A 52635-nucleotide genomic window follows, 5' to 3' on the forward strand; every position below is an offset into this window, starting at 1 on the left:
ATTAGAGACAAAGTTAGAGCAATCCTCAGCTCAAGGGAGTAAACCAACTTGTTGGAAACCTAGGATCAAGGAAAAACATTTCCTTCCTAACTCTCCAAGCTCCTGGTGGTATCAGCTCTGGGGCAGGAATGAGCCACTAGGCAAGTCCTTAATCACAACTCCTGAGAGGTAGTGTATATGTTATCTACTGCATCGCATCGTGGTACAGCTCCCAGTTACAAAAGGACTAGTTTTCTCCTAGATTTATCAGTCTAATCATGATAATTTATATCTCAAAAAAAAAAAAAAGCACCCCCTGTGTGCCATGTCTTTACACAATTTTCTTCCCTTCAAGAAAAACCAGTATGTTCACAATTCAGCTGGTGTAAATTTTACTTAGTGTCTGAAATATCCAGAACGTATTTCAAAATAAATTCTTTACTTCTGCCTAATTTTCCCCAGACCTGAAGAATAATGAGCAGTTTCATGTTCCCCACCAGCTCTGTGGCTCCTCAGTGGAATTCTTCTCTCCACCTTTCCAAGTTCAGTCACTTCTTCAGCATGCAATTTCAAGCTAACAGTACTAATGGTTCTATGCCCAGCAGTCCTCTACAGCCAAGGACCTGGAACAGGATACATGGGAGACGTGTTCATTTGGGGTTTCTTGGGGCGTTTTTTTGCCTCTTGCAGCAAGTGTCATCACAGTCTCAGAATTTTCTTAAGTTTGTGAAACTGTCTCTGGATTATATTACACTGTTGCCTTCTAAATCTGTGCATCTATGGAATCTTTACCCCTACACACTTTGCGGAGTTCATTACATTAATTGTTTGATCTTTCCTATAACGAAGTGAATGTTCTGCTGCTCACAATACTGACCTTTCTGTGTGATGCTTCTACATCTATGGTGGGAAAACAGATCCTGTTGGAAGATCTGTCAGGGAAGCGTTTAATCAAATGAAGTCCAGGATAGAAGGAGATCCACATGGATTCCTGTGAATAGCAGCAGATGCCCTGTTCTGCTCCAGTCGACTCACATATGAAAGGACTTGAGGGACCTCTGATAGGCAGCAGTTGCTGCGGGAAGGTAGCATGATACAGAGAGTGAAGCTGAAGATGCTTCTTTAAAAACCTGTAAATGTAAAAAACAATTAATAAATCATAAACACAGTCACAATTTTTAACCCTACTAATTTAAAAGTTATTGCTATGATTGATGTGAGATTGGAGTCTCTTTGCCTGCAAGTCACATTGGGTTTCCCAGAGCAGAGTTTAAAGTCCATCTTGGAGATGAATGAAACAACCTGCCTGTCACTGAAAATACAGACTGCACACTGTGACCAGTGAAAAGTCACATGCTGTGGCTGCCGATGCTTTATAAAGTGCATTTTGATGAAGTGCATGGCTGTAAACAGAAGCAGTAAGAAAACAGGAAGAGGAAAGGGAGAAAATATCCTAAGTGTTGGTAGAGAAGCACAGTAAAGAAAGGGGCATAGGTGAGAAAACTCACTATTTTAAATTAAATTGGGGGGCATGGAGGGAGAGAAAACACAGAAGAAAACCAGAAACATTATTTACTGTTAGTGGATTCTTACTGTTCAAGGAAAATCAAGATGTATTTCCACAGTAGGTATCTGTTAGATCACATGAGAGAAACAACCAGCTCCATCAACCATTCCTCTAACAGGCTGAAATCAGTGATAAAGCAGATAACAGAAAGAACCAGGGTGATATCGAGGAAGATCTGGTTTTTAAAGCCCAGGAGCTGAAAGGGCAAGAAATCTAAGGTTAAACGTAGGCCAGCTGCAGAGCCAGAGGAGTCCTCAGCAAGCAGAGCATGGGCTAGGATTTGAGAAATCTGATAACACTTCAGATTTATCTTCTACTTCACTGTGCTGTGTTTTAGTCCCATCAATGTGAAATAGAGCTCTTTCCTACCTACCAGCATAAGAAATGAGAAATAAAGTAATTTAGCACTCTAGTGATACCGGTGTGGTTTGCTGTATATCAGTTGGGTGATGAGTTATCATGTAAGCGACAAACCTAAAAAAGCCTCTCTTTTTCTAAGATTTAAAAAAAAAAAAAATCCAACCCCAAAAAATAGTCTGAAATAATCTGTTTGGTAACCTTTGGATGCTGCCAGTTAGACAATAGCTGAACACCAGGAAGGAAAGGCTAGCTAGGTTTTCATTTTATCTGGGACTTCTCCTACCACTTGCAGCTCTTGAGCATGAACATATTTGTGATGCCAGACCTGAATCACATCAGAGCTGTTAGGAGTGTGGTCATCTGGGAAGGCACTGAGATGAAACAAGCCATAAGGTGATGTGCTAATAGTGCCAAGCCAACTCCGGCCCATCACAGTGCCTGCATCAAAGGCTTCTAGCAAAAGGTATGGAAATCAATAAACTTAATAACTGAAGTAGTTAGATAATATGTCATAGATAAATTATATCATTTGTTATATAAAGTATATAATTAAATCTTATTTGTGAACAAGGAATTCCAGAATGCACATGAATTTGACTGTCCAAAAGAACAGGGAAGGTCAATTCTCCTTCTCAGTCATGTTCCAGAAGCACCAACACACATAGAATCATGGAATCATAGAATCATAGAATTGTTTCGGTTGGAAGAAACCCTCAGGATCATCGAGTGGATGAGGGGACTGAGTGCACCCCTAATGAGATTGCAGATGACACCAAATCTTGTGGGAGTGTTGATCTGCTGGAGGATAGGAAGTCCATACAGAGGGATCTGGACCAGCTGGATCGTTGGGCTGAGGCTAATTGTATGAGGTTTAACAAGGCCAAGTGCCAGGTCCTGCACTTGGATCACAACAACCTCAGGCAGTGCTACAGGCTTGGGGAAGAGTGGCTGGAAAGCTGCCTGGTGGAAAAGGACCTGAGGGTGTTGATTGACGGCCAGCTGAACACGAGCCAGCAGTGTGCCCAGGTGGCCAAAAAGGCCAACAGCATCCTGGCTTGTACCAGGAATAGTGTGGTCAGCAGGACCAGAGAAGTGATCATCTCCCTGCACTCAGCACTGGTGAGGCCCCACCTTGAATCCTATGTTCAGTTTTTGGCCCCTCATCATAAGAAAGACATTGAGGTACTAGAGAGAGTGCAGACGAGGGCGACAAAGCCAGTGAGGGGTCTGGACCACAGGTCTTACAAGGAGCAGTTGAGGGAACTCATATTCCTCACATGTTTGAGGGGAGGGAGAGTTTCCTTAGTCATCCACAGAGAGGAGACAATGAGATTTCCTCTGTGGTCTCTTCCTGTGGGGGGTGGCTGCATCTGACACAGGACCTCACGACAATCTGATGATAACAGCCCCAGCAGCCCTTGCTGGCTGGCATCGTCCCACCATCAGCAACACTGGAAACACCAATATCTCCTGCTCCATTCGTCTGACACAGTCCTGGCATGGGAGACACTCCCTAACTGGGCACATACCATCGAGGCTCCCAGCCATCTGTGACTCCCTGTACCGCCACATCTAGCAACAGTGGCCGTACAAGCACATCTAGCAACCTGTTTAACTAGCAGTAAACTACAGAAAGTAGTAAGAGAAAGAAACAAATATGGACTGTCTAGGAGGTTTTAAGGTGCTTGCCCAGCTTTCCCTAATTTGCCTAAGGTTTTCCTTTCATTCATAAAATTCTAGTATAGACAGAAGAGGGTTTCCTAGCCTGCTGCTCTTGTAAAGTCACAGCACCTTAGCAGTTAGGTAGACTTTTTGTGTAAATGAGAGCATAGCTTGTTGCTGACATGCAGCAGATTAAAAGCAGAAGGATGTGTTAAAACGATTACACTGCAGAATTCTTTGAATTAAACAATGCCCTTGTTAAAATATTTATAGGACAATAATTTTTCAGGGAAGAAAGCTAAATAATCACATTAAAGGCTTCCTTCCACACCTTGAGTTTTGAGATAGGATGCTTTAAAATAAAATTTTAAAAAAATAAATAAACTGAAAATCCTGTATCAACAGGAAACCCTAGTCTTCATTTTCAGGCTTGTATCTCCAAGATTCCTTGTCAGATTAAACTCAGACTTTACACACACCAAAATCCTCCTCTTGCTAGAGAAAATAATTGAAAAATGGCAAGGAGAAAGCAGCTTTTTTGCAGACAGTCAGAAAAAAGAGGCTTAGCATGTAAAGCTCGGCATAATCTTCACAGTGGAATCACAGGAGGCTTCTTAATATATGGAATATTTTTTGTTTCAAACCTATACCTCATAGTCTCACTGTATTGTATTTATAGACTATCAGGCTGCTAGGCTTCTTATTGTTCCCTCTGACATTTTTTTTTCTGTTTTGAGACCTTATTTTGACGAAGGGCAGAATCCAAAGCCATTATGGCTCTGGTAGATGAACTGTTGTCTCACTTTTGAGATGCAGAGAGGCTCTATCCTATAACACATAGTGCTGTCTGATGCAAGGCATTCTTCAGGTGTTCACATCCAACCTCCAGCCTCTCAGTGGCTTCATCATTAGGGGACAAATCTATTAGCTGTGGGACTGGGCTGGAGGACCTGTAAATAACCTTCACCTGCTGGCCTGAAGGTCTTGCTGGCAGCAGATACACCGAGCCACAACCACTGCTGTGAGCTGTGGCAAATGGGTCTGCCTTTGTTTTCACGGAGAGAAGCCCCATCCCACCCTGTTCTTCCCAACAGTTAGTGAGTATTGCCCTGGTGCACCTGGTCTTGACTGGCTTCTTCAACCTACTTGACTGCTTAGAGGTTTCCCTTTATCAGAAGTGCAGAAGTATTATGTGTACCCTTCCAATCTCAAAATGAGCTTCTTGTTATTCTAGTGCAGTCTTAGCGGATGTGACACCCATGGCCTTCCCTGCCAAACTCTAAGGTGAGTTGGCAAAGTGTGGACAGTTAGCAAGAGGGTTGAGTCAAAGGTTTGCCCAAGCAGATCACAGGCACACTAACCCAACATATTGCCATTAGCTTGAGTTTTGTTTCTAGGCCACCCAGCTCAGCCCCTGCTTTCGGTAACAGCAATTCTTGAATGCATTTTTCCCCATTACACAGAGTGCTTGGATGCCAGTAACTTCGTTATACGTATTGTATTGCAACCCAACACACTGCTTTAGGTCTTGTACAACGTTCAGCGCTTTCATGAATTATATTGATTCTAGAAGAGTCTGATCCTGCTCTTATTGAAGTCAATGACAGGACTTCCATGAAACGTGATACATGCTCACTATCCATTTAATCGCTCCTCAGAAAGCAATGAAAATATCAAGTGGCAGGAGGCAGGTGAGAGAAATGCGCTGCGCTGACTCTGCAGCTGGCCAGTTCTTGAGATCGGACCCAGCATTAAAGCTGATCACAGCCTCAAAATGTTGTTTTGGCAGCCAGGATCACCAGCATAGCGGGGACATGGTGGTTGTGCTCCTTTGGCCTGGGGACCCCTGGCAGCTCCCTGCGAGGGGTGACTCTTTCCACACCACCCAGGACTTCAGCTGGGAGGTCAGCTTTGCCGTCCGCTCACCCCGATGCACAGCTCACAACACACACACTCAGCCGGCATAACATGTACAGGGTGTTTTAGAAAGATGGACCAAATTTCAGATTGGATTGGATTTCAAATTGGATCTATCTTTTTGAAACACCTTGTAGTAGAAAGTCACTGCCAGCCAGCTGAGCTACACAAGCTAGCTCCATTTGTCCTCCCCTCCTGTTTCCAAAATAAGATCAAATTGACCAGGTGTCCACTACTGCGGATAGATGTTTGTTAAGGGTAGAAGCTGATCTCACCATGATATATGGCACACACTGCTCTAGCTAGTACTGTGCACCTAAATTTCCCTTAGCCATCCTTTCCTCCCCTGTTTGCCTGGCATTCTCAGCTGAAGAATTCCCCTCAAGAACAAAATGAGCTGTGCATTGCAGGGAACCAAATTGTGATACTGAAGCTGGGATCTGGGCACTGACTAAGACTGCCAGCATGAATTTGCTTGATAATCACAGAATCACAGAATCACAGAATGTTAGGGATTGGAAGGGACCTCAAAAGATCATCCAGTCCAATCCCCCTGCCAGAGCAGGAAAACTTAGGTGAGGTTACACAGGAAGGCGTCCAGGCGGGTTTTGAATGTCTCCAGAGAAGGAGAATCCACAACCCCCCTGGGCAGCCTGTTCCAGTGTTCTGTCACCCTCACTGAGAAGAAGTTTCTTCTCACATTTAAGTGGAACCTCTTGTGTTCCAGCTTGAACCCATTACCCCTTGTCTTACTGTTGGTTGTCACCGAGAAGAGCCTAGCTCCATCCTCGTGACACCCACCCTTTATATATTTATAAACATTAATGAGGTCACCCCTCAGTCTCCTCTTCTCCAAGCTAAAGAGACCCAGCTCCCTCAGCCTTTCCTCATAAGGGAGATGCTCCACTCCCTTAATCATCTTTGTGGCCCTGCGCTGGACTCTCTCCAGAAGTTCCCTGTCCTTCTTGAACTGAGGGGCCCAGAACTGGACCAGATAATGTCCCAGATACCTTCATTTTGGGGGAAGTAGGGGGAGAGACACTGGAAAACAGACACACCTCTCATCGGTCCAGAGTAAACACCCAGGTGTATTCACTAATATATTTAACAGGTCGTACAGGAAATCGCTAGCTGTTCAAACACATAATTATGTGTTAACATGCCTGCCTAACAGGGCACAAACCAGCAATGATTCAATAACTGGAGTATGGAATGCTTTTCTTCCTTGTTTCCCTACAGACTGGAGGCAGCTTGTACGACTTTATCTGTCTAAGTTAAAAAAAATAAAATAAAATAAAATGACCTTTCAGGAGCCCTTGAGCAGCCTTGCAATTTTGTCATTCTGGTTCTTTCAACAGATAAACTCAAAAATAATGCTATTTCCTGGCCAGGGGAGTACAAAGTAAGCTATAGTTTCTCACATAACCTGCTTCCTTGTGTTCCTGAAACTCCTACTGCACAGACAATGCTTTACCCTGACGACAATTCAAAGCCCAGAGAGCTTGGTTTTTTACCCTATTTGAAAATAAATGCATGCTAATTATAGGACAAAAATAAATAAACCTCTATTCTCCTGTGCAGTGCAGTTCTGCTACTTGGCATGGGCAGAGGGTTCAGTGCACTGCTGCTGTGAGCAATGGGGAGGGCTGAAAAGGAAAAATCAATGCCATTTCTTGTTCAATTAAGTTCATTGTGATTCAGAACCACCTCCTCACACTGCAGAGCCTGCAAGAGATCAGTGCTGCAATCACTACCTTTTAGCAGCTTGCTTTCTCCGTCTGGACCTGCACAAGCCATTCACTGGCAGAGCATCACACTTTGCTCTGAGAAAAAGAGAGAACGAGGGGAAAAAATGTCCTTATGGGACCCTCCAAAATACATTGTCATAAATCATGGTTCTTTGGGTGCCCATGTCACCGAGGGGGAGAGAGGACAATCTCCTCAACGACTCATTTTATTTAGATGGCAGAACTAACACTATCTTTTTACCCTTCAGTAAAAAGCTCGCTCTCCTTGCTGCCTTGATGAGAAATATCTGCAATACATACCTTGCTTCTTGGTCTCACTCAGGCTAAACAGTGTGATGGTCTGACACAAAGACTTTTGGAAGTCAATAAAAAGATGCAGACAGACTTCACTGGACCAGATAAGACACCTTTATATTATGTCCAGGCATGAGGAGTCAGTAGTCACAGCTATCAAGAGGTCATGACATGGATTTTTAGAGTCTCTCCCACCCACTTGCCCACTTTAGCTATTCTATGACAATTGCAAAACAAGCAAACAAAAGTGTTTGCAGTAGAATAGGATAACCTGGAGAATTTCTGATGGTGAGGCTCAGCCTGCTGAGGATGCCAATCTCTACCATGGTGCACAGCCTCCTCTCAGTGCCAGCACCAGCACCCCATAGACCTGCTCAGCACCTCCCAAAAGAGAAGCCCAGGATGCTTGTGAGCATGTCTCACTCTAGTGACAGGACAGATAAACTACAACAGCCTGCCACTTTCCAGTCTGCCTTTAATGGCTACTGCCTGCTCACCAAGTGAAAGGGGCTTGTCCAAGGCCCTTGGGGTTCAGTCCCAAATTGCTAGGGCCTAGCAGAGCAAACAGTTCATTACAAAACCCAAAAGCAAGAATGGTGAGGGTTGGCACAGGCAAAGAGCAACATGAGAAAGAGACTTAACTCCTTAATGTTACTAGGCAAAGACCCTTTGATGCTTACAAAGGTGGGTTTAGATCCTGGATATATGCTAGCTAAAGGCAACAGATAAGTGACGCATTAAATATCTTAGTCCAAAGCTATCCATATCACTTTCCAGCTTCTTTATTGCACTGCTAGATCATGCTGAAGAGGCTGGCAACTGCCTGGCTGCACCATGCACCTATGAACAGGGGCCATGGAACTGTTCTTGGCTTCTTCAGCTGCAATCACCTGCATGGCAGCTGACATGTGACAATGATATTTGCATTAATTGTGTCAATCGTGGCACACACAAGACATATGTGGTCCAAATGGGGGTTCTAAAGAAAGATGGTTTTTAATGAATGTATACTTCTGCTCAAATCATGCCTTTGTGAAACTAGTTCCCGCTTCACACCAAGAAGCAGCTTTCTACCCAGATTCATGGGTCTTTCTCTGACCTTTGCCAGTTTCCAGTATCATAAATATGTTCCTAAAGCTAATAGTGGAGGAGGAGGGGGATGAAGAAGTTGCATGTCCTCAGCATCTTTGCAAATCAGATTGCAGATGCATGTGCAGATCCACCCTGCTTTTCCTTGTCACAGAGCCCTTTTCACCTTTTTATACATTCTTCCTCCCAGATTTCATCCTTCCTAGCAAAGTGAGATCTCACTTGAAGTTCTTGCAATGCACATGTGACTGGCAGAACCTCTGTCCTGGCAACATTCTCATCAGCTCACAATTAATTAACACATCTTTTTCCTGCTCCCTGACTCCCCAGGTTCCCCTGAAACTTCGGTTTTCATGACTAAGGACTGATGAAGAAAAATCTGAAATGTATAAGTAGTATCTTTCCATGATAGCTGGAAATCTGATATAGCTAGTTCTTTAAATATATATCTATGGGTTGGGTTTTTTCCTAGAATGAACCATATTGACTGTTAAAAAGTAAACTCAGAGTGGTATTTCAGTGATTGAAGTCCTACTGTAATTGAACGTTAATAGCTGCTGTGGCAATAGATACTCTATAAATCAATGGAAAAAAATATGTGAATCAGAATATCACCGCACTGAGAAACGTCCCCTCTCGCTGTGGTCAATAGAAGTCATGGTGCCAGCATCCATGAAGGCAGTAAACACTCACGTTTCAGCAACTTTTAGGACTAGTTATTGATACATACCGAGGATAAATGTTTTGTGCAACCAGTTTGTCTTCTGGCAATGGCATTGTCATTCCAAACTTGGAGCCTCGTTCTCAATCAAGATCCAAAACTTGGTTACTGGCATTTGCAACCAGAGAAACTGAAATCATCTTAATACTGTGACAGTGCATTCAAGGTTATTCTTGTACACTCAGGATGCTTGGTATCTGGACTAAGGTGTCTATTAAGGATGTCAGAGAGTGATCAGCAGCTCTGGTATGATACGTGCAGATCATCACAAACCTTCCAATTCCTTACATGGTGTGGATTTCATCATAATGAAGCAATCACTGGAACAACCTCCCTGGGATGTGGTGGAGTCTGCATCACTGGAAGTTTTCAAGACATGACTGGACAGGGTGCTAGATTGTCTCATCTAGGCTCCCTTTTCCATGAAAGAGTGAACCAGATGGTCTCTGGAAGTCCCGATCAACCTGGGCTGTTCTATGTTGCATGCCCTATGTTCTATGTTCTACATTCATGTCCTGTGTTTTATCATAATAGTAAGACTGGATGCCAGAAAATCCACACATATCAGGCTTTTCACAGTCATTTTCCAGGTGTATATACTTCCCTCCAGCCTACGATGAACAGTTTACAGACTGGCCTTAGGATTATATTTCCTGAAGGAAAATTTCAGCAGTAAAGATGTTAAAGATTGATACTGCTTCCTTCTGAGACTGCTTTACTGAAAGCATCCTACTCTCTGAAACATCCACAGGCACCTTAAGCAAATCACGTGTTGCAAACATAATTGTAGTGGGTGTGAACTCCATCTGGCAAGAGCAGTGCAGGCTCGCATCCCTCCCCTCCGCCTGCCTGGGCTCAGCAGCAATGCCAGGGCCACAATCCCATATAAAGGGGTCATGTTAATAAGATGCAGAATTTTGGGTGCACACACAGGTACCTTCCTAAAAATATATCTCTGAGGAGTGCAGTTAAATGCAAACACTACCATTTCTGTAATAGGTAGTGCTTTCCTTACTGGATTGGCTGACAGGAGCTGACCGTGGTCAAGCGACATCTTGGTGTTTTTAAGACTGCTTTTTTTAAGGGAAAAATACTGAAGAACAATAGAGGCTGAGTTTTTCAAATGAACCTAGTGAAGTCTGGCATTCAGGTTTTCCCCTTGGAAAATCCCAGAAGCTGAGACTGAAGACTGCAGTATTCTAATCACTTTCTAAGTTTATAACAGATAACTATTTTCTGTGTCAGATAGTTTACAAATACCTTACCCAGCATTTTCTGTTTTTAAAGATCCAGTATCGAGCAATCACATCCCTTTTACATCCACTCAGCCATTTTTTTTCTTTCCCAGTTTTATATTTTGAACCACAGCAACAGTTTATATTTTCAAAGATATATTTTCACAGACATCGAATGACAGTGATTTTTATAGTGAACAACAAACACTATTGAAGTACTAATTTCAAGGCAGATGTGGGGCAAATTCTGGTCTCAGGTGCATAACTTTTTTTCTGCTTAGCTGAAGTCAGACACATCCAGCCAGTAATGAAGCCAGATATCTAATGAACAAGACCACCCAAAAAAACCCTTCAGAAGTCCAGCTGCTATCGGAAGATATTTCTTTAATCCTACTTGACACATTTCCAGTGTGTTCTCATTATTTTTCTACTTAAAATCTTGGAGTATCATACTGTGAACACCTATTCATTTATCATCTGGGTTTGATATTTGCATGTATTTTTCTGGCTGGCCACCTTCCCCTAGGGAAAGTATCAGGTGAGGGCTGGGAGCCACAGCACAAGCAAGGACAGCCACCTTTGCAGGATCATAAAGCTGTCAGTCTGTCCCCCCTTCTCAAGGGAGCTGTATGAGACAGGAGGGTACAGCGACACAAGTCCTGCTCCATCTCAGTTTTGCAAGGGCTGGATCTCAGGCTGATCATGAGGGAGAGTAAAAGCAGTCGTCTCCTGGTAGAGGCGATGTTACTGCAGGATGAGCTAAGAGCGAATACGTTTCTCACACACCCATAGGAGGGACTTTTAAATATCACGGTGATCACCGGACCCTCCCCTCCAACCTAAACCGATGCTTAGAATAAATCAGTCTCTGATTGACAGCACTAAAGATTCAGTTTTTAACCCTATTACTAGCCTGCAACCGTGAACTGGAGAGCCCACGGTGTGAGCTGTTTGAAGAGATATTTTGTGGTTTTGTTTTTCTTAAAAAAAAAAAAAGAAGGATGAACGGAAAAAGAAATGCAGAGATGCAGCAAGCTTTGCTCTCCTTGCTGCCTCTTTGGAGGTTCAGCCATGACAGTCAGCCATAAGCTAAAACGAGAAACGCATCCACTAAACGCGGTGTGTCCCCTTGTGGTATGTGTTTTAGATGGAGCTGATGCCGCGTTGAATCAGCTGCCCAGCACCCTGCTCTCCGCCCAGCAGTGAAAGCGCAGGGCTGCCCACCCAAATGCATACCCAGGCACCCTGGCACCCGGTGCAGCCCACGCTGTCCTCGCCGCCGCCGCTATCTCTGTCAGGGCTATATCTGGCCAGCAGCCGTGGGCTCTGTCCGTCTGCCTCTGCCACGGCAGCAGCGAGCGCAGGCGGCTGCGGGATGACACTGCCACCAGCCCTAACAAGCGGAGCGTGAGGCTGCCGCCAGGACAGAGCCGCTTTTCTTAAAAACAAGGGCAAAATCGTGCTGATGAGCAAATTGTCCTAACAAGGACCGAACAAGACACTGTCAGAAGCGCCTCTTCTAAAATATACACAGTTGTCTCTTAGAGATGGGCTGATATTCAAGCACCTTCTAATATCACGTTGGGGGAAAAAAAGAAAAAAAAGGATAGTTTGACAAACAACTGTCCCCACTTCATCCTGCTCCCGTCTCCCAGCAGAGCTGAGTGTTGCTATTTGAGACGGGCTGAAACCGCTGGCTTTTGTTCAGAATCTATAGCAAGACAGGCCCCTTCCTGGGGCAGGGAAGGTGGTACAGATGGAGCCAGGCTTGAATTTCAGACAGAGCTGGACTGCCCCAACTGTCAAGAACATTTAGAGGAATTTGTCCAGGCCCTTTTTGCTTCTGTAATTGATGCCTCTGGCTGTTAGATTTTTTTTGTTGTTAGTGGCTGGCCAGAAATCCTCCAGAAATGCCTGTTCTTGTAAGATTTGTGGCCAGATTGCTAGAGGCTCCAGTCACTTCAGCGGTGATGGATGTACCAAAAGCCCTATATTAAACTCTTCCTGATTGTGCATTGGAAACTGCCCTTAAGTTCATTCCAGAGCAGATTTACATAGTGTAATGTCAAAATCATGTTCAACACAAGCCTCTCGGAGTCAGCCTGACCTTTAACCTGAAGCTATAGCTTGTCTGCCTTCAGAAAAAAAAGGAGCAGACAAAACCACAGCAGATTTTAATGTATAAATAACCCAATACAGTTATCAATAGAGCAGAGAAGTGAAATGAGAAATTCCTCTTGCTGCAGCTTCTACAGCCTAGTGCCCCTGCAAGGGTGCCTTTTCCAGCAAACACAGCCACAAGTGACCAATGGCCAAGAGGTGGCAAGTTGAACGCTTATATCCATGTACCTCAACCCACGCTCCTTTCATCCTCTTTCCTTTTTATGCTGATAATGCACTGACTGTGAAACACAAAAGATCTTTTGGGCTATCTAACCTGCCTCTCCTGGGAAAAGGATAGGGCTCCATATTTTGATATCCACTTCAGTCTGTTGCATTACAAAAGCACCCATTACCACAGCAGCAAAGAGCTGGGTAAAAGTGTTTCACCTTAGCTCCAGCTTAAACTCAAACCTTTCATTCCTTTGAAAAAGAGCATGGTGTAGAGTCCAAAGCTTAGCCTCAGCCCCCTTGCTGACACCAGTGTCTTCAGGAGTGTATAAAAGACAACTTCAGTCTGGGCTGCAGCTTCATGGCTGGGTGAATGGAAGGGCAGGCTGCCAGGGGACACAGCACTCACTGCCCGTGCTCTGCACTTGCATTTGCTACCATGTGTCCACATGCTGAGCTAGCTCTGGGAGCTGGCTGAAAATGAATATTTTTTTCTTTTTAATTTCTCAGGTTAGTTTTCAGCTAGCTCTGTCCTCTAATCTGGCTCATGATTCATAGTGGAAATCTATAAATAGGAAGAAAAGGTGGACCAAAAAGAAATAGTGGGAAGGTGCAGAAGAGGCAAGCCAGCATTTTTCGTCTTCAGGCCCCAGCTGAATACTAGCGTTGTTATCCAACATTATTCCTGCTTTCTGGTTGAAAAATCAGAGGTTGGGGTTTCATGATAGCTTTAGGACACACATGCAGGCTGTCCCTGCACACATTAAGTAGAGCTAAAGAGACAATGGCATTTACCAGCACTGTTGTGTGAATAGTAGTAAGGAAGCTTTTCGTCTTAGCCTCCAGTTTCCTTACTTCCTGTTGCACTGATTCATTTGACCCTGTGCAATCCCTGTTCTTGTCTGGTGGCCTTTTGGCATTTGCAACTCACAGGCATCATAGCGACGCAGCCTGACAGGTGTCGTCTCTCTGTCATTGAGGTCTGAACGGGTGGTTTGTAAAAGAGAGGGACCAACTGGGAGCCCAGTTGGTCCAGGGCGACACAGCCCTGCCAACACAGTGGGATTGCAAAGAGTGTGGGACCTGAGACCAGGAGGAGCAAAGGTCAACAGTAGTTCTTCCTCCAGCCAGTCCCCCTTTGGCTCCTGGAGATGCTACAGATGGCTGGTCAAGGTCAGGGTTGAGCTGGGGAGGAATAACTTTGCAGTGGAAGAGCGCAGGGGGAAGTGCGTCGGATGGGGTTTTTGGCTGGTTCCTTTGCACCAGAAGAAGCCCGTGCTGCCACCTTTAGATTCCTTTCACAGCGCTCTCCAGGCGGGGATGGCCTCGAGGAGAGCCCTGGGAGGGTGCCCGGCTGCAGGACCACCTCAGACCCGGCCCTGCCCCAAGCAGGGCTCCGTGTAGCCTCGACTGGTGCCATCTCCACCACCCAGTTCTGTCACACCTGTGGCCCACGCCCAGAGGACGGGTGCGGTGGCCCCCAGCCTCAGGCCGGTCCCACGGCAGCTCCCCAGGCCCACCCGTGACCCCTTTCCCCACACTCCCCTATGCAGTCCCACAGCGGGATTGAGCACAGGCAGCAGGGCTGGGAGAGACCAGCTCCCCCCCTGCTCCCCCCGACCTCAGCCTGGGGGTGACGTCATGGTGGGGGAGGGGCGGGCAGGGGGAGGGGACCCCCGCATCTCCCTTTCCTCCTCCCCGCTCCGCAGCGCGGGGGCCGGGCTGGACAGCCCCGACGGGGCGGCCCGGAGACGGGGGTGTTCTGCCGTGCTATCCCCACCCCCGGGGGGCGGCTCTTCCGTCTGCGTGTCTGTGTGTGTGTGTGCGTGTGTGTGTATGTGCGCGTCGCCCCCCCCCCGCCCCCACATCCCTCCCGCCCCGGGAGGACGGTCCCGGCTGCCCCCCCTCCGCCGCCACACCGGGCAGGAGGAGCGCGGGGAGGGGGGGGGTTCTCAGCCATTAATGGGGCGGGGGGACACGGGGAGAGCGGGTAAATCCAGCCTGTGATGCCTATAAACGGCGTTTCTCTTCCAAGGTGCACATTAAAAAAAAAAAAAAAAAAAAGGAGGAAAAAAACCCGGTCCGTGTCATCCCCCCGCGTCAGGGCCGGTGGTGGGCGTGAGGCTGTACTTCCTCCGCCCCCTCCTAATGGAGCGAACCATTCCCAGCTAGTCCTCCTCGCCCTCTCCCTCTGCCTCCCTCTTTCTCTCCTTCTCCTCTTGTTTCCCCCCGCTTGTCTGCAAAGTCCTCCGCTGCTCGGAACTTGTTGGCAATGCCTATTTTTCAGCTTTCCCCCACGTTCTCCAAAGTAACTATTTAAAGATCTGCAGCCGCAAATGGTTTTACTAAATGTAGGATGGGACTTAAGTTGAACGGCAGATACATTTCTCTGATCCTTGCTGTACAGATAGGTAAGTGGACTGCCAAATTCGCTATCAAGTTGATGTGCACCAAAGCCCGGCTGATGCATGCAGAAGCGGGATGTTGGAATAACCGGCCGCGGTTTGGGGCGACGAGGAACCCCGCTCCCCACTCCCTCTGCCTCCCTCCCGGTGGCACCTTCGCGGTTCTTCACGCCGGCAAGGCAGGGAGGTCCGCAGGAAAAGGAGCCGATTTCTTACTCCTCTTAAATCACTTTTGTTGTTCGTTTTCCTAAATCAGTGCATGCTCATTCATAGTTCGCTTTTCTCCCCTCTTATTCGTCCTCCTTTCCCTCCCTGTTCTCTCTGTCCCCACAAACGACTGCATTTGTATTTGCTTTTCGAATATCCCGTGCATTCCTTTCCACCGGTAATTTGGGGACTCCAGTGCTAAGAAATCCACTCCCTTCCCGAGGGACAGAAAAATAAGAACAGGCACAAAATGGCTTGCGAGAGATCTAGCTGGAAAGTTGGTGGGGTTTGTTGTTGTTGGTTTTTTGTTTGATTGTTTTATTAGCAGAAAATCAGGGGGACAAGCGAAGGGCTCCTTTTAGGATCTTGGAGGCTTTCCCATTTGCAGAGCAACCTAAAATGAAAATACAAAGCTAACTTTAAAAAAAAAAAAATCTACCTGAATGTGGGTATTAAACAAATACAAATTATTTTAAAATCGTGAAGTCCTACTGACCGATCGTTATTTTTGTGCTTGGAGAACCGCTGTCGAAAAACGAGCGGGTCCAAAAAAAATTCTATATATGTTAAGTTACTTAAAATAGAACAGGTTTCCCTCCACGCCAGTGTGTGGTTTTGTGTGCTCATTGCTAGTTCTGTTTAATATCTTGGGATTTTTTCGCTGGTTCTTTTTGTTGGTTTGCTCTCAGGTTCATTTTATTCAACATTTTTTGCTGAAAAAAATTTGAGTTATAGACATTAAATAATCTCCAAGTTAATGACCACTTCGGTCTGTACGAGCAAATTTTGAAGATTATATATTGAATATGTATTTTCTTGACCATGATCCAAAACTGGACTTCAAGGAAAGGGCGATTAAAGCATGTATTTTATTGTCCGGATCGTCAGGTGTGAAGAGACCTTTGAAAATATTTGCCTGCAAAGGAATTCTACTACAATAAAAAAAAATGCTCGGCATTGGTGTTTAGAGATCCTTTTTCTCGGTCACCCTCCTCTCCAGACGATCTCTGCAGCATTTTGTGGGTACCAAAAGAAAGAAGAGAGAAAGAAAAGGGAAAAAAAAGAAGGGGGGGGGGAAGGAGGACAAGAAAGGGAAGAAAGAAAGGAAAGAAGGAGTCAGAATGCCTTGAACATTTTCTCATCCAGAAAAGAAAAAAAAAAAAAAGAAATACTGCGATGAAATGTTGACCTCTGGAGAATATGGATATACGATGCAAATCCCTCCATTGGTATTACTATTCCATTTTAAATGAGGCTGAACTCTTCAGAAGGCCATTTTCTGTATTGTCAGAGGAAGAAGGGGGAAGGCATTATTTGAATGTTATCCTTAATTTCAGTCTTTGCATTTTTTGTTTGTTTGTTCGTTCGTTTGTTTGTTTGTTCGTTTGGAGGATTATTTTCTCTCACTTGCGTTTATTTGATTCAACCGAGGAAGGATTTTATTCACGGTGAAATTTCAAAAGGTAGCTAGAGTCGCTGGGAATTGCCGTCCCCGGGCTGGCATGAGCATGAGCAGTCATTTGGAAAGTTACCCCCAAATATTGCTGCACACCGCGGAGATGGTGGCGGTGCGGCGGCTTTGCTGCCCTGAGAGAGGACGGTTTTGAAGCTCGTGGAGGGCTTTTCCCCGCTCTGCTCCTCCTTCGGTATTTCTGGTAACCTTGTCCCCCCCCCCACCCCGCTTCCCCGAAATTAGTTTCTGGTTGTCGGTGCGGGGTCTGCAAAGGGCCGTTTGGCCTTTACCCCGTCCCCGTTAGCGGCTCGTGTGAAATGGCTATTCGGATCGATCCCAAAATATCTATGCTTCCCGCAGCAGCACCAGGGCTTAAATATATGTATTTATATTTATTTTTTTGTTTATTTGGGCAGCCGGGATTGGGAGCTATCCGAAATCCCTGTCATTTGGGGAGATGACGGGGGGGGCAGGCGAGGGGACTGAGTCTCCGCAGAAGGCGCCCAGGGACAGGAGGAGCGGACCAGGCGCAGCTAAAGGGCAGGCGGACAGAGAGGACGGGGAGCAGGTTTCGGGAGGGGGCACGGTCCGTTACGGGTGGCTCCTGCGGTCCTGCTGCATTGCAAATTGCTGCGCACCCTTGTCTTTGAAGGACGAGGAGCGGCGGGAAGGTCGGGTCCACGGCAAAGCACAAGCGACCCAGTTCAAGAGAAATCCCGCTGGCGATTAACCGGACAGGACTCTCGTCTATCCGCTTTTGCTTTTTTGCTTTTTTTTTTTTCTTTAATTATTATTTTGGGGATTTGGGAAAGCTTTGGACCGGTGGTACCCTGTGCAAAGGGAGCGCATAGAGCCAGGCCGCCCCTCCGAGGGGGGGATGCTCTGAACCCCGCTAGTCCCAAACCTGACCCTCTACTACTCTCCCTCCCAGAGCCCGTGTCAGGGCTCTGCTTTGGACCCCCGTTTTTTCACAGCAGCTCTTTGCGTTTTTGGAGAAATTAATGGCAACTTGCCCTTCCCTCTCCCCCTGTAGCTGTCGGAGTGGGATAGTGCGAGTTTTATAGGACACGGTTTTACCCTCGGGATGGTCCTCAGTTCTTCTCTGTGTGTTTGCCTGGCTTTTCTTTTTTTTCCCACCGTAACCAATGTCTGTAGCCTGCTGGGATTTTGATGTGAAGGCTGGTGCTGGTGTGTGTGTGTAGAGGGGAGTGGCCACCAAGTCGTGTTAGCGATAAATCAAATGGCAAGAGGAGGATTTGGGTTGAAACTGTTTCTTTTGGAGTCAGCCATTTAGCTTCTAACCGATGCCTGGCAAGGAAACACACACACACACGCGGCCGCAGCCATGTCCTGGGGACACGGATTGGGAGGCGATCCCCATTTCAGCAACCCCCGTGGCGGTGTGGGCGGACGGGGGCTCTTCAAAGAGGGAGGAGGGGGAAAATCCTTCCCACTCCCGCTGGCCGCAGCGATATCTCAGCTACGCTGCCGGGGTCAAGCCCGGGCCCAGGGACACCACGGCGTCCCCAATCCCCGACACTGACAGCACTTAGGGATGAGCATCCCCCCGCCTGGTGCCCGGGTATCCCCTCCCGCCCCCGCGGCGGGGGCTGCTGCGGTGTGTGCGCGGTTCTGCGCGGCAGCGCCGGCCGTGGCCTGAGTCCCGCGGGCCGCGCCGTGCAGCTGCAATGTCCCTGCGTTCCGTCCCCACGCGGGGCCCGGCCCGGCAGCCACGGGCACCAGGGAGAAGCCATCTCACCAACGCCGTAATTCGTTTTCTTTCGCCCTTCGCAGGCGGTTATTCTTGGGTTTGTTACCGTTGTATTCAACCGGGTGCCGTTCCCTAGCGCAATTTCGAAAGATGCCCGAGGCTGCAGGTTTGGGGGAACGGGATTCATTCCTGCCCCTTCCCGCCCCGCTGCCCAGAGCCCAAGCACCCGCGGGGCCGACGCCCTCCCAGCTGCGTGAGTGGCTTTGGGGTCGCTTCTTTTCATGTCTGTATCTCATCTCTCTCTAGTGCTTTTTGTTATTATTTTCCCGCACGATATTTGCCGAGCAATCTGGGCAATAAGGAGCCGTGTGTGCGCGTGTGTGTGCTCCACTGTTTGTACGGAGAAACGCGCCCGCTGCTTCGAGGTGGAATTTTCTAACAAAGGAGCAAGTCCGGGGAGAAGCAGGCAGCGCATCTTCACCTAGCCTCCCCTCCTCCTCGCTCCTCAAAGAAAAAAAAAAAAAAAGAAAAGGAAAAAAAAAGAAAAGGAAAAAAAAAGACCGAAATCAACGTCGCTAATTCATGGGCACTGAAAACGCCGGTGCCAAAAAAGCAAAGGGCGAAAAGCCCCTGACTCATGTCCCCGAGTGCTCGATGGCGACCGTGGCTCGGTCCCACCGCCCTCCTCCTGCCCCCAGATCACCGCTCCTCAGCGGGGTGCGCCTTTAGCAATGGGGGGTGAGGGGCGAGGGAGGGAAGGGGCGGCGGACCGGGGCGGGGGGAGCCGGCGGAGCTGACCTGTGCCCCTGCCCCCCCCCCAGCGTACCTGGTGCAGGCGGTGAGAGCAGCGGGGCGGTGCGATGCGGTCTTTAGGGGCTTCTCGGACTGTTTGCTGCGACTGGGCGATAACATGGCCAAGTACCCGCAGGACCTGGACGACAAGCGAAATCTCCAAACGATCTGCACGTAGGTCTTTCCTCTCTCCTTTGGGGCTGCGGGGGGTGGGACTGGGGGTGACCCGGGCTTGGGGAAGGGAGTCGAGGTCGGATAGTGGCGGTGGGAAGGGAAGAAACAGAAGTCACGCGGGGTTTGGTGTTTTGGGATTCATTCCTCTGCTCCAGGATCCCTCCAAGCGCAGTGCCATGGGGACAGGCCGGGCTTGGGGAACAGTGAAGTCTAGAGGGAGTTTCTGCAATGTATTTCTTAGTTTTTCCTTCCATTAATATGGGTATTGTTTTGTTTGGGGGGTTTTGTTTTGGTTTGTTTTTTTCCTCCCTTTCCTCCACCCTTGGCTCCTCGCTTGCATTCTTTCCCTTCTTTGCACTGAGATGTTAACATTAGCTGCACGGGTGTCATCATCCCTTTCCTTATTGCTGTCTTTGGGACCCACGTTCACTAGCAAGCTACGGGTGTCCCCCCGGTCACTCAAGGCAGAAGCAGGTCTGGGGGAGACAGCTCACTCCAGCCGGGGCTGGGGAGGCGATTCCTCGGAAAATAAAATTTAGTTTAAAATTAAAATACCCCTCCCACAACATGAATTTCCCAGCGGCAGCTCTCCTTTACGTCCCTGCGCCGCTTGCCCCCTCCCGGCCCCTTGGGAAAGTCCATTTCCCCGCAGTTTTGCCGGGCTCCTGGCACAGAGGGGAGGAGGAAGGGGCAACAATAAAAGGGAAAAATAACAATAATAACAAAAAGGAAAACAAAATTTAAAAAAAAAAGGAGCGAGAGGAAAAAAAAAGAGAAAAAGAGCTCTCCTTGCAAAATTGTCCCTTGCTCCTCTCCTCCCCAGTGCCTTTGCGAAGCTGGAGGATCCTGGACAGCTGGAGGAGCCTTAAATTTGGGGTAGTTTTTCCCGGAGCTCAGGGCAGCGGATCTTACCGGGGGGAAATAAACCTGGGGTGGCTGCCGGGGCCGGGGAGCCGCCAGCTCTGTCCTCGCCTGCCCCACTTCGGGGCCTCGCGTCCCCTCCTGCTGCAGGAGAGGCAGAAACGGGCATTTTCGTTAAGTCTGGAAAAAAAAAAAATCCGGCTGCACAAGGTATTCTCCCGTCTCCTGATTGCTGTTTTTCGGCACAAACTCTGTCCACCGGAAAAAAAAAGTCATATTTAGAAACGAGAAAAGATCCTTAAACATAAAAATGTTTGGAATAGGGTTTTTCTGATTTCGCTTCCCAAAAATCAGAAAACGAAGGACGTGAAATGGGAAAGAGAAAAGGAAAGGAAAGGAAAGGAAAGGAGAAAGGGAAAAGGAAAGAGAAAAGAGAAAAGAGGAAAAGAGGAAGAGAAGAGGAACAGAGCAGAGCAGAGCAGAGCAGAGAAGAGAGAAGAAAAGAAAAAAAAAAAAAAAGAAAGAAAAGAGACTCTGCAACCCTCCTCTGTTCTCTTTCTACCTAGGCATTTCTGAGCCAAGCATGACTTTGGTACACCTATTATGGCTGACACCTTGCTGTAAATGCTGGGTTGCGGTTACCTTGTGTCCTGCATGAGAAATAAGTACCCAGAGGAGGCAGCGTCTTAGTGTAATGTCCTTTGGCCCTGGAGTGCCGGACCAGAGGTGGTCCTGACCTGTACAAAGCATCATTTTTTTTTCCCAGCAAAGCCCTTTCCCGACCACCTCCCACCACCCAATTGCCTTCGCCCTGTGCCGGGATGTGTATTGAAAGAAGACGGGGAAAGATTTAATTTTCCTTTGGGAGATGCAATTACAGCAGAAATACTGCAGGAGAGGCACACTCTCAGACTCAGGCTTCTCAGTATCTCATTATTTATTACAAATGTAGCAAACATTGGGAGTCTACAACCAGCTTAGAGTGCTCATAAATTAGAGGCTGTAGGACTACTTTAAAAAAAAAAAATCCAAGATCCAAATATTCAGGCGCCTGCCTTGAGGAGAGGGAAAAAATAGGAGAGAGAAAGGCAAACTCGAGGTGATTTTCGATAACCCAGATGAGCAGAGGAAAGGTCCACCCGTCTACCCTATGTGGGGCGTTGGGACGAGTCCTGGCCCGGTGGCAAACCCCAGTTCAGACCCCGTGAAGAAGGGAAGTAAAAGAAAAAGGAAAAAACTGTGGAAACAGCTGGCAATTATCCCGGAGAAGAAGAAACCCTTCGCTGCGCACAGCCCCCTGTCAATGGATGGGGAGTTCCCCGCGCCGCGGGCCGGTGCGGGGTGCCCAGGAAGGGCCGGGAGGGGAAGATGCTCCTTCCTCCTCCCCCTTTCTTCTCTTCTTCCTCCTCCTTCTCCTCCTCCTCTGTTCCTTCCCCCTAAGTCAGGCAGGGCCCACTCCCGTCCGGGGGAATCCCCCCAGAGGGTTTTTTTAACGCCGCACCAGGACCCTCTAGGATGCTGCCTGCGCCGCATTTGCCCTCTCCCACCGGTGACGAAAAACCCTCGGGGCGAGCCCATGGGCTCCAAGGCTAGCATTTGTCAGCCGAGGGGCCCATGTCCTCTCCTTCCCGTCGGACAAAGACCCACCAAAGCTATTTTTGCCCCATCCTGCTCAGCACAGACTGGTGCCGGAGGAGGGGGTTGAGGACGGGGAACCCCCGAAACCACAGCCTGCGGCAGCCCCCCGGGAGCTCACAGGGGAGCCACTGCCCAGCACAAAGCGTGTTCACGGGGCGGGCTGTGGGGCAGGCCGGGGAAGGCGAGGGGTAGAGGATCCCTACCAGAAACCGCTGTCTCGGGTGGGGTGGGGAGTGGGGGGTAGGCGCCGGATTTTAAGGCGGCGGAGGCAGTGGCTCCTCCCCGCCGGGGGGCAGCCCCCTTTAAGGCATGTCCCCGCTCAGCTCCGCCGTCGAGGGGTCGGGGGGTCCGAGGGGGCGGTTCCTCCCCGCCCTCCCCAGGGAAAGTGGGTGCGTGCCTGTTTTGATGCCGGCTGCTCTCCCCTCCTGCAGGTACTGGGATGATTTCCACGCCTGCACCCTCACAGCGCTCACCGATTGCCAGGAAGGAGCGAGAGACCTCTGGGAGAAATTGAGACGGGAATCCAAAAACCTCGATTTCCAAGGCAGCTTATTTGAACTGTGCGGAGGCAGCAGCGGCGCGGCACCGTCCCTCCTCCCGCCGGCTTTGCCTCTGCTCCTGGCGGCTCTGTGGGCCGTGCTAGTGACCTGGCTGCCTTTCTAGGGGGGCGAGCACACTCACACTCACACCCTCTCCATGTGCTGGATCTATAGAGGAAGTGTCCATCCGTTGCTTTGGGGACGTTGTGCTTTTCTGTGGTTGATGATGATGGTGGTGGCTGATGATGGTGAAACACCCATGTAGGACTGTGGAAGCGTTCTCCCTTTTTTTCTTTTTTTTTTTTTTTTGTGTTTTATTTGCCAAATGTTACCAAACAGGCAGCAGCGCGCAGCCCAAATCGGACCTCAGCTTTACTATCGCTTCGAATCAAAAATAGAAAAGATAAAAAAACAAACTCGAGCCCTCATTGTGCAAAAGCAATCTCAGGAACGGCTCTGGGCCACCTAATGCTAAGGTTGTAATCGGCCGGGATACTTCCCGGCGGGCCACGGGCTCCTCTAGAAATGTGGCAGTGTGCGAGGCAAGAACAAAAACGCAGACAAAAAAAAAAAAAAGGCACAGACGACGAATCCAAGGTAGATGGCCACTTGTGAAGCATATGGTGAATAATTCACAATCTCTCATCTTTCCTCCACAGTCGCTTGTTTTTTGGTCATTCCACTGCAAATAAAATAAAATAAAATAAAATAAAAAAGAGCATCTTTCCTCGAGGGGAAAAGAGAGAGAGTGTGAGAGAGAGAGAGGGAAACGAACAGTTAAGGAAGGAAAGAAGGAAGGGAAGAGCGAAAGAAAGAGATGTGTCTACCTGCCCGCAGGAGTGAAGGAACGCTGCTAACAGATCTCTGAGAGTTTACCTTTACTTGCTGTTCGAAGGCATTTTTCCGAATTCACTGCCTTTGATTTTTTCCTCCTCTTTGTTTTAGATGTTACACATACCAGTAAAATACCTGAATATCCAATCGTAGAGATCACAAAAAGGGGGCTTAAATGTAAACCTAAAGAAAAAAAAAATCACACAACAACAGCGAAATGATTTTGAAAAAAAGAGCCTTGATTTTAAGAGAATAAAAATGTAATTTAAACAAAAGTTTATTATAAAGTCAATTCAGCAAAAAATAACAAAAAAAAGATTTGCTACAAAGTATAGACAGAAGTATAAAATAAAAATTATTGTTTGAAATGAGGGTGTTGTCCTTTTTATAAAATATACCTAGAGCATCTTGAAAACGACAGGGCTTTTAAAGCAAGGAAGGCTAAATCCCGAACCGATCCCCTGATGAACACAGCAAATTCAGTTCAAACAAGGACAAGGCGGCTGAATCGGTTAGTCTCAGCCTTCCTTTTTCTTTCTTTCTTTTTTTTTTTCCATTTCTTTCTTAAAAAAAAAAAACCCAAAAATTATAGAAATCCTCCTACCCTCCTCCTCGTCCACCTCCCGAAACCCAAAACAGCAGCAGCCCCCACTTCCCAGCTGCCCGGAGCCGGCGAAGCAGCGCCGGCGGAGCGGCGGGGGCGGGCGGCGCGGCGGTCCCGCGGGTGCGGGCGCGGGGCGCGGGGCGGCGCGGAGCCCCGGCGGAGGGAGGGCAGCAACCACCATTAAGGAGGAGGCTGCGGAGCAGAGCCGGGGCGCAGAGCAGCCCTTTCATAATTAATAAGGCAGCTCAGCCGAAGGAGCAAAGGGAGGGGGGAGGACGGGGTATTGATTTCGCAGCTCTAACCTCGGCTATTTATAGGCGCCTGATGCCTTTATAAAGAAATACACATCAAAGAGTAAACACGTCCTTTTTTACGTATAAGGCCAGAGCCCAGCTGGCGACCGGGGTTGGGTGGGTGAGTGGGTGATGGGGAGGTAGGGGCCGCGAATTGGTTTGGGGTGATTTATTCCTGTGGGGAGCCTTTGCCTGTGCAATAGCTCTCATTTGCCAATGTGCAGGGTGGCAGGGTCTCTCCTTTGCCCCCTTTCCCTACCCCCTTCCTTCTCAAGGTCCGCAATGTAATGTGTAAGCAATAGCAAATGTAACAGTTCATAAATCAAACAGTGGGTCGCAAGCCAATCTGCATTTCCCAAACGGATTGAATCCCAGCAACGAATGCTCTCAGGAACTGGAGCCAGGCGCCTTTACCACTGGAAGCAATGTTGATTTTTTAATGATAAAATACATTATGTGTGTGTTCGGGGTGGGGGGGCGGTTTGCAGGGCTCAGCCTGTCTTCGGCAGACACGGATCTGCTTGCATTTCCTTTTCCTTTGCCCTCCTTCTAGATTCAATCCCCATCACCACCAAGGAGAAAGGAAAATCCTGGAGAGCAGAGCTTTGTTTAAATGGTTTGGGTTATTTTCCCTCCCCACAGAGGATCTAGACCTAAATTGATTTTTTTCTGCGCACATCTCTATATTCATGAGGTCAGGCACTGTTGTTATGATTTCCTGTAGCACGAAATGCCAGCTGCCGAGGAGAGAGAGCCCTTGCGGGGGTGCGAGGGGCACCGCAGCCTGCTGTCTCCGCCGGCTGGGCCCCGGAGACCTTTCACCGGCGGCAGGCAACTCCCTCCGCTCCGGGGTGCCCGGGCGCCGGTCCCGCCCGCTGCCGGTCCGTCGGAGGACGGTGCGAGAGCAGCCTCCCAGCTATTCCTCGGCCCTCGAAAGAACGCTGCAACTCCGTAATAAGGGGGCTATTTCCAGCTCATTAGTGGACTCGTTATATTGGCGTGAGGTTGAATTACTGAGGGATAATCTCTCCGTAATTAGCACATCCCCCAATTAGCCCTTCGTTGAGGTGAATGATAAAACGGTGGCAAACGGGGAAAAAACAGCCGAGCGGGTCGGAAGGAGGCCGACGGCGGCGGGAGGAAGCCCGGTGGTGCCGGTGGCCGTGCAAGGCACCTTTTCTCCCTTTCCCTCCTGCTGCCCCCCGGACACCCCCCTGTTCGGTCTCCTAATCGTCTGGCGCTCATCCCCGGGACGCCGGCCGGTCACCGGGAGAGCCGGGGTGCAAGGAGGTGTTTGCTGCTCAGAAACCTGCATTGCACCCCCGGGATTTTCCGCACAGGCGGCAGGAACGGCAGCAAACCCCGGTCCCGCCGGCTCAGCTGCCCCCGGGCAACGTGATGAGTCTCTCCCCTCCGGCAGCTCGGGATTTTTTTTTCGGGGAACACCACCAACCAGCACCCCCTGCCTTCCCCCTGTTCATTTTGTAAGAGCTCCTCAATGCGCAAGGCATTGGTTGTTCCCCTTTGAGATGTTATTTCTGAAGCCCGAGTGCAACGGTCGATTTTTTTTTTTTAAACACAGGGATGATTGTCCTGTCTTGCCTTGTTTTGTGGCCAAGGAAACATGCGCTCTCCCCCAAGTCCCAGACAGGGACTGAGCGTACTCGGTTTGCCTTCTGTCGCCTTCCACCTGGAGGGTTTTGTAAGGGCTGGCAGGAGAGGACTGTGGGGGGAGGCTGGGCTGTCGCTTGCCGGGCTGGTCCCACTGCCCCAGGCAGCGGCTGCTTTAGCAAAAGCTGGAGAGGTTGGAGCCTCTGAACACCCCCTAACTCCTGGGCAAACGTGGGCTGGTGAGCCGAGGAGGGAAAAAAATTCAACAGAAAAGCATTTAAACGCTGACACTAACCACAGTAAAATTATCACTTACATAAACGAAAAATACACACACACACGCGGGGAAGAAAAAAAAAAAGCCCAAACAAAAATCAACAGGGAAAAAACTCCACAGCTGAAACAAAAGGCAAGCCAGTGCCTTTCTAGCTGCCTGGTTAATCGTGTAGGGTTGCAGCCACTGCGACTCTGTCTGCCCTAATTCCTGTCCTCAGCTCTGACTGAGCAATCTCAGCCCCGCAGTCCCGGAGGGCCGCAGAAAGCTGGCTCCTTCCTTCCCCGTCAGTGCTGGATGAACCTGTGCTTGGCAGTCGGCTGCTCCCTGCCAGCCTCTGCCTTTCAGCAGCCTGGCTCAGCTCTGCAGGGAGGGCTGCACCTTGCTCCCTGCTCAGGCTGCCCTCTGACAAGGCGAGACTGCACCAGCACTGGGCTGAGGTGGTGGCGGTCAATTTTTTTGCTTTAAAGGAGAAAAAAAAAAAAAAAAAAAAAGGTCCCTTTTGCATCTGCTCCTGTTCAAAGGCTGTAACAGGGAGATGGAGAGGGCCTGTGCTGGAAGCAAAAGCTTGAACCAGAACACGCAAAACTGAGGAAAAGCCAATCCAATAGTAGCAAGGGCAAACAGGTTGGTCCTTACAGAGGGAGCAGGGAGGAATGGTATAAAAATAATGTGCAGTACTCGTTTCTTGCAGGACTTTCCAGTGGCTACATCTATGCCTCAGAAGTAGCAAGATGCTGTTAGTCCCTGGCTGGTTTTCACAGTCTAGGGACAAATATACTGGTGACTCTCCCAGCCCTCTTCCTTACCAAGGACCTATTTAAATCTGTGCAGTTGCTTTCCTGGCCAGTGAAATCCAGTAGGCTCTGTGAAGGCCTGACAGCCCAAGGAGACAGAAGCCAGTTCAGCTTTCCTGTTCATCAGGGCTGATCCATTAACAATCAGTGCCATTAGGTGCACTACAGCAGTGCCTGAGAGCCCCAATTAAAAGACAGTGAGTTTGTTAAATCCAGAGAGCCAGATTCCACCTCTGTTACTCCTGCCTGATGCAAAGGTGGTGCCTCCAGGGTGGGCATCAGGAATAGCCCTGGCTTTCTAGGCATACAGTCTCTCTGCCTTCCCCCTCCCTCCTCCTCTTCCTCCTCCAGCTTCTCCCTCTCCTCTGCCTTAGCTGCAGATCGTGCTTATGGGTTGCTGCAGAGGGAGTTTGGTGCAAGAGGTGGCTAGCAGGACTCATGGAAGGAGGTGGCAAATCAGGTGGCTTTTCAGAGTCATTTCATTCTTCATCAAAGGGCAAGGGAGTTGTTTTGTTTTGGTTTTTCATTTTTGTTTGTTTGTTCTGGGAGCAGGAGGGGAGTGATGGGGACTGCAGAGGAGTCTTTGTTACAAAACTACATATAATTTTAGCTGTCCAAAAGAGTTGCTTTAGGATAGAGACAGCTGATGATCCATGGTGCTGTTGGAAAATATGCTTCCAGCTGGCTGCCATCTCTTCTGAGAGACAGTTTCAACCCAAGGCCCATTGCAGGGGTGGTACAGCAAGGGGTTTTTGCTTGCTTTGGGCTAAGGAACTGGTGCTGCCCGGTTCCACCAGTGAGAAAAAAAGCTGGAGGAGACGTGAGAGAGAAAGATGACACTGTCATTGGTTAGTTATTTGCCGTTCTTTTATCCTCAAATCCCCATGGTGGGTCTGTGTTAGATCAACTCAAAGCCTCATACTCCTGAGCTAAGGGTTTGCTAATGGATGGGCAGGCTGTGCTAGTACAGGCTTTGCCTTTCAGGAGATACTGCAGAAATAGGTTTAAATTATTCAAATTATCAGAAACCCAGCCTGAGGCCTCTGCCCTAGCTTTTTAGTTCTTATTGTTAGTTTTATTTTATTTGTCTGTTTATCTCCTAAGCTGAAATGAAGGAAAGATGGAAACAGCCTGCTGAAAGTCAAGGTAAGACTGACCATCAGTTCACCCGAGTGCTGGTTTCACCAGCAGAAATCCATGTCCACAGGTGCTGGAAGTTTCCTCAGCAAGAGAAACAGCACTGCTGCAGGGCACAAAAAACTAGTCGTGAACTTCTTTACACAGACCTTTTCTGGGAAAAAGTATCCCCTGAAGTCAATATACATTCTGCCTAGGTAAGGATTTTGAATGCTCAGTTTTGGCTCTGGCAGGGGTGCTGTCCACATATGAACTTGAGTTTCGTGCCACCCAAATATGAAGTACTTGTGTATCATTCTTTGTTCCTCCAGGTTTCTTGCCTATGATATCAATTTATTAAGGACTGTGAAAGACTTACTAAATCTCTCAGACATCAAAGATCAAATCTGCAGGGCACATTCTTTGCTGTGAAGCAGCAGACTCAGGAGTGGATGGACAGTGCATCCTTTAATACAACTTTATAACAAAAACTTTTATAACACTTTGGATACAACTGGATATTCAAACTGTTTCTCCCTAAGGCAAGGAACAACAACAAAAAAACCCCAGCCAAACAAAATGAAAAAAAATAGAAGGAGGAAGAAAGGAAGAAAACATAAGAAAAAATCATCACTGACTTTGATATGAATCATTTTAATCACATTTACCTCTCCTTAAACCACCTATTTTTGCTGCAGACACTAACAGTAAGTTTACTTCAGGCCTGGCCAGCTACATGGTCTAATTCTGCCAAACGCATCTCTTCAAGAGTTAAATCGTGTCTACTATAGCATCTCTCTTTGTCAGAACTTCTAATAGTAGTATCTTAAGTAGGGTAAGTTGTGCAGTAACTTGGTAGTTTGGTATTTATGCTCCTTTTAAAGCATTTTATTTTGTCTGGGTGTTCCTTTGAGATTTTCCAGTCCTCTGGCACAAGTTTTCTTTGCAAAGTAACAATTCCTCTAAAGCCACTGCCCCATTTCATTTCCTACATTCCAATAAATCCCTAAATTATGTTGTCAGACTAAAAATACAGAACAGATTTTGTTAGCATGGAGCATTATTCACATTAGTTTTGCAATGCCTCATTTAAGGATCCAATCTGTCAGAAAATTGTCCGAAGCTTTGCTTTTTATTGAGGCTTAATAGGCACCCTTGTTCCTTTTACTAGACCTGTGATGCAAGACTTGTTTTTGTTCTGTTGCCAAGACATTTCATTTGATCTCCCTCTACCCTTACTTCTACTATCTGTTAAAAGGGAGTAGCACTTTGAGATCTTTGGTAGGTGAAAAATGCTACATGAGGAGGCAGGCATTATTAATTAGAACAATCTTATTTTATGCTTTAGTTTTCATCAGAAGAAAAACGTCTGGATTGAAATGACAACAACTAATAACAGGCAAAGGGGCTTCATAGATCTGCTGTGTAACAGAAAACATTCAGCCCTGGGCACACAAAAGTTGTGGTTCACATCTCCCTCCGAAGAAGCCTCATTTTAAAGAAAGTTGTAGCATATCTACCTAGTGCAGATGCTGCGTTGCAGGCATTTTAGTCTCTGAATTTCAGCTTGCACCCTTGGCTAGGCTGTTGAGGACAAGTTGCAACATTTGTCCTCTTGCAGAGACCCTAGTCCGTCTTCAGCCACGTCACTCACAGCTGCCAAACTCTCTGTTTTGCTGTGCATCAAAGGTTCATTTCATCCCTTTCCCTGCCTTTTCTCTGTGTGTCAGTGATTTGCACTCTCTCCACATAAATCAGAGATCTGGCACATCAATACTTAGAAGGCTTAGGAAAAGAAGAAAACATCAATATTTCACTGAACACACAAAGTTGCACAACTCCCCAGCCTCAGTTTTAATGCCAACTGTGGTTAGTTTGGGATTTTTCCATAAGTTGAGTGATTTCAGCTTCTCTTTGAATCCCACCTATGTGAGTAACTTGGTTTTCTCCATTGCTGGTGCTAACATGGCACTGTGAGGAGTTTGTTCAGGCTCACTAGTCAGGCAGTCCTGAGGTGGCTGACTTTCTAGGAAAAGCCACAGCAGGAATAAGGGAGAGCCAGCCTACGCACCAGGCACAGCCTTTGCTGGTCTTTGGCTTATGCTCCGACTCATGCTTGTGTTAAACGAATTGCCATTAGCAACTGTAATATAGACAAATGCAGAGAAAAATGAGCTGGACGCTTAGTCATGAAGCTGCGCTTAGAAATGATGGCCCATTATAAGGCAGCATCATTGACTACAGCAGAGCTGTGCCAGCTCACGGCAATTTAGGACTTGCTCCGCTCCCGTTAGTCCACAGTCTGAAGTTTCTAATCTCATCCTTTGTGCGAACTAGATCGTGCAAATAGGGGTTGGGGACATTGAGCAGGTTTCTGCATGGGTACTGGCATGAGAAGAAGCAGCCTTTAGCTCTGAATTCACCCTGCCCACCTCTCATTTCTGAGCTGCCCCCCTGCTGCTCTGTAACTGGAAGCCTTGTGCTCTAGAAGAAAGTGAGAAGAACATTTTGCTCGTGCTTATATTAATCAAGTCATCTTGTGAGCTGCTGAATCTGTGAAATTGTATCTCCCATGGTGTTCAACGGTAATGACCATCTCCTGTGTGGACTCTCTGGTGTCTAGTAGTACAGTTGTGTTTCTGCAATGCGTGTATTCCCAGGGTTTCTCTCCTCTGCCTATCTACTTCCACAGCACTTGTAGGCAGCTCAAACATTTGAGACTTCCATCCCCTGTCAAGTTTGACCCAACTCAGCTCACAGGCTCAAAAATTATTTAGGAGGGACTGACTGGCACTTGCACAGACAGTGTGATCTCATAAGATTCCTTTCCTTGGGAAACTAGGCTACCAACATAGCAACGGGGGAAAAAATGCCATCCTGCTAGTGAAAAGGACCTAAACACTGTGAGGAAAGGGAGAAGGTGGGAGAGGAAAATGAAACTGCTTTGAAAGGAAGAAAAATACTGTCTTAGGGCTGCAGAGCTCATGCATGCTTAAAGGACCGACCTCCGAGAGGCATGATGGAGAAAATAATCTCCAGGAGATGGCAAGATCTCTTGTGAAAATTAGTATGGGAGAGAAATCACCTGGATTCATCTCACCACCAGACATCCTAAATGGATATTTACACGGCAAGGATTGTCTCCAGTCTACCCATTTGTCTCTACTGACTAGAGGAAGACAGAGATACAACTAGGGTGCAACCCGTGTACCTGCGAAGTGAGATGGGTCCTATCCCAGAGGGAATGATCCTCTTACTGCTCTCTCCTTCAGACCAAAGTTCACCATGGTGCTGTTGCAGGGTTTATTACTCAATCTACCACATTTGTGTTTTAGAAAAACTGCTGTGTGTCTTAATAGCTGCAGATGTATGCATGGTTTTACCGGGCATTTATAAGCACTTATCCTCTGTGCATTAAAAACTTTCCTGTCTTTGTATCTTACGGAGTAAAATCCTTTAAGTAAGATTTAATGATTCTAGCACTAACTAGTTCTTTACAAATTAGGTAACTGTCATCTTGTTTTTATTTGACACCACATAATGTTTGAGTCTGTCAAAAGTATAGTGCACACTCATATAAACTGATGTTTAATCTCAGTAATTATAATGTCACTACTTGTATTTTTGCACCTGATGCAATTACTGACGTTCAGCTCTCGAGCTCTGCTTTTTTCTTTCTAGATTTAAGTGTTCCTTACTCTTTAGTCTTCACCACCTACAACGGATCATATACACAATCAAACTAGGAAATAGAAGCTCAGACCTTCCCATCAACCGCTGTGTGTTGAATGCATGGGCTAGTTTGAAACTCTGGGTGTACCTAGAATGCAGGATATGCTCAAACCCCCACTTCCTATTACTATGTCATTTTTAATGAGGCTTAGCGAGTCTTGTGTTATCCAAATGTTGTGCAGTGCTTAAGTGCTTGTATGTGCCTATTGCTAAAGGCCTTCCATTTGCAGTGTTTAGAGGGCTTTTTTTTGCTTGTAGCCTTTCACTTACATCCCCTGGGGCTGCAGTTGCAGCCTCTTGGCCTGGTGTCTCAATGCTCTTCTCAAGACCTTGCACTGATGCATTCACTAGGTCATATTCCCTGAGAAAGGGCTTGCTTTCCTATGCTTCGGTCCTCCTCTCCTCTACCTCCTCATCGTGTTGCTGTCTAGTTATAGTTTGTAGTCTGCACTGAGGTTCCGCCATCATGTCCACTTGGTGTCTTCTAGACTGATGACTTGATATTAGAACAAATATGATGGATAATGGCTGAATAATAGTAATTTTAATGTATGACGAGTATTACCTAATTACAGACGTATGCAAGGCAACATTTGTACCTAATTAAGCATAATCCAGTCAGTGCCAGTGTTGGCACGAGGCAAAGATCATTGAAAGGCAACTTGAGCAGGCTCTCATGAAAAGTGTAATTTTATTGGGGGAAAATAAAGACCCTCTTACCTACTACCTTAGACCCTACCTTAGACCCTCTTACCTACTGCCAGTGTCCCTGACTGTTGCCAACCATGGTCTCCTCCAGGAAGAGGGCTTGCCTAAAGAAGACTGTGTCGACTCAGACGGAGCTACTGCCTCGAACCGTGGCTGTCCAGGTGTCCGGCTGCAGGGAGTGCCAGAGCCTGCTGCTGCTGGGAGAGGGAGGCAGCATTCAGCCTGCGTGAGGTGCGAGCAGGTGCAAGATCTTCTCGTCATGGTTGCAAAACTTAAGGAGGAGATTGAGACACTGAGGTCCATCAGGGAGCGTGAAAGGGAGATCGGCTGGTGGAGTAACTCCCTGGCGTGCCAGGCAGACAGGCCCCAAGGGGGAACCCCCCAAAAGGTGATGGATCCCCTGCCCTGTCGGGCAGAGAGGGAAGATCTGAGAGAGCCCCTGCCCTGTCTCTGTCGGGCAGAAGTAGGGGGTCAAACAGCTGAGGAGGGTTGGAAGCAAGTTCCAGTTAGGCGTCGCGGGCAACCCCCCTCCCTACCTGCTTTGCTTCCCCGGGTGCCCCTCCGTAATAGGTTTGAGGCCCTGGATATTGAAGAAGATGTAGGTGGGGACGTGGTGCAAGGGCCGCCTACGAGGTCACATAGGAAGAGGCGATCAGCTCCACGCCTCAAGACTGCCTCCGATAAAAAAGAAAGAAGGGTAATTGTGGTAGGCAATTCCCTTCTGAGAGGGACGGAGGGCCTGATATGCAGAGCTGACCCTCAGCATCGGGAAGTTTGTAGCCTACCTGGAGCCCGGATCAGGGACATCGCCAGGGCGCTCCCCAAACTGGTGCACCCAACGGACTACTGCCCGCTGCTGATCTTCCAGACAGATGGGGAGGAAGCGGCATCCCGTAGTCTGAGGGGAATGAAGAAAGACTTCAAGGCCTTGGGACGAATGGTGAAAGAGTCTGGGGCTCAAGTTATCTTCTCTTCCCTCTTTCCATTTTTGAGTGATGATGTGGGATGGAATAGAAAAATTAAGTCCGTAAATGATTGGCTTCGGGACTGGTGCTACAGGCAGGGCTTTGGGTTCTTTGATAATGGCTGGTTTTATAAGACACCAGTCCGGTCAGTGATATGTGGGAAAGGTTTATCCCACAGGGGTAAAAGGATGCTGGGACAGGAATTAGCAGGGCTCATTTGCAGGGCTTTAAACTAGATTCGAAGGGGGATGGGGTTGTAGCTGGGCTTGTGTCAGTGGGGCAGCATGTTGGAATACATAAAGACCAGGAGGCCCCTCGGGCCCCTAGGGTGAAATCGGTGTACTCGGCTCGCTCCCTGAAGTGCCTGTACACCAATGTGTGCAGCATGGGGAATAAGCAGGAGGAGTTAGAAACCTGCGTTCGGTCAGGAGATTATGATCTGGTGGCATTAACAGAGACATGGTGGGACAGCTCACATGACTGGAATGTGGTCATGGATGGCTGTGTCCTTCTCAGGAAAGACAGGCCGGCCAAGCGTGGTGGTGGAGTTGCTCTTTACGTGAGAGCGCAACTACAATGTATAGAGTACTGTCCAGGTACGGTTGAGGAGCAAGTTGAGAGTCTGTGGGTGAGAATTAAGGGGCAGGCTGGCAGGGGTGACACTGTTGTGGGAATCTATTACAGGCCACCAGATCAGGGTGAGGAAGTTGATGAGGCCTTCATCGGGCAGCTGAGCGCGGCCTCACAGTCACAGGCTCTGGTTGTTATGGGGGATTTTAACTACCCTGATGTTTGCTGGAAGGACTACTCAGCCAGCCAGCCTCAGTCTAGGAGGTTCCTCCAGTGCATTGACGATAACTTTCTGATGCAAATGGTGGAGGAGCCGACTAGGAGAGGTGCGCTGCTGGATCTCGTCCTCGCTAACAAGGAGGGTCTGGTTGAAGCAGTAAAGGTGGGGGGCTGCCTTGGTTGCAGCGACCATGAGATGGTGGAGTTCAGGATCTCCTGTGGTGGGAGCAGAATACTGAGCAGAATTGCAACCCTGGACTTCAGCAGGGCCGACTTTGGCCTGTTCAAACAATTGCTGGAGGAAATCCCGTGGGCAAGGCTGCTTGAAGGTAAAGGCGCCCAAGATAGTTGGTTAACATTCAGGGACTGCATCTACCAAGCTCAAGATCAGTGCATCCCGACACGCAGGAAGTCAAGGAGGGGAGCCAGGAGACCTGCGTGGTTAAACAGGGAACTGCTGGGCAAACTCAAGTGGAAGAGGAGGGTTTACAAATCATGGAAGGAGGGGCTGGCCACTTGGGAAGAACATAAGGCTGTTGTTAAAGGATGCAGGGAGGCAACTAGGAAAGCTAAGGCCTCCTTAGAGTTAAACCTGGCGAGAGGGGTCAAGGACAACAGGAAGAGCTTCTTCAAATACATGGCAGATAAAACTAACACCAGAGGCAATGTAGGCCCACTGAGGAATGGGGTGGGTGCCCTGGTGACAGAAGATACAGAGAAGGCAGAATTACTGAATGCCTTCTTTGTCTCTGTCTACTCTGCCGGAGGCTGTCCTGAGGAGCTCTGTACCCCTGAGGCCCCAGAGGACGTCAGGACAATGGAGGAGTTTGTCTTGGTTGATGAGGACTGGGTTAGGGACCAGTTAAGCAATCTGGACATCCATAAATCCATGGGTCCAGATGGGATGCACCCGCGGGTGCTGAGGGAGCTGGCTGAAGTCATTGCTGGACCGCTCACCATCATCTTTGCCAAGTCTTGGGAAACGGGAGAGGTGCCTGAGGACTGGAGGAAAGCAAATGTCACTCCGGTCTTCAAAAAGGGCAAGAAGGAGGACTCAGGCAACTATAGACCAGTCAGCCTCACCTCCATCCCTGGGAAAGTGATGGAACACCTTATCCTTGGTGCCATCTTAAGACATATCAAGGATAAGAGGGTCATCAGGGACAGTCAACATGGCTTCACCAAGGGGAAGTCGTGTTTGACCAACCTCATAGCCTTTTATGAAGACGTAACAAGGTGGATTGACGATGGCAGAGCAGTGGATGTGGTCTACCTTGACTTCAGCAAAGCATTTGACACCGTCTCCCACAGCATCCTCACAGCTAAACTGAGGAAGTGTGGACTGGATGATTGGGTAGTGAGGTGGACTGCAAACTGGCTGAAGGAGAGAAGCCAGAGAGTCGTGGTCAATGGGGCAGAGTCTGGCTGGAGGCCTGTATCTAGTGGAGTGCCTCAAGGGTCAGTTCTGGGACCCATACTATTCAATATATTTATCAATGACTTGGATGAGGGAATTGAGTGTACTATCAGCAAGTTTGCTGATGACACCAAGCTGGGAAGAGTGGCTGACACGCCAGAGGGCTGTGCTGCCATCCAGCGAGATCTGGACAGGCTAGAGAGTTGGGCGGGGAAAAATTTAATGAAATATAACAAGGGGAAATGTAGAGTCTTGCATCTGGGCAGGAACAACCCCAGGTTCCAGTATAGGTTGGGGAATGACCTGTTAGAGAGCAGTGTAGGGGAAAGGGACCTGGGGGTCTTGGTGGACAGCAGGATGACCATGAGCCAGCACTGTGCCCTTGTGGCCAAGAAGGCCAATGGCATCCTGGGGTGTATTAGAAGGGGGGTGGTTAGCAGGTTGAGAGAGGTTCTCCTTCCCCTCTACTCTGCCCTGGTGAGACCTCATCTGGAATATTGTGTCCAGTTCTGGGCCCCTCAGTTCAAGAAGGATAGGGAACTGCTGGAGAGAGTCCAGTGCAGGGCCACAAAGATGATTAAGGGAGTGGAGCATCTCCCTTATGAGGAAAGGCTGAGGGAGCTGGGTCTCTTTAGCTTGGAGAAGAGGAGACTGAGGGGTGACCTCATGAATGTTTATAAATATGTAAAGGGTGGGTGTCACGAGGATGGAGCCAGGCTCTTCTCGGTGACAACCAACAGTAAGACAAGGGGTAATGGGTTCAAGCTGGAACACAAGAGGTTCCACCTAAATTTGAGAAGAAACTTCTTCTCAGTGAGGGTGACGGAACACTGGAACAGGCTGCCCAGGGAGGTTGTGGATTCTCCTTCTCTGGAGACATTCAAAACCCACCCGGACGCCTTCCTGTGTAACCTCACCTAGGTGTTCCTGCCCTGGCAGGGGGATTGGACTAGATGATCTTTCGAGGTCCCTTCCAATCTCTAACATTCTGTGATTCTGTGATTCTGTGATTCTGTAAAATTATAGGAGCTGGGTGTTGATATAACTGTGATCCCTTGCTGCTGAGAGTATGTTCACCTGAGGACACCTGACTGCATCTCTTTTTGATTGGCCACTGAGTACAATTTTCCTTTCAACCTTGAACTTGATGTATGCCATCAGCTATAAAACCAGTGAATAAAGCATGTGCTTTGTGCCTGTCAACCTGCCTAAACTGTCTTTCTGTTAAAGGACAAATTAAAAAATCCTCTGGGCCATGGAATTCCTGCTCTGTCCCACCAGAACTTGAGGTCAGTGATCCTTCTTCTCAAACGTACCTAAGATCCATTGGCCTCTGGGTTATAGTCTACACAGAAACTTGTTTTTGTTCAATTTCATTAATAGAAACCTTTCCTGGACAGTACCTCTTTATAATTATTGCCATATGCCAATATTATTGCCTATTATTTCATTATTTCACATCTATTATTTCACTTTAGGAGTGGCGTTTATTATTTTATCTTGAAAACTGTTCCCAGCTTTCTTAAATTAAACCAATATAAATTTAATTTAACCTGAAGGGAATGATTACCTCCCAGACAATCGCTGTGTTTCTCCCTGCTGCTAGCAGTTCATGATGCAGCAAGGTTTTGTGTCCTGTGACAGAACCATGGCTGCATCCAGGCTGGAACCTCCACATGGCAATGAGCACTGAGTTCACTCAGTCTTGCTGGTTTAGCTTATCTGCAAAAACAAGCCCTTTGACTGAGCGACTGAAGTCGCTTCTTGGTACACGTGTACATACTCTACAGACCAGATCACAACAGCAGTGCCTGAGCTGGGTGCCCCGTGAGGGATGAGATATCGTGACAGTGGGCAGCTACTATGCAAACTGCTGCTTGTACAGTTTTGCATAAACCCTTATGTTCCAGTTTCTTTCGGGCAAAGACCAAGAGGTTTGCAGAGATGTTGTCTTGGAAGAAAAAAGCCTCAGACAACCAGAAAAGATCATTTGTACTGAAGTGTCTGGAGAACTCAACCTTAACAACAAGGTGAGTAACCTAGAAGAGAACCTTCCACGCTTAAAACAAACACACCTGAAAAAAACCCTTGGCTTCCCTACATCAAGACACCCACTACCCCAACATACCAAGCAATGTCTCTGCAACAGGCATCCAGGCAGTCATCAGAAACATGTCTCACGTCTAATGACTTAAAAATCACCAGTGAGGGTGATTCCATACCTCCTCAGCCTCTGTCAGTGCTGCACTTTCTTCACTTGCAAAGATATCTTTCTCCTAAGCCTAACCTGAATTTTCTGGTTTTAGAGGCAACTATGAATAGGTTGGCCAAGCACGTATCAAGAGTAACATGAACTAGACATAGACCACAAGACCTCTTCTGGGCCTCTCCTATCCTCTTTCATGGCTTTCTAGAATTCCAGTGTGATAAATGAGCAGCTACAGGAAATACTTGCTCTTGTATAATATTTACTCTCTGCAGAACATGTGTAGACAATATTAGTTGATCATCAATCATCACCACCACTGAATCTATGCAAATGTTTCCTGACCAATATAAAACCAGGAAGGGTCAGTTTTTCTGAAGTCTTGCTGTGGGCAAAGAGTTCCAAACAAATACATGAGGTTGCTCTTGCACTGGAAAGTGAGCACATGTTACTTTGGGATCAGAAAGATGGAAGAAGTCCCAAGACATGAAGCTGTACTGGACACCTGCACACAGCCTGCTAAGTGTGTAAAACAATCAGCACTGAAACAGCAGTATTGTCATTTAAGGTTACCATCATTATGCTTTGGAGTTAACCCAACCTTAGATACAGCTATGCAGAGAGAAGGGGCTTACAAGGAAGACAGTGACTGATCTTGCTGACATTCTGGCTAAAACCTGATGAAACTTATTGTTCCTTGGGACACCTTATGCTAGGTTGGGACAACAAGGAAAAACTATTTTTCACTCTTTGGGTTGGCATCCCCAGGCTGATGTCTAGACAGGAGAAGCAGGGAGGTGGCATGCTCAGATATGTGCAACATGGGTGCCTCCAGAGACGTGCCAGTCGCTGGCTGCTGCTGGTTATGGCAGCAGAGACAGTAGCAGAGATACCCACCCCGCTGGGCAGTCCGACCTGTGCCAGGACTGACTGTGAAACATTTCTCTGCTGATCAGTGCTGAGAGCTTCCCCATGTTCATGCAATGTTAGCAAACACTGCAATCTCCATGTGCCAAGGAGGGCAGTGGAATAAACCTGTTATGGTATCACTTTATGTACCAGCCACACAAGAACAGCCTCCCTCAGGCTCCAGCTCCCTTCTTGTCTGCTGACATCAAAATACCAGCTACAGGGTCAGAGAAACATCTCTAATCTATGTGGACAGGTTAGTGGTCTCTCTGAGCTCCTGGCTTGAGCAGAAGAAAAGTCTTCTCAGTCATATCCACCATGTCCTCAACTGGTCACCCTCATCTTCCATGCCTCCTCTTGTTTTGCAGCACACATTTTCCCAGCAGCTTTATGAACTATATTGCCCTCACCAACCAAGACCTCCAAACGTTAAACTCTATACTAGGGATAGTGTCTCCTGGCAGCATGTCCTGGAGAGCTGACAGACTCCCAGCAAAGGGAGTAGATTATAAGTAGATTATAAAGTGGAGCTTTGGTATTTTTACACTGGGACAGGAAAACTTTGTGTCTCAGGTTACTTACAGAAGCTGCTTCAGAAGAACAAGATATAGGAGGCCACACAGACAAGAAGAAAAGGCTTACCCAGAATATTTCACATTCAGTGAACAGGAAAGTTGCTTGGTTACGTGCAGAGGTTTGCTGCAATTTTGTCTGTATACAACACTTGGCTTTAGCATGTGGACTCAGCACTTTGCTCAGAGGAGCCAGGATCAAAATCAACGTGCATGCGCTCTGCAGTTGGCACTGAGGAAAGAAAGTCCTTGGGCATGTGGAGCCCTGTGAGGGAGCTTTAAGTATGTATTTAAAGGTCAGACAGCAGCTTTGGCAACTCATTTTAGCTCTGTTCCTCTGACATATTCTTAAAATGGGCTTAGTCTCTGGATGCACCTGTTAAAGAGTATAGTGTGAACCAAATCTTTTATGATCGTAAAAGTAGAGTTCCAAGTTGCATTATATCTTTGAAGAAATATAGCTCTGGAAGACGAATTTAGAGCAAAAAGCCACACTGACTGCAGCTGGAAGTATTGTGTTTGGTAATGGAGATAACCAGTGGAAGCTGTCTGAGGAATACACAGAATATGTATTTCATGTATTATTTTCCAGGTCAGTGAAACTCCAAATGCAAAATGCAACTATCATGAAGTTTCCTTGGGTTTGTGACACTGATGGAAATTCACTGAGTTCCTCTGGGCTTGACTTTCAAAGGTACCAGATCCTCTCAGTTCCCAGTGTTATCAACTGGAGCTGTGGTTGCTGATCTTCAAGCTTAAGCAAAGGTTGAATTATGGACTTCAAGACACTAATGAAATATTTTGTTCTTAACCTGCTGTGCATATATGGGTCAGCTCTAGCTTTTAGTCCCATGTCTTATCTGCTTCAGGGTTGGATTGATGGAAAGGTTATTTTTGAAAGAAAAAATAATAATGATCATGTAGTAAAGAAAACTGTACAAATAGTCTTAGTCCATTTGCGGGGTTTTTTTGTGCTGTATCCCACCATATCTACCTATCCTCCCTGAAGTGCAGGTTTGGTTGTATGCACTTATATTCTCTGAAGCTGGTTTTTTTGGTCACAGACTTAGCCAAACTCTATTAGGTAATGTTTTTTCACTTCCATCAAGAGGCAAATTCTGACACAACTCTTCAGCAGGCAGAGAGCTGTTGACACTCTTGAGGACAGAGAGGCTCTGCAGAGGGACCTGGACAAATTGGAGAACTGGGCAAACACCAACTGCATGAAGTTCAACAAGGGCAAGTGCCAGATTTTGCACCTGGGACACAGCAACCCTGGCTGTACATACAGACCGGGGGATGAGGTGCTGGAGAGCAGCTCTGCAGAGAGGGATCTGGGGGTTCTGGTTGACAGCAAGTTGAACGTGAGCCAACAGTGCCCTGGCAGCCAAGAGGGCCACCTGTGTCCTGGGTGCATCAAGCCCAGCATTGCCAGCCGGGCAGGGAGGTGATTGTCCCACTCTGCTCTGCACTGGTGCGGCCTCACCTGGAGCCCTGTGTGCAGCTCTGGGCAACACAGGATAAAAAGGATATAAAGCTACTGAAGAGCGTCCAGAAGAGGCTACGAAGTTGGTGAAGGGTTTGGAGGGGAAGCCGTATGAGGAGCGGCTAAAGTCACTTGGTTTGTTCAGCCTGGAGAAGAGGAGACTGAGGGGAGACCTCATGGGGCTGCAGCTGCCTCACAAGGGGAGGAGGAGGGGCAGGCGCTGAGCTCTTCTCTCTGGTGACCAATAACAGAACCCAAGGAGATGGCAGGAACATGTGCCAGGGGAGGTTTAGGTTGGACATTAGGAAAAGGTTCTTCCCCCAGAGGGTGGTGGAGCACTGGAACAGGCTCCCCAGGGAGGTGTCACAGCCCCAAGCCTGACAGTGTTCAAGAAGAGACTGGACAAGGCCCTCAGACACATGGTGTGAACTGTGGGGTTGTCCTGTGCAGGGACAGGAGTTGGACTGGATGATCTTTGTGGGTCCCTTCCGACTCAGGACATTCTGTGATTCTGTGATTCTATGATTCTATGAGAGGCTGGTTCTGAATCTGCCCTGAAATCACTCAACAGGGCAATGCTAGATAATGCAGGTCACCAAGCAGGTTTCAGATACAGGGCTGCAAATTATTCCTCAAGAAGTTTCTCTTCCTGTTTGCCCTTCACTTGTCCCCTTCGATCCCCAAACTCTTCCACCAGCCCCTGAAGCCCCCTTTCCACGTCCTCTCCTGGATACTCAGGTCCCCAGGACAAGTTAAGCCCAGGTGACAGATGCATTGGAGCATTGTGTGAGCCACAGGGCAGGAGCAACCCTCACACAGTTATCTTTGGCCAGCTGCCCCCAGCAGCAGCCCCCATCCATGCTGGTTTCTACCCTGCAGCACTCGGGAAAGGGTGACTCGCCATCCTTCACCTCACAGGTGCTGCAGGTGGGAGCCAGCACATGGGCAGTCACAGACCCATGTCCAGCTGATGCAGCTCTGGGTGGGACAGGTCTGAGAAGGACAAGCCCACGTGTCCTCCACAAGCACAGAGCCTAGCCTGGCATTGCCTTCCAGAAGCACCTGCTTTTCTTTGAACATTGACCAGGAAGGCTCTATAGTCATCTCTGTTGATATCTGTGGTGGCCTAAAAGGAACAAAGTGGCCAGAGATGGCCTGAAAGCATGAATAGTTCCCACAGGCACTTTAATCACATCAAGGGTATGGTGGTTTTCCACTCCTACATATAAGTTAGAGACCAGAGACCTAATTCCCTCATGCTTTTTCTTAACAGCCTAGTAATTTTTTTTTTTAAAGTGTTTTAGGTTAGGCTGAGAGCATGAAAGATATAGAGAAAAGTCAAATTCTGAGCTTTTTATTTTTCTTTTTTCTCTAGGAGTGTTTTGCTGAAGGATGCCCAGGGAATGCCTGGTGCCCTCGCCTGCATGAAGGGGGCAGGCGCGAGTCGAAAGAAGTGAACTTTTCCAGTCAAGTATGAGGTTATGCAATGATAGATCCTCCTAGATGGCTTGTCAAGTACCTCTACTGAGCAGGGACAATTACAGAATAAGGGCAGCATCACTCAATAAAATTTGCAAAGGTGAAAGACAAGAAGAGAGCATTTGCAACCCACTAAATGTTGCTCTATAGCTTTGTTGCCTAACAACAACTTGGTCAAGCAGCAATACCATCACCGGTCACAGGCTCTTGTGGACAAGTCTCATCTAGCTCTCGGCTTTCATTTGCAGCTGGAACACTTTGTCAAATGGCTTTTAATTTACTTGACTGCTCAACAGTCAAACACACCAGCCTTTATTCTTAGCCATCCTTTAGCAAAGCAGATAGCTTGACTAATATTAATGGCTTAAGGTAACTACTACTTACCTATTGCAAAGCAGGGTACAGATTTCAACATGTACAGTATTAAATGAAATCACCCATAGCAGTTCAGCAGTGTTTGCATGAAACACACTCCTCCTGCTGGCAGGGGCAGCCGGAGCCCTCTGGGAGAGGCTTAAGCAAGTGCGGCTGATACACTTACGTCATGTTTCTGTGTTGAGTTGTTTCCAGTCATCAATTCCTGATTAACACCCAGTGTGGATGCTGTTAATGCAAATTCAGAGTACATTGTTTCTGCTTAACTCAACCCTTCAGCTGCTCTTAGGAAACAGCAATGGCACTTTATATTTGTGCCTTACCTTAATCAGTGATAACTTTCAAGTGCAGGCAAGTCCTGGGATACATGATTCATTATCTTAGAGGAGTGAAAACAGTGTAATGAATATGCTGAGCACTCCTAAGGGAGGATCTTCTCTCCAGCCAGCTCATGGAAGGGTTCTGAAATGAATTTTACCTTGGAGGTTTTGGGAAAGAGAAACAGGGCTGTTTTTTTGCTTTATCAGTAAAAACAATGGAAAGAAACCAAAGGAAACCAAACCAGCATTTTGAAGGGATACACTGTTTGCATCATCCTTGCAGAACAAGTTGGGAAAAACACCTTTTCAGTCTCATATAAATTGTCCCCTGTGGATGTTGCTCACTGCAGAGTGCTGCTTGTTTTGATGGTGTCCATGTCTATGGCAGCAATACTCATGGAGAGCAGCCATCCATGAGACCTACAAATGAAGAAGGAAGATTGCCAAGTTACACAGGCTCTCATCAGTCAGACTGAAGATGGGCAGCTAGACAATCACTCACATATGAGAAATAAATAGTTCTGAACCAAATCTCTCATATCTCAAGTGAGGGACAAGCACCCAAAAGAAACTTTGGCAGTGCTGGGAAAACTGATGCCCCTTACCAAGGGTGTACATGTATGACTTGGCTCCTTGAGGAGGGCGCCAAGCGCCAGGCTTCCCCAGCCCTCTCCACCCTAAATAAGCCACATTGCTAACATCCTTACAGATATCAGACAGCAATATCATGTGTTTGTCTCCCACTTTCTTCTCCATAGTGATAGCACAGAGAAGCCAGTGCTGTTCCTGCGAGGGCTGCCGACTGTTGCAGAGGAGAGATCTTTTGTGCAGGTGGACAAAAGCCATGGGTTTTGTGGGCTGGGGATGGTCTGCTGCTCTTCAGTGCACCAGAGTGCAGTGAATAGTACAAAATCACTGGCATTTTGCAGGGATTATTCCCTCTGTGCTCTGTTTTGTTCATAAAACGAGCCAGGGGACCTCATGGCAGCCCAGTTAAACTGTTTGCCTCTTTCGCTTTTTTGAACTTAGTGTACATTTTTAGGTCTCAGCTGGTTTCTGAGAGCTACTCGCATCTGGACTATTTTCTGATCCATGTGGGTCTCTCCATGGGAAACTCCACACTCCTAAACAGCTAATGTCCTTATGTCCTTCCACTGTTGTGACTGAGGGCTTCTGCCTACTACCTCAAAGTGGCCTTGAGCTGCAGCAGATGTTTCTTCTGAGTATCACTGTACTGCTGATGTAGCCTGAAAACTTGAATGGAGAGCTCTAGTCCTCATGCTCAGAATGAGACTCAGTGCCCTATCTTGTTCATCAATCCACTAAAAATCAACCAGCCAGTCTGCAAGGTGCACCTGGAAGGTCCTGTGATGGAAAGGCTCTTGACCTGTGCTCAATCAGCAAAACCCAAACACTAGTGTATGAAAGGGCTCTTGCCATGAGAGCTCAGGAGAAAAGTGTAGGCTCAGTAAGATAGGTCAAGCTGTAATAAAACAGTTGATCATTGACCTTGTTGTTTGCAAAGGGTAGGTCAACCACTTCTAGATAAAATCTGTGCCTCTTAGCTTTGCTGGTTTTAATGCCTAGAAAGAAGAAACAGGGAAATGGAAATAATAAAGCAGCATGATCATAAACAGCATATAATGCTTTGGTAAGGAATCATTGCAAAAGACACAACAAAGGTCGAAGTCTACCATGCTTTTTTAACCTAAACCAGGATTTTTTTGTGTGTTTATAAATTACCTTTGTTTTTGCAGTGATCTCTTTTAGAAAAAAATACTGAGTGCACATGAGCCCAAAAGCTCTGCTAATGTTCATTCTTGTATGCCAGAAAGTCAGTGGAAGTGGCCACTGCAAAACAGGGCATGGTGGGCTGTGGGCTGATGGGGGGCAGACAAGGCTGAAAACAGCAATGTCACACATTACTAGGTGCTGCCATCCATTCCCATTCCCCTTCATTTGTGCTGAGGTAAGAGCACAGGACTTTTGGGCTGATGACATCCAACTTTGCAGGTGCAATGTCACTACTTTGATTTACATCACAGCACTGTCAAACAGTATTTCAGTACAATCAAGGAGGTGGACATGGGTAGCAAAGGGTGGAAATGGGTTTGGTACTGTCACTTGAGACAACCTGTCTTCAAGTACAGCTTTAGGTACAGGAACTTTGCTCACAGACGAACCCACATCTCCATTCCTTAGATACTCATTGACAGAATATGCAATCTTGTTCCTTTTCCAAACAGTATGCCCTCTCACACAGGCATACACACCATAGAAATGTAGGCAGGACTTCTAGGTCATCTATGACCACCAGCTTTAGGCTACACTGGTAGGGTCAACAGTTCAGAGAAGGCAACACAAACTGGAAACGTTTCCCTAGTAGAACAACAAGGTAATTTGTGATGTCAGAAACAACTCACTAATGTTTTTCGTAAAATATCCTGGATCCACAAAGGGCACCTTTAATCTAGCAGATGTCAACTCTCTGCCACAGGTTAACATTTAGTTCGGGTGTGTTTAGCTAGTTGGTATAAAGTAAGTTAATTCTTGTTATTTAATAGTATGATGATGAAATATGGGTTACTCCATACTTGACTCTGCGTCCTAGATAGTAATACATGAATTTTTTAGTAGGATCCACTTTCCTTATATTCAAAATGAGTCATGAGAGATAAATGAGGCTAATAATAAACAAACCTTGCAAAGGCCTTTGGGATCTTACAGAAATGAGGTTCAGGTGGCTACACAGTGATGGAGATTCCCCACAGTTCACATACAGAAACGACTGCCAAGTGTTCGCAGTCACACAGCAGCAGCTCCCAGAGGGCGTTCCTCCACAACAACAAAACAACCTCAGCTGAGGGAAACGTATGCATCATCCAAGTTAGGAAGTCCCAGAGCTTCTCATTGTTTGATATTAAGATTTCTTTCATACAAAAAATTACTCTACACATGCCTGATTTTCATGTTCTCTCTCCCCGTGACACTGCATTTGGCCATAGTTGAAAACAGACTACGGGGATTATTAGCCAGATCAGCTACTGCTGCTACGACTATCAGATGAAATAAAGGAGGCAGAACAGCAGTTTCCTTGTTTTTAAGGTAATTAGTGATGGAGAAGATTTATGGCCACTGCATTTATTGACTGTTTAATTTATTGGGCAAATAGCCCTGTCACAGAAACAAATGTAATCTGGGTAGAAGGATTCCAGCGAAAGATCAGGCTCAAAATTTTTTTTCAAATAGTGACTGGGAAGTCTTACATGGAGATGAAAGACTTTATCTTGGAAACATCTTATTCACCATTATTCACCAGTAGCTAATGGCATACTGTATGTCATATAACCCTGAGTCTGACCAGGCAGCCATGGATTACAGGGGACTCTGGATCAGGTTTTAAAGTTTTAGTGCATACGAAAGGCTACACTTCCTCCTCAGAAGTGATCAGGCAGCTCAGAGGGCAAAACTATAGATCCCCAGTCATTATAGATGGAGACAAAATAAGGTTCCAGAATTATTAGGGCCCAGTAATAATAATTACCAAAATCCCTTAAAAATATAGGTGCAAAGAGTTCTCCTTCCCCAATCTACAGTGTTGCAATGCAGCTTCTCTTCATCTCAGGTCTAGGGAAGGCTGAGGGAAGGACAAGCCACTGGCTCCAGCCACTTCAGGAGGAGGCCTGGCATGGTGTGATGGATGGAAACAGAGAGTAGATATCTTCTACCATGGCATTTTACATGTCCCTTTCCACCAGCCCCTAGGGCTAAGGTGGAGGGAGTATCACAGGAAGCGTGCTCAGCAGCCGGTGCGTACTTGTGAGGAAGAAATGACATTTTTGAGTCAGGTGTTTGGCAGCTTGGGATTTAAAAACATGAAGGGGTTATTGCAGTAAGTTCACAGGCACATGTCATATACAATGTGGAAAAGATGTCACAAGATCATCGATGAGGCTAGGTCATTAGCCAAAGGTGACATGTATTTTGGTGGATGATTGCCAACTGAAATGACCATATGTGTCAAATCAAATGAAACTGGCCATCAGTACACTTGTTGACTAAAAAATAAATCAAGGAAGAAACACTTTATTTTCTGAACTGTCAGTTCAGTTCTACATCCCTGAAGACCTGAGCTCGCCACCAAGTAGCTGGTAAGCACACATTTAGCTTGCAGCATTCAGACCACCTCTACAAGAGACCTATCGGTGTGCTAAAAATCAGAACAAAACTAAAATACCTTCGTTGGCTGTATGCTTGACAGCTGGCAGGATCAAAATCTCTCTGACTATTTTTAATACTTAATTCATGTCTACAGATGAACCTAGTTCAAAATTGGTTTTGCAAGGAAGACGATATTTTTCTTCCAAATTTTCTCACAAAAAACCCCACCAAACATGAGTCTCAATGCAAGATATCCCACTCCATTAAAAAAAAAAATCAACCAAAAAAACCCCCACGACAACCTAGATGTTATTTTAGCAAAAGAAAAATCTGTTTGGTGGAGGTTTCTAATTTTCTTTGACAAAGACAGAGGACATAGTTCTATGATTGTTCTTAATGGAAAAAACCCACCTTCAATCTGCTCCTTTTTTGGCTGAAGTTATTTCAGCCACCTCTACCTGAAAATGCCTTTTTCTTTGAGGGGTGAAACTGGAGGATGAGGTGTACCAGCCTAGTCCCTGTGTCCTGTGCCAGCCTAGTCCCTCGAGTGTCATGCTGTTATTTATTTTTTTGGCTAAGCAGAGGTGGTACAGAAAAGGAAAGATTGCATACTTCGTTTTTCCACCTGAAAGATAAGAATTCCCTATCGTCTCTTGGCCTGAGGAGCTGAACATGGTGCTGTCTCTTTCCTCTCATGCAGAGAGGACTTCCCATCCTATTTTAGTCTGCTGAAATCATCACCTTTTCGTAGAGTGCTGAGATTAAATTAGCTTAATGAGTTTGCATACGTCAGCCAAACTTTCCTCAGTGGCATTTGAGCTAATGTAGTATATCTCACAGTTGCTGTGGACGAATGCATAGGATCAACTCCCATTGCTCATCATATGCCTGGTAATTGGCATTAAGTTGCTGCCATTGGATGTTGTGTCTGAGCCTTCAAGCCCTGGGGAAGCAGCCCGAGATGCTGCACTGAAGCCAGTGTGTTGCCCATCTTGTCCAATATTAGTTTTGCCAAGAGTGGTGAGGTTGAATACCGGCTTAGGTATGACACAGACTGCCTCTCCTATAGATATCATCCTGTTCTACTGAAAATTACATCCTGAAACTTACAATTGTCATTTTTTCAGTCTTTTCTGTTTTTCAGCATTAAATTTTCTCAGTCTAGATATCCTTTTCCATCCTGGAAATATCTCTCTCACTAATATCTCCAACCAAAAGAGAATATTTATGTGACATGTCTGAGAAATGTGGGCTACCAGTTAAGTCACTGTCTGGGCACTGCTGGCTTTCCAGGGGTTTACCAATGTCTCAAAGTTTAGCCCCAAATTTTTTAAAAACAGGTACGAATGGAAACTCTGCCAACCTAGGTCACTCCAAAATCCTGATGTTCTCCTGTCTATCTTGGGTGAGTACATTTATTGACCCCTTTGATTTTCTTGACTTTGGAGGTCTATCATTTTGGTGGCCTGTGTGGGAAATTGCTGTTCTGGTAACACAGATCACATCCATGGAAATTTCACTGGGGTTGCAATCTCCATATCAGGTTGAATCCTAAATAACAACCAGCTTTCCACCTCTGTAAGTATTTGCTTTGGGTCTAAAATATTTCACACTTGGTGCAAAGCCACATGCAGTTAGAAAAGTGTAGGCAGCATTCCCACAAATACCCAATGACAGTGTTCATTTTGTCCTAGCTCTAAGGATGAAAGACTCTTCTGCAGAGGAGTAGTGCAAGAGCAGCATGCTTCTTAGCCCAGGATGATTTAGGGAGTGTGAGAATTACAAGATTAATTATCTGAAAATACTAAGAAATATACTTCTGGGGGAGTACAGTGAAACGTGTCCACATAATGTCCACAAATGTTGGCTGAAATAGGATTTTTAATTAACTATGACAGAGTCAGACAAGACAGCTAGCCCTCGGTGCCAATTCCATCCAGTCAGATAACACAAATGTAGCATTCAAGTAGTGTTGGTCCATGCAGTTTGAAGTACAAATATACTTAAATGATTGCAATGCTATTAAAAGAAAAATACTCCTGGCTAGATGGGAGAGATTAATTTTCAATAAACTACTTGTATGATAAATGATTCATTAAAAATTAGTCTACGCCATCCAATCGTGAAGTGTTTCTTTTTAGGGAGTCAAGAAAAGAAGAGAAGGGGAACAATTCTCCTTATAATTATGGCAAGAGGACTTCACATGATAGTGTGCTGAAAAACTTCACATGTTTCTGTACAGTAAAAATTAGTCTCACCTTTTCCCCTGCTCTTTCATAATTTAAAACTCACTTGCTTTTAAAAGTTCAAGCCTGTCATGTAGTTAATCCTCCCTGAGAGCTAGTGTAGATGACATGTTTGAAAATAATTGGGTTTAGGAATAGAACATTATCAGTGCTGAAATTCCACCTTCTTTTAGTGTTATCCAACTCTTGCAAGTGGATTTAGTAAAACACATCTCAAAACACTCCAGATATGAGTTGACTAGAAAATAAGCTCTTTTTAAAAAAATTATTGTTAGATTTTATTACCTACTACTATACAAACTTCCTATTATCTTAGTGGCATGGCACCACTGATGAAAATCTGTTTCAATTGACCATTCTTGCAGCCACCTCAGCATTACTACATTCAAACATGCCTCTATGATAAGACTGAAAGCTCAAGCACTCAGAAGTTAGAAAAGTTGTAAAAAAGTTAGAAACTGTATTATATGTTAACTACAGGCTTCAATTATGTGATGAGACACTATATTTTCAAAATAAAGTGTTGTCCAAATACCCTATTATTCATTTTTTCTTAGAAGGAAAATAAAATACGTAGCACACATGACAGAACAGAAGATTATTTAATTTTGTCCTGAATGTTTCTAACATACTCTCACCTTAATACTCGAGCAGGGCAAAAGCAATGACACATTTTTCTCCACAGCACTGATAGGGAACAGTGGTAAAGGCAGTAAAGCCTCGCTTGTGAATTAAGTGATTTTGAACACCCAAGATGAGATATCTACAACTTCAGTATTCAGATGTTGCATCTGAACTCTAGTTTTCATCTTAGAAATGCAGCCTGGAAGGGACCTCCTAGATTATGCAATCCAGGGTCCTGTACTTGCAGGCAATGGCTTTATAAGCTCCCTTTCATCAATTGCTCAAGCTTCAACTTAAATCTAGTTGGGTTATTTTGACTTCGCGGCACCTGGTGAAAGCCTGTGTGAGGACCTCATCACTGTGATAGTAGAAAAAGCTTCTCATTTCCAGTCTAGACTAACTCCCAGACATTTTAAAACCATGTGTTGTCATGCTAAACTGACTTTTTAAAGAAACTCTTTCCCTCTCTGAGGTATTTGCAGATAAATTCTAGCTGTTGTCAACTTTTTCTTCACTAGGCTAAATAAGAAAAATTCAGTCTTCTCTTGGAAGACAGCAAGTCTGCTCCATCTGTTTCCACTGGTGTCCCTGCCCTGCTCCTATTCCACTTGAAGTCCATTGTTCTTGAAATGGAGAAACCAGGTCTGAACCTGTGAGCCCATCCTATGTTCATCATCCAAAAATGTATTATGCTCAGGCTAAGTTATAAAGAAATGAAAGCAGGAGTTTAGCATGGAAAGAGTCAGGTGCCTTGAGGCAGCAGGACCAATTTCACAGGTAACACCAGCAGTTCCAAACCAAGGATGGAGTCCAAGTCTCTGCTTGTGGTGAGGCTGGGCCACTGACCAGACATTTGCTGAGACATCCAGTAGCTCAAGGAGCCAAACTCTGACCCCAGCTGAGTGGAAGGGATGAAATCTCCACTGTTTGCTTATGCTCTTGGTTCTTCTAAGTAAAGCCAATGAGCCTGTGTATCTAGGATGGGGGAGCCGCTGCAGTTTGGGGCCTTCTTCTGTTTCCTTCATAGGTTTCCTGACAGAGGAGATGTACAGAATGATATCTTGTATGGCACAGGACATGAAAAATATCAGCTGGAGAGAAAAAAGCATTTCTAGATGTTGCAGCCCTCTGGCCAGTCTTTTTGATTCTGTCTTTTTAGCATCATCCATACTTTGAGTCAGTTCTCCAAGTAAGTAAATGCTCTACTCTCTCTAACTCTGTTTCTTTCCCTTTCTACATTGCTTTTGTAATGTTGTCAAAAAAAGCAGTGAAGCTTTGGGGATGTTGGGAAAGCAGAGTAACACAGGCACAGATGCATCTGCTGCCACTATCTCTGTGAGGCCCCAGCAGCTTTTACAGTTCAGACAATTATCACAAGTTTGGCTGTTGCCAAAGCTTCTCTACTCATCATTTTCAGTACTTTGAATGAGAAATGCACCCAAGCAAACATAATATCCTCCAGAATATAGGTACACAGCAATCAAAGATCAGTGACACATCAGTAACCAGAAAAGCAAACCTTTCTGGAGATTCTGCTATGCAGAATGACACATAAACTCAGTTGAAATGTCTGAGGCATGTATAAGTTTCAAGGAAAGAGTCCCAGGCACTGATACAATGGCTATAGCCAAATCCCTTCTCTGAACATCTATTCATAAAAGTAGGTCCCCAGCTGCATGAATTGTTGCCCCAGGAAGTGAAAGCAGCATTGCAGAGGTTTTGATCTGGATAGACTGTTGCTCAGCATCATTCAGCATCATTAAAAACGTCCTGCTTCATCCTGAAGATAGTGGATGAAAGAAACCCCATGTCTATCACTTCCACATCAGCTGTTTATGAGTCTGAAACATATATAGAGGCTCTCCTGAGTGTACATGTATGGGTATAAATACATATAGAGAGATCTTTGTATGTATTTGTGTATGTATACACATAAACACATGTAGTATGCATGATAGACATAAGCCAAGTTTGTTATAAAAATTATATGTGACAATTAAGGGGGGAACTACAAGGAACTACAGAACTCCATATTAAACTGAAAAATGCCAAATAAATGTCAGTAATGCCAGTGCTGACAGGTTGATGAAAATAAAGTTTTCTCAGTCACTGAACTGGACTTTTAAGTATCTACCTGACTCTCTGTCTAGCTGCCTATCTAGATATGCACAAACTAAATAGGTCAGCAAGCCACTTGTGAACTGTAAGAACTCCAACTTGGCAAGTATGTGCTTGACAAATGCCTAATCAGGATACTTGCTGCTGTTTGGGTATATAGAAAGCATACATTTTGTAGTCAGTGAGAAACACAGAGGGAAGTCTGTTGACGTGATCTTTTTGGATTTCAGTAAAGCCTTTGATACTGTCTCTCACAGTATTCTCCTGGACAAGATGTCCAGCATACAGCTGGGTAAACACACAATGCAGTGGTGAA

General features: G+C 46.6%; 1 protein-coding gene across 1 annotated transcript; it reads left to right on the forward strand.

The window, feature by feature from the left end:
• The first annotated feature begins 15251 nt into the window (after window positions 1–15251).
• Window positions 15252–22807, forward strand: NRN1 (neuritin 1). The gene is made up of 3 exons (XM_065629870.1): window positions 15252–15314; window positions 19501–19645; window positions 22576–22807. Exons 1-3 carry the CDS (start codon window positions 15260–15262, stop codon window positions 22805–22807), a joined length of 432 nt encoding a protein of 143 aa, XP_065485942.1. The 5' UTR covers window positions 15252–15259.
• The last annotated feature ends 29828 nt before the right edge of the window (window positions 22808–52635 follow it).

This window comes from Caloenas nicobarica, chromosome 2 (assembly GCF_036013445.1).
Source record: "Caloenas nicobarica isolate bCalNic1 chromosome 2, bCalNic1.hap1, whole genome shotgun sequence".
In the NCBI taxonomy this organism is placed as follows: Eukaryota; Metazoa; Chordata; class Aves; order Columbiformes; family Columbidae; genus Caloenas; species Caloenas nicobarica.

Excerpts from the sequence above, each read along its gene's own strand:
- NRN1 (XM_065629870.1), top strand. The coding sequence starts at position 15,260 with ATGGGACTTAAGTTGAACGGCAGATACATTTCTCTGATCCTTGCTGTA. Across the intron at positions 15,315-19,500 it reads GATCCTTGCTGTACAGATAG|CGTACCTGGTGCAGGCGGTG; the intron begins GTAAGTGGACTG and ends CCCCCCCCCCAG. Across the intron at positions 19,646-22,575 it reads AATCTCCAAACGATCTGCAC|GTACTGGGATGATTTCCACG; the intron begins GTAGGTCTTTCC and ends CCCCTCCTGCAG.